Source organism: Saccoglossus kowalevskii, chromosome 21, assembly GCF_978046115.1.
Source record: "Saccoglossus kowalevskii chromosome 21, keSacKowa6.1, whole genome shotgun sequence".
Lineage (NCBI taxonomy): Eukaryota > Metazoa > Hemichordata > Enteropneusta > Harrimaniidae > Saccoglossus > Saccoglossus kowalevskii.
The window spans coordinates 30,546,420-30,618,508 of NC_140661.1; the positions used below are offsets into that span (position 1 = coordinate 30,546,420).

General features: G+C 35.1%; 1 protein-coding gene across 1 annotated transcript; it reads right to left on the reverse strand.

Annotated features, from left to right (window-relative positions):
- Nucleotides 1-19,543: 19,543 nt before the first annotated feature.
- LOC144354882 (putative methyltransferase-like protein 24) lies at nt 19,544-37,932 on the reverse strand. The gene is made up of 6 exons (XM_085494967.1): nt 37,798-37,932; nt 28,488-28,567; nt 27,642-27,922; nt 27,337-27,408; nt 20,134-20,296; nt 19,544-19,950 (listed from the first exon to the last, which is right to left on the reverse strand). The coding sequence occupies exons 1-6, from the start codon at nt 37,871-37,873 to the stop codon at nt 19,636-19,638; spliced, it is 987 nt and encodes a 328-aa protein (XP_085351093.1). The 5' UTR covers nt 37,874-37,932; the 3' UTR covers nt 19,544-19,635.
- Between the last annotated feature and the right edge of the window lie 34,157 nt (nt 37,933-72,089).

Genomic DNA, 72,089 nt, shown 5'->3' on the forward strand with positions numbered 1-72,089 from the left:
ATAAAAACGTGTAAGCCAAATAAAATAATTAACGATACTGTAATGCACCAGCAGTAATATGTCACGGTGAGCATAAGCATAAGATCAATACTCACTACTTTGCTTCAGTTTATACAACAACTATCGAATACGAGCACCGGTGCTCGGCAACAATATCTGACGAATCAGAGTATCTCATGTATTTCTGCCTGTGTTACAGACCTCCGCATTCGTAGGTCACTACGCACAACCTTCGATATACAACCTCCCAACAAGCACACGCAATTTAGTGATGCGCTGTGGGGAGGCGATCTTGCAAACTGATACTTCGATCTCTTTCATAGTTTGAGTCACTACTCACTTGCACATATTATGACAATTCACACATACTGGTCGTGAACGAAAGAATCACCTTATTGACATATTCAGCATCATGATTGTCATATAAACATATATATTTGTTACACAATGTTTTAAATAACGTTTCCATTTGTCAGGCAAAATGCCATACACCTCCTTTTGAGATATTTTTACATCACATTGGGTATTGCTATCACCGGTCATGAGGACGAACAAGTCAAAATACGATGTCCTTTCATGAACTTGTATTCATTTAACTTTTGAAGAGTATAGCAATAAATCCATATTTCATTGAGTGTTAGTATGTACTGCTAATTAATTTTGAATACTTTCTCATTCAACATGGAATCAAATCTATTGATAGTTTCTATAGAAATGATAACAACACCATAGTCAATGAAGATGAACACATATTTTTAAAACGTTGCGAGGAGTTTGGGGGACGGCACTTAATATCTACAATATATAATCATCTGCTAAATCGAACTGACTAATTGAGTTGATTGAAGATGCAAAGTTTTATCTGGAAATTGACATAGTGAGTGTACTAATATATATATATATATATATATATATATATATATATATATATATATATATGTATTTTGTTTTGGTAATGTTTTATTTGTGCACTATATATAAATGTGTTCGGGAAAAATGCTTTTATTCAAGTTTCATAATAAATGTTCAAACAGATATTTGATGGGTATTATTGTGAGTACATGTATGTACTAATATTATAGTACATCCATTGAAATTATCTGAATTTTATATGCAAACATAGTAGCCATCCTAAGTAAACACAACTTGTGGAACGATTTGTGATTCGTTAAACATTAGCCTGAATTAATAAATTCTGACACCATATATATCTCTCGACAAAATTCAGACAAATATAAAGGTCTATAAAATTGTTACAGTAATTAAATATTTTTGCGAATATCACTGAACGCAAAAGATGACTATTGCAAAGTGTCTAGTTAAAAAATAAGAGTCGTAGAAATGAGAAAGTTAGGGAAAAGTATAGTTGCTTGAGAGTGTCCAAATCATAGATATCTACGCTCCAGACATTAAACGTTCCAAGTTTATGCCGCACATGCGTACACAGCTGCAAGTAACCAGACAGTTGCATTTGTTGTGTTATGTTAATATATTAGGCGATATTATTATATTACAAGTTTGGATTTATCTATGGTATCTTTAGGTGACTGAATATTTTTTTATCAAAATATACTAACCTTTTTTGGATTTGGAATTTTGTTTGGATGTGTGCCGCTGCCCGATCACTGCAGACTACAGTCTCGGAATATTGCTAGTTTGTTGTATTTTGTCTTTAAATGTAAAGAATGTATACATGATTAAATCATTTGGTATTTCATATTCAATTTTGAATAATGTTCTCGTCACCTTTCATGCTTCGTAGCTTTGGTGCTCCTACAGGCAAGCAGTAAGTTATTGTCTTCATTTCAAAAATTTCGTCATGCATTGTTTGATTTTTGCTTCGAGTGCGAACAAAACACAAATAACCTAGGAAGTACGTAATAGTCTATGTTTGTAGTTCACTCGGCCGCAGTGGTAACAAGGCTTATATTCGTCATATAAATAAATGAAAGGTGGAATATGATGGCTATACATGAAACAACTCAAGAGTCTGCATATCAGTCTAATCATCTTAATGGAAATTGCTTCGCAGTGAATGCTGAATCCACGGAGCTACTGAGCGACATTCGACTATTGGCAATAAACCTCTCTTGCGGAAAACTTTCGAATTCAGGAACTTTTGCATTATTACATTATGCATAGGACTAATTTTAAAGGCTTGACACTAAGTTCTGTCAAAAATCCAAGTTTAACAGCATGTCTCTTACGAATAATTGGATTCACATTCAATGTAGGCAATTTCGAAAGCAAAGAATGATTTAACTAGCTAATCTCACGTGTTTGAACGTATTAATTCAGGGATTGATTCACTTCAAGTGTACCACAACACGTGTCGATAATGTACAACTGAATACACCGTTGGTGGGATAGAGCGTGATGCGACTCGTACAAACAAATATTCAGTGACACATTAGATAAACTGAATCACGACTACCTAGCTAACTCGAATCACTTGACAAAGCTGTTCGCCTGATCAAACATATTTTTTTTACATCGAGTTGACTGAATTCAGAAATGGTTATGTCTTGATTGAAGAGTTTGGCAAAGTAGTAAACCGTGTTCTCAATTATCATGCAGAGCGGCGTGTATTGGAAAGATGAATAGATATAATTGTAGCGACATGGGGTAGATAACGCATTGTAATCTAAACTGTTCATACATTTATCATTTACAAAAGTGAAATATTATCTAGTCCACTTACATTTCACTATTTATATTAGTCTGTGAATCCAGTTGGTGTGAGAATGTGCCAGCAATGTTTATATGTGACCTGTGGCGTCTATACATTTATTGATGTTTCTCACAACCCTCAGCCCATCGTACTCAATCAATATCACAATTGAATATCATTAATGTGTATTCCTACTTTTGAAACAGAGAAACTAGAGGTACAATCAAAAGTAGATGATCTGTCTATTGTAACAAAATCATGAAGCGTTTGCCACATTGAAGAACAACCAGATACTAGTAATATTCAACTGTATTTATTGTGGACTCATTCGAATGCAATAAATAAGTGCGTTCACCCTAATTATCTTACTTAGTGTCCCTATACTGATATCAAGGGGGAAATCTTCTGGTCTGGGGTTCTCCAACACGTGTCACGGGGAAATTATCGTCTGGTCTCTACATCTCGTCTGCTTGAGGTACCGGACCGGGAACGTCACTTAAGCTTTACAGTCAATTAGACTCGTCTTTAGTCGGTCAGTCGAGTACTCTATAAGACACAGCGCCCTGGGGAAAAGTCCCCAAGACTAGGCGGTACACACATTTATAGGCGGTACATGCATTCATAGGTGGTACAGGCATTCATAGGCGGTACATGCATCCATAGGTGGTACAGGCATTCATAGGGGTACAGGCATTCATAGGCGGTACATGCATCCATAGGTGGTACAGGCATTCATAGGCGGTACATGTATTCATAGGCGGTACATGCATCCATAGGTGGTACAGGCATTCATAGGGGTACATGTATTCATAGGCGGTACATGTATTCATAGGCGGTACATGTATTCATAGGTGGTACATGTATTCATAGGTGGTACATGCATCCATAGGTGGTACAGGCATTCATAGGTGGTACAGGCATTCATAGGCGGTACATGTATTCATAGGCGGTACATGTATTCATAGGTGGTACATGTATTCATAGGTGGTACATGCATCCATAGGTGGTACAGGCATTCATAGGCGGTACATGCATTCATAGGCGGTACAGGCATTCATAGGTGGTACAGGCATTCATAGGCGGTACATGTATTCATAGGCGGTACATGTATTTATAGGAGGTACATGCATTCATAGGTGGTACATGCATCCATGGGTGGTACAGGCATTCATAGGCGGTACATGCATCCATAGGTGGTACATGTATTTATAGGAGGTACATGTATTCATAGGCGGTACATGTATTCATAGGTGGTACATGTATTCATAGGTGGTACATGCATCCATAGGTGGTACAGGCATTCATAGGCGGTACATGCATCCATAGGAGGTACATGTATTCATAGGTGGTACATGTATTCATAGGCGGTACATGTATTCATAGGAGGTACATGTATTCATAGGTGGTACATGTATTCATAGGCGGTACATGTATTCATAGGAGGTACATGTATTCATAGGTGGTACATGCATCCATGGGTGGTACAGGCATTCATAGGTGGTACATGTATTTATAGGAGGTACATGTATTCATGGGAGGTACATGTATTCATAGGTGGTACATGTATTCATAGGCGGTACATGTATTCATAGGTGGTACATGTATTCATAGACGGTACATGTATTCATAGGCGGTACATGTATTCATAGGAGGTACATGTATTCATAGGCAATGTGTCAACCCAGCCTACTATTGATTTCATGAAAACAATGGATTACCTATTAGTCTGTGATAAAGTGTATAAAATACACCCATACCACTCACAACGATTAACACACATATGTCATAAGGTCACATACATGTTTTTACATTCCTCAATTACTCGCCATTTAAATAGTTATACAATTGGAAATAGCGCAATGAAAATTTAAAAACACACACAGTTTACAATAAGTAACAATCGGATTACGTGTACCGTAACAATGAGCTCTCCGCAAAAAGTATCAGTGTAAACTACACCTCAAATTACGCAATTTATCAGGAACAAAAAAACACAGTTATGTTACGGTTATTCCACACTGAGATAGAATAAATCACACGTATGTTTTATATATATATTCAATACAAATACATTGAACAAAATTATCAACTAATTTCCCATTTAATGAATGAAGTGTACCATGTCGGTTATGTTCGTGTATAAACGATATATCTTAACACGTAATTACACATATGTATCATTGGAACGGTATTAACAAATATACTAATTTGCCAAATTAAACTTGCACTGTACAATATCTCGTTTCGGAGAGCAAAGGGAAAAATCATGTTGCAAATTGAAAGCTGCGTCGTGAATGATCCAGTCGATGACATCGGAATATCACAGGATGTGACTGGATGCATTACACAGTCAAAATTCGGGAACATGCATTTTAATTTTCATGGCAACATTTCAACTTTGTCTTATTTTATTTATAATTCCCAGGAAAAACAATGGTTGAAATGGGATTATTCCTTCAATAAACCGACAAGGGAAATGAAAGAAACTACCATGTTTCATAATAAACCAAAATTGAACGAAACATTCACATACACATCTTCACAAAATCATATTGAATGTCGATGTAATTAAACAACTATTATCGGACATATTTTAAGCCAAACACAAATTATTCAACATTTTCTGTATAAAATAATGATTTGATTGGGTGAAGGCAATTCGATCACAGTCTGTAATTGGTGTTCGAATTTTTTGGGGAAACCCCATATTATCCACATTCAAGCTTGCAGATAATATATGTGGATTAGGATATTCCTTATTTTAAGGCCTCGATAACGTAATATCATCTGAGTAGACGGCACTAGTATATAACGTTTGGATACAACAATGTGAATCAAGTCGTTTTATTTTAACTACCTTATTGATTTGTTTATCTAATTACCCACTCTATGGGTTGGGTAACTAATGGTTTGACTCTTAGGGTCATTTACGCACACGTACATGCAAGCTGTGCAGTGTTGCCTGTATAGTGATTGACAGAACATTGAGTATTGTCATAGCAGCGTATATATAATGCTGATCTTATCACTATACTTTTTCAGTGGGTATCAACTCGGCAGATTCACACACCATCGAAGAACACTTCTTTCTACTGAATTGCGAGAATATAAATGTACACTGCTTTGTATTGTGTATTGGCGTCAGTGACACGGAGAAGGTGTCGGGGATCAGTTGCATATGTTCAAAGACACATGGCATCAGTATTAAAAGTTTAACCAAGACGCCATATAAGACAAATAAAAAGAACAACCAGCAAGACACCCAACAGAAAAAAGAAAAAAAAAACATTCATTGTATACACAAAAATGTTGGTTACAAAACTGTGATAGACATTATGGAACTAGTCCTCGCACTTCGGTAGAAACATTACCTTACATTCAAACTATTTTGTCAAGATTGGACGCTTGTCATGACGTCAGCGTATAGTAATCTTCCTGTAATCAATATAATTAGCCTGCCTCCAGACTAGTGCGTCCCGTACCTGTCCACAGTTTGACAATTTATAGTGAAAACCTTTCCGACGTAATCCTTCCAAAATTAGATTGCGTATTACTGCATTTTTTTCTATATACCGACTTAAGCACAACCCAATTAATATCTACAATCACCTAAGCGTTGGGTTTATCACATGTTATATCACAAACGAACATTGACAATTTCCAATTGTATTCAATGACCTGAATAACAAAATAACATTCTGCTAAGTGTGGATGCAACGATAGAATCCTAAATTTTAGCGCATTCATATATACGTTTCTCTAGTCTATATTCCTTATTATAGCGGTGAACCTGGGAACATATACATTTACAGGGGATGTATGCCATGGTTTTATGGACTAATTAACGAAAGCGGTTCATATAAACATTGCCACCGTGTCTTTTTTCTCAAGAAAATTTATAATTATTATGTTAATGTAAAGCGAGCGTTGATTGAATTGTCTTATAACACTCAACGCGTCATTAAACAAAAGTCATGTAGTTCATCGGCGTCCCTGGGTTACTTCCTATCTGTTAAACGCATTTCAGTGATGAATGACTAATTCAAGTCTCTTTCCAATACAATGTTTATGTATCTGTATTGTTGTAACATCAAACCCATCGTCACTATGGTTTGTGAAATTCTGTGACTTAGCTACAACTGCAAATATGCTATAGCATTGTGAATCTAGACTATTTACTGAATGCCAAGACAAAGAGAAACATTTTTCCCGAACCAACCAAAAAAAAAAACATATTGACGATACAATTTGTATGTGACACTAAAACACGTCATGTTGTATTGCTTTAATTTATACATATACTAGTATCAAACGACTCGAACATTCGGGTTAATTGTAAACACTCTGTATGTCTTATAAATTTTATGTGTGAGGAGATTTTTACAGTGGAATATATAGACTGCAAAGTATTTTTAAAAGTTGTTCAGCAAACGTTATGCTGCATTATGTTGTTATTAAAGGTTAAAGTAATGCCGTATAGAGGACCAATGCCACTGTGTGATTTTTACTTGTAAAATTAATACACAACTTTAATTGCACATTATACTATCTAAAAGTCTATTTAATTAATTTAAATTAATTCTTGTCATTTGTTATTGTCTATTAGTGAACATGAACGTTGTGATTATGATTATATGCGAATTCCTGACAACCTCGATTAAACCGATTACAGCCAATGCTCTATTTTCATTCACCTCACCTACCTCACTCAATAACGTGCAGCGTATTAAATAGAATCATGGTCTTGATTTGTATGCGTCTTTGTCTAGTTATACTAAATTTAATCAAGATTCACTGTAGTACGATATAGTAATAACCATATTCCATTTAACCAGATATAGGCTAGATTGAAAATCAAAAATATGGACATGATATCAACATTATATTGACATTGATGGTTGTAATTCCGTGTAAAATAGATGTGATACACTGTACACGTGAATGTTTCTATATGTAAATCAGCACATTGCATATACTATGACGTGTTCTAGATGAAATACGCACATAATAGTTGTACATTTCTATAACATCGTTTGTTTTTTACAATATGATTCACTTCTTCCAACTGATTATCAGCGAACTAATTCTAAACTTTAATGCTCATGTAAAAAGATTTGTTTGAAACGCGACGATGACGTATGACCGAATGCGGAATTTCAAACAAGAGTTGTAACAGTAAGGAAGTCTGAAAATATTACGAAGTGAAGATACGCGTTTCACTATATATAAAAATGTGATTCGATGATATATACTCACGCTCGGATAATGTGAAAACAAAACCTTCATTTGTTTAATAAATTTCTACAGAATCTAAAATGATTCAGACGAACATTGTCTTACGATCACGTGCTTGAATTAGAACATAGTTTCTAAAATCCCAGTTATAACCACGCCACGTAGACAGTTCACAAATCAATCATACTGGTTCATCGTTGACAAGATGACCTCACGAGTTCTGCATCATTTCATTAAGTTAAAATTGGAAAGCAATTTCTTAAATGACATTACATATGGCGCCGCGTATGACAACTGTAAAACATCAATAGGCTATAAAATCCTATGCGAAAATTAGCTATTATTATTGTCCATCTTGCAATAGATAATAAACCGATGACCGGGAAGTATGACTTATTCAGGGATATTCAAATAACACATTTTAAATTCTCTGAGTTGTCGACATACCTATCATCACATATAGGAATGCAAATGTAAATTCATTCATTCATTCATTCATTCATTCATTCATTCATTCATTCATTCATTCATTCGTTCATTTATTTATAAACTACGTACAAATCGTTATCTTTCATCATGCCAAATACTTTAGATGTAATATATTGACATATTATCGAGATAACGGGTGTTTATATGGACATAAAATGTGCATATCTAACATATGACCCTTCTTGCTACGCGTTTAATGGTTATGTTCTGTCAGGCCTAATTTCATAAAGAATCTGCTAAGAAATATGCTAAATATGCTAAGAAAATATTTTGTTGACGATCAAATGCATTTCATTTTACCAACAAATTTGTTTTGCTCTGTCAATCAACGTACATATTGACTGATTCTTACAATAGTTCTGCAAATGTTCGTCAATGTGTAGACAGGTATGCCTCAGTCATATCGCACTGCTGATTTTGTAAACCCACTCAATGTAAAGAAAGTAAATACATCGCAGTTATTTTAACATGCAATTTGAATTTCATTATCAATGCATTTCACAGAAAGAACGCGTCAGGCTTTTATTGCTAAACCATAACAACATGTTGTATGCTACAAGTCTATATTGTAGCCTTAGATCTCTGTGTTTAATCTCAAGCTTTCTAATTTCGAGCTCCATCTGATGTGTTAACCTGATATTGTATTTCTCTATCAGTGTGATTTTTCAGGTTTATGGTTCTCTCTCAATACTCCAATTAGAATTTAATGCAATCTGCATTAAATTTTGTGCTTAATATTTGAGTGTAGCCGAACATATGTTTTTAAAGAATATTGGATGTGTGATTCACGGTTGAAACGCAAATTAAGTTGTGTCAAACTGCCCCGTGTGTCATACAGAATACTATATTTAATTAGGTTGTACATTAATGGCATTGTTTTGTCTGTTTGTTATTGTGTATTTTGTATATCATCAATGTACGTGACTGCAATACGCTCAGTATACAAATCAATATCATTCATGACTAATGGTTAGCGAAATATTGTCTATGTTCACGCACTTTCAGCTAATGGTGCATCGGAGAGGAATCGACGTAAATGGACAGCACTCGGATCGTTCCAGCACTTCGGGCTACTTCACAGAACCGCTTAGACGGATCATCTATATTCTGTTAATTAGGCGGACTGATATATAGCTTGTAGAATCCATTAATTTCATGGTTGGTTGTTTTGTCATAGTGAACAGTACGTACATGCAGAGAGTTTGTGAGATGTGTATAGCATGCTCGTTAAAGTTTAATATATACAGACATAAAGAAACGTGGACGTTCAAACCGTCAAACGTTATCGTCCCGGGATACTGTACAATGCTGTACCATTACTTTCACCATCCTACTACAGCCAGATCTGAAGGCCTTTGCCGCATTCTGGCCATGCTGTGTGGCGCGTATCGCGTGGACGGGTTTCATGTTCTCTGCACGTAATAAGCTCGGTTATTAAGCATCCTTTTTTGGGGATGCCCGGTGGCCGAGGGGAAGACGTGTAGTGGCGTGAAGCTAGGCGATTAGGTGCCGTACGCGAGCGCCGGTTCGAGTCACGCACGCAGTACGTGTTTACTATAATTAGACATAGTCTTTACCTTGCCGTTTATTCGGTGTTATTTGCTTAGTGTACTGTAAATATCGGTACAGGTGGCGAGTACCAGCAAGGTACCATAAAAGTCACATGCAACAAAATATTGGAGGCAGTTTCAATATAAATGATATTATTTTCATCTAAAAAATATTCATTTTTGGGTTTTATTTGCTGCCAATGGTAACAAAATCATAGATACCCAACTTTATTATCCCATGAATATAGAGAACATACATATTACCAGGTTACACCACTGTGGAGGTGGTGAGAGTTTTTGCGGAAAAAGTTTCACTGTGAAAATGAGTGCGACAAATTCCCATCTGAGGTGTTGGAAACCCACCCATATAAATATACAGATCAAGATATAACAAGTTTCCTTTTTATTAATGGCGGATGTACAAAATGTAAATGTTTTATTTATTAGTTTGTTTGTTTGTTTGTTTGTTTTTTTATTTGTTTGTTTGTTTATGAGGACGTAACTGGTCAACAACATCATATTAAGTAAATGCATTTCACGGAATATACAAGGTAAAAATTAATTAGAAAATAAAACAAAACAAAAAAACGATAGAAATATACTGGGGGTCGTTGTATGATATTTAGAAGTCTAACCACTACCGCACATTGAGTTATTACTATGGTGAAATAATCACCTTTAAAGCATCCAGTCTCAAGTCACTAGAGCACGTCATAATTTACGTAACATATAATGGTTTAAAAAAGCGGACCAGCGCTGCGTTATTAGCTCAATTAACTAACGGAGCTGACGAATAGATGTCACTGCAATTTATTAATATGCTTTACACACACTCGCGCTCAAACAGCCATGTGTAACATAAAACATGAAGTCAATGACTTAGATCAAATTAAATTACATTAAATTCAGTTTAAGTAAACGCTATTGAATTGCAATCCGGCATGGGAATGCAATTTAATTACAATTAATCAAATTGCAATTCTATATACAGTTGCGACTGATTGACAGTTAATTCAAATTTAATTTCGTTTAACTAACTTAAATTCACTTGAAATTAACAAAAACATCAATTAAATGTAATTTATTTAAATTAAAATTTAAGGTTAGGAGAAAATCAAAGGTGGACACAACTATCTTAACACCAAACCAAATGCTAAAACGTGCATTTTATAATTATTAATCTGTAATGTAATATTGCGTTTTAAATGAGAACATCATTTCGGTTTGGCTTCATGTTTACTGTTAAATTCAATGTAATAGATCCACCTCTAATATTTACTCATACAAATAGACCACTGTCCCCTGCATGACGCAGGGTATCACTGTGACATACTATTTTGCACACCTGGTAACACTAGGTAACCACTTTGAACACGACCCAATGCAGGTTACCTTGATAACATCCAAACGTATATAGGTAACTTTAACGCAGTTGTTTTACTAAATCATATCACAGTGTAGCACTTTCACCACATCAGATTTTAGGGTGTTACTTTGACTGAATCTTAACGAAGGTAGCACTTTGAATACAGCTTATTACGGAAGGTACCATTTTCTACCGACTTACTTCACTACAGGCCACCGCAAACACTGTGTTGTGTGTGGTAAGTTATATGTGTGTCAGAAACATGCTCATATGTGGTGCGTAGACCATGCAATTCTCGATTGTGAATTTCCTGTACAATCTTAACATTGAGTCAATACGACAATCCTGTGCTAAGTAATAAACACTATGTACATTGGATGAACATCGATTAATGAACAAAGTTATTTAAAAATTTAGCTAAGGATAAGACAGGAAACTGCGGCTAAACCCGTTATTTCACTTTTCTGAATAGAATCTTGTATCGCTAACATTCTATACTGATGTACACAGTTTCTGACTATCCAGTGGGTAAATCACAGTGAAGTAGTCTAAATAGTACGAAGTTGATTAGATAAAGTTACACAGTCGTCAAACATAGCTTCCAAGTTGAAGCACTGATTTCGTAGCGACATTCTCAGAACTGACGATTACTGTGAAATGACATAAAACGTGGCAGTATACATAAAGCACGCTTGAATAGCACGCCAAGAAAACAAAGTCATGCGACAGTACTGTTTTCGCCACTGAGATATGAGAATTTCAGACTGTATAACAACAATTGCATAATGACGAATGACAGTTTATTTTGAAAAGAATGCCGCTAAGAAGGAGATTATTTCGGCTGATTGTGGCTTAAAAACTGCACGCGACGGATTAAATTAGGGTAATTCGTGATCAGCCGAAATACAATACCGGCCGTAACGGCAAATAGATTTAAGTGAATTCAACAATGCAATGACTTGAAATAATCGTCGTATGGTTTCAATAAAAGCCAATGTGGTTAGTTATCTTGAAATAATTGTCGTGTTGTTTTCATATAAGCCTATATAGATTATTTGTTTGATATATTGATCGTATGGCTTCGATACAAACAAACTCGGTATGTTGGCGTGACATATTGATTGTATGTTTTCAATACAAAATGAAATAATAATCGCATAGTTTCATCACAAATAATTTGTTGGCAATAAATAAACATCGTATGATTTTGATACAAGCCATCGTGGTTACCAATTTGCATTTATTGTGGCTTAAAAACTGCACGCGACGGATTAAATTAGGGTAATTCGTGATTATGGATTATAGATGAAATATAATGGCATGTAGAAAAATTCAAGCTGGAAAAAAATAATGTCCTTATATATATAAGTTCATTGTTACATAATGTACTCGTGTGTTTGTAAGTTGTAATATGCTAATATCCTGACATTTCTCCTTGCGTTTCTGTTCATATACTCGTATAATTTTATAAACTAAATTCGTCGTATGTTGTGATGCCACGCATCACCTCATTATTTACGATCGTGTATTGAATGAGATGAAGGCAAAATGGATAACCATATAATTTGCCATATGCGCAGTTTTGAAAGTGAACGTTGGGAAGTCATGACGTACAAAATGTAGTATCCTTACGGAATCCATAATAAACGTATTATTAGATTTCTGTTATGTTAAAGTATACAGATTGGAGAAATGCCGGCAGACAAATGTAAACATTTGCGGACACCTCCTTGTATTGACAGCTACTTCAAAGCATTACTCAAATGACCGTGACTACGATTGTGCTATGTTTTCGAGAGAAACAATACTATAAAATGTCAAATCTGTAGAAATCATTCATAACTTACGATGCCTAAATGACATGCTAACGAATATCGAAATGACTAAAAGCATGGAAACATAATATTACACTTCAGAGTGCCAAATCATTTGCAAATCTCGTTCTAAACTAAATTTGGTACACGACATCATCTTATGGAGACATACGCTAGTTTTCTAATGATGCTATCAAGTTTCCATGGCAACTGAATGCGTAGGTGATGCTTCGCAGCAGCGTATCTGCTAGTACTAGCTTTGCTCGACACAGAATCTTTTTTTTTTAAACGACAACAACTTTTGAAGGAATACAACATACAAATAGGATTTGAGCGAACCAAACCATAAAACGTATGTTCAACCCAACTGAGAAATAAAACTAACTACAACGATTTGTGGTACATTATATGATCCCATCTGTCAAGGAAATTCATTGTCTCCTTCATTCATATGCAATGAAAATAAAATGTAGCATTTTTAATATTAATTATTGAGTTCACACCTAAATTCTAGACACATTACATTGTTTGTTTTTACTTGGTGGTGCTTGGTGTTAAAATGTTTCCCAAATCAAAATACGAGAAACTGAGACGATGATTATACAATTATAAAAATAATACCTGTAAAGCTGGACCTCATTGCGCGTCTAATGGTAGATATAAACTAAAATTATGTTGTGTATCGCGGACAAATCTAATAGCATTACCACTTGCTTTTGACAAATGATATTAGATGTTCTGAAAATTTCCTTCGCGAGCATTTAGTATACTCATCGTGTAGCTTAAATGTCAATATAATGGGCAAATTTACTCCACTGCTGTAAAATGAATCGAAATTCAAACCTTTGACAGCATCGAGGTCAATCAAGGAAATCAGAATAGCGACATAAAACATTATTTATCGAGTTACATTTTTTTGATTTCTTATAAATAACGTCAACCGTGACTAGAATGTAATTATTTCTTTTAAAAACTAAAACATAAAAAAGCATAATCTGATTACGTTATTTTAGTGTTATTATATCACGACGTCTACAGCATAATCTGATGACGTTGTATTAAGTCTTATCATATTACGACGTCTACAGCATAATCTGATGACGTTGTATTAGTGTTATCATATCCTGCGTCTACAGCATAATTTGATGACGTTGTATTAGTGTTATCATATCTCGACGTCAACAGCAACATTTGATGTCGCTGAGTATAAATGCATTTATTATTTACTCACAATCGATTACATGTAAGGTAAACTGCTTTTGTTAAAATGCAATCATAAATAATACGTTTCCCTTACTTTTGTATTTTGACTGCAATAGTCCATGTTATGCGCTCGACAAATAACCCGAAAATATATATTGTAGGTTATTTCGTTCACACATTGTAATTACTCGTATATAAAGGCACAATTTACCGCTTCTTATCTCGCAGCTCATCATCACCGTGCATAAGTCAAATGATATGCAGGATGACACTGATCACCGGAAACCGCTGGAAGAGAAGATCCACACTTATCTGATCCAGTAATCACATACAATCCAGATTGACAGAAACAAGTAATTACAACAAGATGCTGAAAACTCACAGATATTCTTATTTATACCTATCCATAAACACACTTATTCCAAAAAGCAAGTTACAGTAGTGACAATACATAATGGTTCTTATTATCAGCATTTGATCGTTATCGGTTGTAATACCAAATTAATGTAGATGAGGCTTTCATAGTGTAAACACAGTTCAGAGTGCCGTGGTGGGCTGTTCCTTATGACAACTGTCGATATATCGTTTCACAAAAATATTTAAGTGTTCAATCAAAATAGCTCATAGGATATTCCTGTAATCTCAAGTTTCTTTTTATCTCCCGGAGTTATCAAAAGTCTAAACAATAAAATACTACCAGAATGAAATCATGATGTTACAGAATCAAAAGCGGTATAAATTTTCCATTCGCAAAATATAAGTAACCCAATTTTAAAAAGGGCGTTTTATGTGAAAATAATGTTGTTTAAATGCGTTATTTGGAACATCCTTGCCATGGTGTCGATTGTGCTTATATATGGAAGATTTACATTGGCTGAAGCGACCGAAATAGCATTTCCAATATTACAAGGATTTTACTGGTTTTATGTGCGAAACTTTCTTGGATTTTCAAATTGTTAAAGGGAAATCTAAAACAACGTTGAATAATGTTTTCAGTGCTTAGCATCTCTTTATTTGTTACTGAAATGTTCGATTTGCATGCAGGTTCATTTATCGTTATATATCCTATTATTGGCATCAGTCTCAATACAAAGTGTTATGTGGAGTGCAGCTGTACATTAGTGTAAAGTGAAAAAATGTATTTAAAAATTCCCAATAGTCACGATAATGTGACAAGCCTCAAGGTCACCACTACTAAATGTGAAAGAAAATACAGTGAGAAAATCGTCAGAATGTTAACATACCTCAAGACTCTACCAATTAGGTGAACACACAGCAACGTACTTTATATATTGAACGAAATCGACTTCTGTATAAATTGAGTTACAAAAACGTAGATGTATTCGATCTTATTCGCTGAATTAAGTGTATGGTAGGAAGTAGGACAGCTTTTCACATCGACTATTTGTAGTTTCGTTCCCATAGTTTCGCGTCCTCGGCAAATATAAAGCAACGTATCAATTTTACATATAACGTATAATTACGTATAATTTAACGTATCGATAAACAAGTGTTTACAAAATCTATTGAAATCACAATTTGTATAAAATATTGTGATAAGATAGTTATACTTTCACAAATTTAATACATGCTGTATATTCCCATTGCAACGTAGTTATTAGTCAACCTCTTTCATATAGCAATGATGTATTTCCCATTTATCAATATCTATATTCAACATAATCACAGACGAGACGAATTCCCGGTTGCATTCAGAACGCTGCTTTTGTTGCGATGTTGGACATACAGTACACGTATGTCTTTACACAATGCGTTTTATCTCCTTTGACATTGTACTAGATAATTTGAGTCGTATTGCATAATGAAATAAATAAAGAAAAGACACATGTAGGACATCCGTTCCCATATTTTGTCATTCCGAATGAAATTGTACTTATATTTGTACTTGTACTGCTTATTTTTTATCGTATTCTTCACGGCTTGCATACATTTGTTTGTTTCCAACAGTTTCGAAATATTTGTGATATTAGCTCAACAACATAAAAAATAACAATAATAGATTTAATGTAGAATGAGCTGTACATGATTTACAGGGTTATATCACAGAGTAGAGCGCCACCACCGCTGCAATGTAATGAAGCTCGTCCTGAAATTTTTTATTTGTACCATGTGCTACTTAGTATTCATTGAAACAATTATTGATTGTCTAGTGCACGAAAAGTTGTTTTAACCCTGATGTACCCAGCTTGTCGCCGATAGTGAACATTAAACAACAAAGAGTGATTGTGTTTTTATTATTGAAACTGGGATAATTAGTAATCTATAAATTGATAAAATAATTCACTCTACTATATTAGGTTGACAAACAAGGTGTGTTCCTGATTTGTTGCTGTATATTACTGATTGCGATTGTCTGTAATATAAAATAACATTACTATCGATATGCAGAATAGGTAAATGTACTTTAAAAACATTACTATAGTTTGAATAGTTTAAATAATTTATCATAGAAATATCATTTGCGATATTAACAGCTCTAACTTACATAAAAATGTTCATTACTACGATTATTTGAGATGCTGATTAAGGTGTCCAATTATTATATGATCTAATTAAAGTCAATAACTTATGAAGTTTTATAAATTGGTTCGATAATGTAATCCCAGTCATATCGTTATTTAATTTATTTGATATGATTTGTATGTATGTAACCCCAGTCATATTGTTTTTTTATTTGATATGAATTGAATGTAACCCCAGTCATATTGTTAATTTATTTATTTAATATGATTTGTATGTAACCCCAGTCATATTGTTATTTTATTTATTTGATATGAATTGAATGTAACCCCAGTCATATTGTTATTTTATTTATTTGATATGATTTGTATGTAACCCCAGTCATATTGTTATTTTATTTATTTAATATGATTTGTATGTACCCCAGTCATATTGTTATTTTATTTATTTGATATGAATTGTATGTAACCCCAGTCATATTGGTATTTTATTTATTTGATATGAATTGTATGTAACCCCAGTCATATTGTTTTTTTATTTGATATGTTTTGTATGAAACCTAAGTCATATTGTTATTTTATTTATTTGATATGATTTGTATGTAACCCCAGTTATATTGTTTTTTTTTATTTGATATGATTTGTATGAAACCTAAGTCATATTGTTATTTTATTTATTTGATATGATTTGTATGTAACCCCAGTCATATTGTTATTTTATTTATTTGATATGAATTGTATGTAACCTAAGTCATATTGTTATTTTATTTATTTGATATGATTTGTATGTAACCCCAGTTATATTGTTTTTTTTATTTGATATGATTTGTATGAAACCTAAGTCATATTGTTAATTTATTTATTTGATATGATTTGTATGTAACCCCAGTTATATTGTGTTTTTTTATTTGATATGTTTTGTATGAAACCTATTGTTATTTTATTTATTTGATATGATTTGTATGTAACCCCAGTCATATTGTTATTTTATTTATTTGATATGATTTGTATGTAACCCCAGTCATATTGTTATTTTATTTGATATGTTTTGTAAGAAACCTAAGTCATATTGTTATTTTATTTATTTGATATGATTTGTATGTAACCCCAGTCATATTGTTATTTTATTTGATATGTTTTGTATGAAACCTAAGTCATATTGTTATTTTATTTATTTGATATGATTTGTATGTAACCCCAGTCATATTGTTATTTTATTTATTTGATATGAATTGTATGTAACCCCAGTCATATTGTTTTTTTATTTGATATGTTTTGTATGAAACCTAAGTCATATTGTTATTTTATTTATTTGATATGATTTGTATGTAACCCCAGTCATATTGTTATTTTATTTGATATGTTTTGTATGAAACCTAAGTCATATTGTTATTTTATTTATTTGATATGATTTGTATGTAACCCCAGTCATATTGTTATTTTATTTATTTGATATGAATTGTATGTAACCCCAGTCATATTGTTTTTTTATTTGATATGTTTTGTATGAAACCTAAGTCATATTGTTATTTTATTTATTTGATATGATTTGTATGTAACCCCAGTTATATTGTTCTTTTTATTTGATATGATTTGTATGAAACCTATTGTTATTTTATTTATTTGATATGATTTGTATGTAACCCCAGTCATATTGTTATTTTATTTATTTGATATGATTTGTATGTAACCCCAGTCATATTGTTAATTTATTTATTTGATATGATTTGTATGTAACCCCAGTCACATTGTTATTTTATTTATTTAATATGATTTGTATGTAACCCCAGTCATATTGTTAATTTATTTATTTGATATGATTTGTATGTAACCCCAGTCATATTGTTATTTTATTTATTTGATATGATTTGTATGTAACCCCAGTCATATTGTTAATTTATTTATTTAATATGATTTGTATGTAACCCCAGTCATATTGTTATTTTATTTATTTGATATGATTTGTATGTAACCCCAGTCATATTGTTATTTTATTTATTTAATATGATTTGTATGTAACCCCAGTCATATTGTTAATTTATTTATTTGATATGATTTGTATGTAACCCCAGTCATATTGTTATTTTATTTATTTAATATGATTTGTATGTAACCCCAGTCATATTGTTATTTTATTTATTTGATCTGATTTGTATGTAACCCCAGTCATATTGTTATTTTATTTATTTGATATGAATTGTATGTAACCCCAGTCATATTGTTATTTTATTTATTTATTTATTTATTTATTTATTTATTTATTTATTTATTTATTTATTTATTTATTTATTTATTTATTTATTTGGTATATGATTGCTGATGCTCAAATCATAACTCATTTCTTCATAATACTGTCAAGTGTAGATTTCATATAATAAATTAGTAATTGTATGATTTTGCGAATAATAGAAATTACGTTCATTTGTTTCATTGTTATTATGTATCAGCTTTTACCAGTATTTCGACATTGTGGTTTGTTTGTAAAATGCTAAGTAATGGAATATCAGATAGAATGAAATTTTGTTTTATACCATTATCTCATTCATGAACTATGTTTACATGCATGCGTTTTGTGATACAAATATGCAAATATTCGCAATGCCTTAATACACAGGTCAACAAGTTGTAACATGTAATAACAACTAATGTCAACGTACCTGGTAGTAAGTTGAGCGAATATCTGTTCAACTGGTCGACTTTAAAAACATAGAATATTGTATGTCAGACGGATCAACTATTGTTACCATAGCTTTTATTTATTCATAGAATGTGCTTGTGAATGTAACTTGTACTTATTGTGAATAAGATTTCAAATGATCAAACAAAATCATTTCATAAACTTTGAATTCACGAAAAACACTTCAATACACCCAGAGTGTGTTCCCAGATCACCAAAATCAAATTGCCCACATAAATATGGAACTTCATGAACCTCCCATAGATAAAAACCGTGATCGTTGAGAGCGTTTAATATGTTATTTATCTCTAGATATCTTTCTTCTTTGTGCTTCTCTGGAATTCCAAAAATGTGAAACTCAAATGCTAACTGTTTTACGTGGACCAGTGCTCCAGTTTCTAACATCTGTGGGATTGCTGCAAGTTCCGATTTCTCAATGTCAAACTTTAAATACTCGATGATTCTCTGTAAATAATTGTGATAATATCGTGGTATAAGTTGCATTTGTACTCTCGGTATGGAATATACATATTTATGAACCCTTTCAAAGAATTACGTACAGCGATGATTTACATCGGCCTGGAACTGTAAAATATGTTAATAGTTAATATGAACTGAATGGTGTGAAAAATGATTGCAAATACTTACATCTGTATGACCATTCTTTTGAAATATCTTGTCAAGCGACCGCATTTTCCAATGTTGTTTCTGACCTTTCACAATTCGACCAACATCGTCTGAGTTGTATGCGTCGAGGCCAGTATTGTAGAACCATACTCGTTCAGAGTGTTTGTGGTCAGGTAAACCAATCCTGCAATATACAGTGCAAGTGAATCACAGAAATATGTATGCATAGTGCAAAATTAAATTAAAATAAAATAAAATATATGTTCGTCCTTGTTAAATTGTCCAAAAATTGTCATTCTAAAAGACTCTCGGTCATTTTCACGGTAATTTTTTCTGGTTACAAGTTATAATGATATTATTAATTGTACACATATATAGTGAGATATTTTACAACATGCTTTATGCTTTGCTATTACATGACGAATGGTATCTACTACAGTAATAAGCCAAATTGTATTATTGTATAGATTAATGAATTATACATTTATCACATCTATATTACTCTAGTGTTCAAAAGAGGGTAATCAGCAACATGTGTGAAGGAGGGAGAAATTAAATGAATTCACAATTCGAAATAGGTATCCCTTAATGCAAGTAGCCCACCAATGGCGACCAATGCTTTCAAATATAAAAATAGAAATTAAAGCCCAAGCGGCATCAGTGGTACCTAAGGTATTAGGTACCCCTTACTTCATAAGATTACATGATCATGGTGTTACATTTTTTGATTAATGCCTTTATCGTGGCAATGATGGCATGCTAAAAACAGTGTTTCAAGAAACCACACGACGTACAAATATGACACTTCCAATGAAAGGATCCATCGCCGGTGTATATATACACTCGCAAAATTTTAGATCAATTCAATTACAACCAAAATTAGCAAAGTTGCCAAACTACGTACATCTGAACGACGTTTTTTTTCTTTGAGGCGCCGCAAAATTGACTACTTTGTTATATAAACATAGATACACATACGACGCGTTAACAACGCTTTGTCGCCACTGGCATATACCTGACACAGAGCCAATCAAGGACAAGACAGCATGTTTTATGTAGTTATAGATTTATTACACAAATCTGAACATGAAAGTAGTACTGCAACACTAAACTCTCAGATAATTGGTGTGTCTGTAAAACTCTAAAATATCCATAAGCGTTATGGTGGAAAGTGCATCGTACACCGCCACAGGCACACTATCATGTAAAATAGTACGGTAATGCTCTCTCTGTAGAACAGTTTTCAATTTGTTGAAATATTCTTCAACAGGGTTTAACTCAGGGGAGTACACTGGCAAAAATACAAGTTCCATTCCCATATCTCCCAACCAGTTTGACAAAAGACGTTCTCCCTCGTGTCTGTGAATCGGTGCATTGTCGACTACTATAGTATCACCTGGTAACAATATTGGTTGACCATCATTATCATGTGCCTCGGTTGCGTCAACGAAAAATCTCAAATATTCATTTGTATTTGAAGGTCCAGCAATGACGTCACTGTACTTCACTGCATTTACACATATGAGAAGACTAAGGGAATAGTTGGCACTGTTTGCGTATTTACTAATCTCAATACATCTCTCCCCCCGGGGGGAATGTCCATAGCGCGACACTGTTTATTTTTACCCCTGATTCATCCATGAACTTGACTGTGTAAGGATTTTTTGTTTGGATGTCCTGAATAAAGGCGTTGTATTATCGTATATTTTCTGGAGTAAACTTTTGCTGTGGTATTGGTACTAACCGTTTATGTGTCCAATTACCACCATTTAGTTTTTCCCGAACTGTTCTTCCGATTGTACTTCTGGAAACATTTTCTACAGGCGCGTAACGAAGAAGCTCCTCTTTGATTTCAGCATACGTTATTGAAAGCCTCTCCCTTTTCAGTCCCTCAAATAGGTCTACATCCGGATCAGAAATTTTTCCTGATCCATGCCTTCTGCCGTGTTTACGTGGTAGTACATCTCTAGTCTCACAATAAATATTCCATATGCGTCTGACTGTTTTAATATTTACTGACAACTTGACAGCAACTTTGCTTAAACTTCCATATGGGAAATGTCCTGTGCATTTGTGAGCTCCTAGCGATTCAAGTTCATGAACAATCAGTCCTCTGAGATCTGTGCCTATACTCTTGCCACGGATAAAATACCGCCCTTTTTGAGATCGTTCCATCTTGTCTGGAAGTAATAACGCGATGTGGCATGTTCACCTGCCCATCACTATTGGTACTTACCATTATTACAAGGTAGTACAGGGATGTTATATAAAGTCTCAGACAACTAATAAATTAGTTGTCTGAGATAAAGTCAAGTTTATTCTGGGCGGCATTTGATGGAATATACCTGTAATGTATTGCTGGAAGAACAGTGAATATTCACTAACGAATAGTTTTGGTCATGTTGAAATGCACTTGTGAATAAGAATAATACACACCAAAAAAATGTGATTACACCCCTGTAAAAATTTCAATATGAAATAGTTGCCGCCAATTTCACATTGTCGATTTCATAACATGGTGTTGTAAAATGGAAGGCACTCCGCAGCATCGTCAAGTAATTGACGAATTTCTCAGTTCTGTCGACCCAGCACTGCTAAAATATGTCGATGATTTTAAGCGACTGGATTTTATAAGTGTGTCCGCGATGAGATTTTTTCCGGGCATCAGATTTTGAGAAGTTTGTGACCAAGGTCAGCACTGTACACAAGCGAATGGTACTGAATGCAGTTGCCAAGATACAAACACCGAGGTCTAAACTCGGTATTGACAATTCGGACACCTCTCCGTGTGTAGCATCTGATGAAAGGAGTGGTGACAGCAGTAATTGTAGTGGTGGTGGTGGTGGTGGTGGTGGTGGTAAAGCGCCTTCGTTATGCACCGTCGACTGAGTCTAACGACGCGTCCGAAAATCGATCTTGGGAAAATTACAAGAATTGGCATTGGAGCACAGGGAGCCCAGGAACTATGATCAACTGTACGCACTCCCTATGAGTGTGGGGGGGGGGTATCGGCTGGTATCTAGTGTAAGAAATAGACAAGGGATGAAGGCTCCAGCCAGCTCACAAAAAAACTCGAAAAAAACAGACGAAAAGAATGAAAAATAAAATCTAAAAAAATACCAGATTGAAGAATACTAGTTGCTCCTTCAAATTTCGCCAAAGCCTTACCTACATTTTACCGATATCTGCAGAATAAATCAAGAAAACTACACAAATTTACTCCATTTAGGAATTCCTAACGGTTTGCCCGAACGCATGGCACAGTTGGAGGCGTGGCCTGTTCAGCATTTGTTAACAACCAATCACAAGACTATTCTTGAATCGCACTGTAAAGGGAAAGTTCCTGGTAATATCAGCGCTACCAGTAACAATTTTCAGACAATAATTAACAACTTCAATCAAAAGCACAACCATCTTCAGAAATATAGTTCTTATGCACGCAGGGCGCCAGATCCAGTCAGGGAAAGAATGATTAGATCAGTGAGTCACACTCAAACTCGCAGTCAAAGTGAATATGATAGAAGCATACTCTTCCCATGTCACAGTCTCCCCGCGACGCCATGGAATTACACACTGCTGAGACAACCAACACAGTGCCGAACCGTGAACGTTCTAATATTTCCACAGCACCTAATATGAGTATTCGAAGTCCAAGTATCCCGCACACCGTCCCGAGTGTTGACAATAGTACAACACAGCCTGCCTCGTACCAATATCCATGGCAATACTGGTATCCATATACAAGTCTGATGCAGTCTCCATACTATGGGTCAACATTCCCGCCGTATACAACAACCCCTCCAGCAACCCAGCCACCGTTGCCGAAATCGCCACCGCCGACACGCCCACCATCACCCGAGCAGGGTGACAGCGAATAAGTACTGACTTTTCAAAACAAATTTGGGATTTTTTTCTAGCTTTTCTTTCAGCCTTAGCACGACCTCGTAGATGCAGATTAAGTGTTAACTACTATAATGTGTTTATGTATTTGAAAGTAGTGTCTAATGAAAAAAGAATAATGAAAGAAATATTGATTTTAAAACGAGTGGAAAGTTTGCTTTCACCGTCTATTTCGTTTGCCAGTTGTTTCTTATCCTTTTTTATGTGCTTGGATTTCATTTAAAAATTTCATTGCTTACAACATTTCGCGATTGTCCGTCCGTAGGTCAATGCCTTTACATAGAATTATTGTTAACTGTTGATATTTGTATTTTGTATTTTTGTTAATAAATGAATATACCTTATTTTTCTTGCACGCCGTTTTATTTTACTTAAAATAAGAAGGAAAAAAAATAGCGAACTACCGATATTAATAATTGTTTACTCTGGCGTCTGACAGTGGCGTCAGCAACGCTTGTTTGTATCAGTTTAAATGTAACAATTTTGTCTACAGTGTCGGCGCCTCAAATGAAAAAAACGTTCTCTAGCCTAACGTAGTTTGGCAACTTTGGTAATTTTGGTTGTAAAACACCACACATATTTGCTCAATTTTCCACAAAATCAAATGTCGGACAAAACAAGTTGATCAGTTGAAGCACTAATGAGAAACAAATGGCCAAACGTTTGGTCATTTTTACTTAAAATCCAATCATGTGACCGATCAAAATTATAATATTTTTCGTATGACGCTAAGGCAATAAATCATGTTATATACAACATATCAAGTTGATTGGTTGAAATAATCAGGAGAAACAAATGCCAAAATCTTTTAGTAATGTGTGCATAAAATTTAAAATGCGATCAATCGTAACACATTTTTCAAACTTAAATGTACTCCATATATAGATGCTATATATACCATCTGTGGGATAATTTTGAAGGGGATTTGATGTTAACAGGTGACATTTAATCTGGATGACATTTAATAATAATTGTTGTTACATTACGTACAAGTAAAGAGACGAATTGCAGCACAAGTGAGGTAATATATATATATGTTTACAGTATAAAAATAGATATAAAATTTGCAGTGCCCGTTGTCTACGAAATGAACCGCAATTACTCGTTATCCAGTTTACATAAAACTTTTTTTTTACACCAAAGCATATCGAATCCAGTTTATAACACATTTTTGCGTATTCAAATTCAGGTAAAATGCGTTTCTTGATTCTTCCATAAAAAGATGACAAGAATATCACAATGTGTCGCATTGGTAAAATTATTAAAATGAGGTGTATGCATTACAATCTTGGCAGTGATAAAAATATAGTTAATCAGCTGGCAAGAAGAAGAGGAAGATGAAAAAGAAGAAGAAAGAAGAAAAAACGGTGATAAAAATAATAGAATAAGGACCCCTGATAAAATCGAACGAACACAAATTGATGGAAATGTAACATCTAAAATGTGATCTATGCCACTGTTAAATTGCCTATATAGTAAATAAATATATTAATACAATATTTCAAACTCCACAACATACCAAACCAAATCCTAATTTCTTCCCAGAGCATTACATTCATAATTCTTATCTTATAGAATTCATTGGTGCCGTTTAGTATTCAAAGCATGAAATTTGTCACATGACCCACCTGCGAAATCTTCCCTTCCAAATATATTCGAGTTCAAAAAACAACATTTTTGGATCACAAATTTGAAACATTACATTTTGACTAGCAGCAATCCTTAACTCAGCGGTACTTGAGCGAGCTGTATTGATTTGTAAGACCAGGGAAAAACTTTTCAAAATGTTGAAACACAAATTGTAAAGTAAAGTTTTAAGTAGTGGAGTTGGACTAGTTTTGCCGAAAGATATGCAATATTGTTGACGTGCATGTACATATACAGTATTTGATGACGTGCTTGTGAAGGTACAGTATTTGATGACGTATATGTACAATATTTGATTTCATACATGTACAGTTACAATATTTACAGTATTTGATGACGTGTATGTACAATATTTGATTTCGTACATGTACAGTTACAATATTTACAGTATTTGATGACGTACATGTACAGGTACAGTATTTAATGACGTGTTTGTAAAGGTACAATAATTGATGACGTGTATGTACACTATTTGATTTCGTACATGTACAGTTACAATATTTATAGTATTTGTTGACGTGCATGTACACTATTTGATTTCGTACATGTACAGTTACAATATATGCAGTATTTGATGACGTACATGTACACTATTTGATTTCGTACATGTACAGTTACAATATTTACAGTATTTGATGACGTACATGTACAGGTACAGTATTTATAGTATTTGATGACGTGCATGTACACTATTGGATTTTGTACATGTACAGTTACAATATTTACACTATTTGATTTCGTACATGTACAGTTACAATATTTATAGTATTTGTTGACGTGCATGTACACTATTTGATTTCGTACATGTACAGTTACACTATATGCAGTATTTGATGACGTACATGTACAATATTTGATTTCGTACATGTACAGTTACAATATTTACAGTATTTGATGACGTACAGGTACAGTATTTATAGTATTTGATGACGTGCATGTACACTATTGGATTTCGTACATGTACAGTTACAATATTTACAGTATTTGATGACGTGCATGTACAATATTTGATTTCGTATATGTACAGTTACAATATATACAGTAGTTGATGCCGTACATGTACAATATTTGATTTCGTACATGTACAGTTACAATATTTATAGTATTTGATGACGTACATGTACAGTTACAATATTTACAGTATTTGATGACGTACATGTACAGTTACAGTATTTACAGTATTTGATGACGTACATGTACAGTTACAATATTTACAGTATTTGATGACGTACATGTACAGTTACAATATTTATAGTATTTGATGATGTTTATGTACAGTTACAATATTTATAGTATTTGATGACGTACATGTACAATATTTGATTTCGTACATGTAGAGTTACAATATTTATAGTATTTGATGACGTACATGTACAGGTACAGTATTTAATGACGTGCTTGTAAAGGTACAGTATTTGATGACGTGCATGTACAGTATTTGATGATGTACATGTACAGTTACAATATTTATAGTATTTGATGACGTGTATGTACAATATTTGATGACGTGCATGCACAGTATTTACAGTTGTTTATAAAACTATATAGCGGCAAATAAAATGTTACCAAGAGATCTGAAGGTAGATAACCATGAATAGTCACTATCGACAAGGATATAAGACCGATAGGCTCTTTTCTAAGTGCACCTACAATACTATCAAAATGTATCATACTTACGATGGGTCATGTGAATATACTTTACACCCAGACTGTGCCATCTCCTCATCAAAGGTCCAATCAGTTCTGATTCTAATAATTACAAAAATAGTAATATAGTATAGTATAATAATATAGTATGTTTTTGCTGACGATAGATAATAAGAAACATCCCTTAATAGTTTAAAATGCTTGTTGATGATACATATTCAATAACACTACAAATAGTTACACGTATGACAAATTTAAGTCAATGTCATAATTGTTCATTGAATTCATCTTTGCCAAAGCAAGTTTAAAATAATATAGAAAAAATGCAATCTTACCCGAAGGAGTACACAACACAATCATCAAAATTTGGTTTAATCTTTTCATCAAAGCACACAAACCATCCACCGTCATTGGGTAGCTGAGTTCCAACTCGCCTAACATTGTTACAGTAAAACCGCGGTTTTCGGAAAACGTTCAAATTATATATAAAACGAATAAATTCTTTCCCTGCTTCCAGTGTCCAGTTTTGTGTACGCAACATAGTTGAAGGTTTGGCCTTAGAAATTTCATTTTCACCTTCCAAATCATTTGCATCAAACGCATGTCTTTCATTGATCTATAAGAGCAAATCATCACTGTTAGGGGTGCCCCAGTGTTGTTGTTCAGATTTCCTGGTTCTACTATTTCCGACATGATCCAACTTTCTAAATTTTGATTTGTTATTTGAACGTCATCAGAGAGCAACGTTATTCTGAATCAGTAGCATATTGACTAAATGCAACAGTAATACAGTGGTCACGTGATCTTTACCACAATTCTGAAATTCTAGAAAACGACAGAAAAGCTCAAAATCGAACAAGAACCGAGTGTACCACCGGGGCGTACCACCATTGTTTGGTCAAAATTGGTCCGCTGAGATGTCTTTAAAAGTGCCCTTACACACATATTAAACTCAACACCTCGCCTGCTTCCCATACACGGGTTCTAAACATTGAAATTGGTAATATGGTTTGACCACCATGTTCCTTGCAACTCGAGCAAAAAAATGGAGTTTATCTAAAACATGTTTGCTGTTTAATGTTCGAAAATATAATACATTTACATCTAGAAATGTTTATAGACAGACGATGGACTATCTGTCATCCAATAATACGAATGGCATACGATCACTCTAGGCTTACCGACTCAACACTTGTTACTCTGGGTTTCTCATCAAGACGTGGAATCTCACAGTGACACGTCTTGTTCCTTGTTCTGAGATCTGTGGATTTGAACACAAACATTCATGTGAGAACATAATATATGCTGTCAAAATATTGTTATTCAATGTATAGCTGCTCGTAGGATTTGTTGCTTTAAGTGTGTTGCGACTGATCAATCAGCTATGTTTGAATATATATGTCTTGGATTATCATATTACCGCTGATGTGTTTTTTTTCCTTCTTTTATTCATTTCTATCCATTGCTGGATATACTAATAATAGCGCCCTCTGTATACATAAATGTTTAGTTGTTGTTTTTTTTAAATTAATATAGTGTAGAACCTAAACATGCATATTAGTTAATACCATCCAAACATGGTAAATAATTACAAATACTTCTTATAATACAACTTCATTGGCACATTGGACAATTTATATCAACCAATGGAAACAAGGCTGAAAATCACGTGTTTGCCATCAAATCTGAATATTTCAAAACAAAATTACTAAAGCAATATCAGGTTTGATATTTCAGTCAATCTGATATATCACATGTTGACATATAGTTGTAATTTAGTATTTAATTAGAAATGTCAACTAGGTATTGTTAACTTAGAGGGAGAGAGATTCACTATTACTTGCAATTTGTATTCTGACTGCAGTGTTGTACTCTGTATTAAATTACGTGTTTAGATATGTAACGCAATGCAGATTATGCTTATGCTTTATTTATCCAGTCATATTCTGAACATCGGGCTAATTAGTTTGATATATATATTATGTTGATTGTATCAGATAAAAACGCAAATTTTAAACGATTTTGATCAAATTATGCAAACTAAAGAAGGAGCATCAAATAATGATGTATGACCTTTTTTATCTTGTTTCGCACAAAAAAGAAAATCATTGTAACATTTTGGGTGTGGGAGTATTGTGGGAGTATTGTGGGAGTATTGTGGGAGTATTGTGGGAGTATTGTGGGAGTATTGTGGGAGTATTGTGGGAGTATTGTGGGACATGGTAGCACCCTCCAGCTCATGGAATAAACATGCGTATTATTATTAAAATCATTAAACGATATGGGTTTTTTTTTCAAATAAGTTCCCAGAAAATTAATAATTAATAAATGATTAATCATTGATTTATCCAGACAAAAACATGTCTCAGATGTAAAATACAAATTCTCAAAATTTGCGTTATGTATAACACGTGTAGGCCTATATTAGATCTAGTCGGAGTGTACGCCCTCAATGTTGTGCGCACATACCAACAACTTAACATAACTTAACTGTATCGAACCACTTTAAGGGTGTATTGTCGGAAAAAATATTTCAAACCCATTGACATGTTAATTATTATGCGAATGTATAATAGAAGCAATTAGCAAGCTATCTCTGCCTTGCCAATAACCGAACATAATCGCTACTTACTACACGATCCGTCACAATATAGTACTTAAATGCGGCAATAGCTGTGGTTTAGTATAACCATATACAGATGATCAAATCTTACCGAAATATTGTTTTAGATTCAATTGCACGGGAAAAGTGACTAAACGGTACTCGCCATTTTGTTGAAATCGCTCATGTGATGAGGACCGCTAAAAATCATGGAGCATAACGCACCTGTTATGAATGCTGTCTGGAGAACTTGGCGCAATACCGCGGCCATTTCTTTTCGATTTGCAGGTGTTTTAATGTAAAACGTCGGTATATTACGTATATGTTATGCATTCAGTGGCCACACTTCGGCGACATCCGTTACAAATGCACACTAAGGACACATGAAATGTTGTATTAACCATTGTTAGTAATATTATTTTAATATTATTATCGCTTTAACTTATATAAACAAAATTTATTTTAATTGATTTTCGTATTGACTATAAAAAAAACAAAACAAAAATGCTGTTTTATTCCAATTTTTTGATTACGCTACACTCCATATCAGGATTTCTCAAAGTGCGCCATCAAACAAACATATCAAGTTGATCTATGCGATAATTTTGTTTTTTACTGTGCCGATTTTTGTTTATGGATTCCAAAGTCTGTATGTCATAATGTTTTTGTTTTTAAGTTTCTAACGTGGTCTCCATGTTTCCAAGGTGTCCATGTCTCCGAGGTTTCCATCTTTCCATGTTTCCGAGGTTTCCGGCAAATCCATTCTAGCGGTTGTGGAATTATAAAACGATATGTTAAGCAGAATTAAAATCTGACAAGTAAGTTGTAGTGAATATGTACTCAATTATAATTTTCAAACCAAATAAGAAGAAAAATAGATAAAAACTCAAATACACTTGAGTTGAAAAATTAACAACGAGCCCGGCACTACGTCGTCTGTCCCACTCAAAAAGCTGTGTTGCTAAACACGTATCAATTATTACAAAAACACGTAAATAAACAAAGTCTGCACAATAAATAAAGTGAAGAGAATAAATCTGTACAGCTTACAGGTGTACATCTATAACGTAACCAAATAAACGTGTCTTGGTTACAAAGGAGCAAGTGACTCCGTGGTAAACGTTGGGGGAGTGTTGGAAAGAAAAATAACAAATATTTTGTTTATTCAAGTTATTCCATATGGGGGTACTAATACATTCACATACAACCCAGTGCCACCTTCTTTGTCTCATCTCTGTCGAAATTTCCAATCAAATGAAACAAATCAAGTTCAATACCGTTCACGCATTTTAGTTGCGGTCATGCTTTATCCGAGCTCATGTATAGTATATACAAGGATTGTGGTATTATTTAGATGGGTTTTATATACCAATGTTACCGGACAGTGTATAAACTGTTTGTTGATAACGACGATGATGCAAGAAAGTCGAGGGGCTAATGGCTAACCTAATAACATTGATGAAGGTTTGTACTCTTAATGTACAATGCAATATTCATGATAATGGTAAAGCCGAAATGAAAAGCCCGAAATGAAAACGAAAGCATGCTGATGATCCAGAAACTCCCGATATAAATAAATATGCCAACTCAAAGTGTTGCAATTTAAGAGTCGAACAAAGCCCATCAGAATTTATCTTTACACTGTTGAACAATGACAAGAAATCAAATGTTTTCATGGAGAGAGAAATATTGAACCGACATTCAAGGTATATTACACTCGAAGCTACACTTGCTTGCAGTCTGTTGCGATTTTATACTGATGGCAAGTCTGTTGGGATTTTACACTGATGGCAAGTCTGTTGCGATTTTACACTGATGGCAAGTCTGTTGGGATTTCGCGGTCACATGACTTTCGAATTTTTCATCGAAATCGCAACAGAATGAAAGCAAGTCTAGCTTCGAGTGTAATATACCTTGAATGTCGGTTCGATATTCAGAACATAACGATAAGCAGAACAGAACAACAAAGAGCCCAGTGTCCAGGCCTTGGATTGCAGCGTCTTCCAGAACTAATGCAGCAAACTCATAGTGATTTTCAAACAACAAATACCTGAGTGTTCAGGCCTTGGATTGCAGCATCTAACCATACATTGGTGAAAGAGACTGAATTGTTGTAGGTAGACGATTTGAGGATGTTGATATTAGTGTCATGAATTTGTTTTCGCGTATCTGTTAACCGACTTAATTAACTGATTATTACCGAATTGCTGTGTTATGTCTGTCATCGTATAGGCCTATTTGAAGTTTTGGACGGAACTTGGCTCAGTGGTTTGGAACTAATTACAAGATACCGTCGCTATTCTGACATCCGTAGTTATTAATGTAGTGAACGATTAATCAAAAGATATGACGTATTCAGTACTTAGTGTGATTGGCTTTATGATTGAAGGTTACGCCCTAGAGTTTTTTTACTGCTTTGTAATTGGTTAGAGTTTTGAAAATGAATAAAGAGAGTTTGAGTTGGTCTTGGCGAGTACAGCACGATAGACGCAGTAGAGAGAGGGTGCGGTCCTGGAGAGACTAGGGGCGAACCTTGAGGCAGTCCAGTCTTGGACGAGTCTTGGTTCAGCCTTGCGAGAGTCTTGGGGACTTTTCCCCAGGGCGCTGTGTCTTATAGAGTGCTCCAAAAGATCGACTAAGACGAGAGTTGAAACGTATTTCGTTGTGTGTGTCTTATTTGACTGTAAAGTATAAGTGACTTTCCCGATCCCGTACCTCAGGGGGACGAGATAGAGAGACGAGACGAGATTCCCCCCTGACAGTGAGGAGACCCCGAGAGAGGAGAAGTTTTCCCCCGTGATACGTGAGTGGAGATCCCGGGCAGGTGTTTAACACACATTGACATCCTGTGAAGAAAAGTGAATTGGCGAAGATGTGTCTTTCTTGTGAACCGAACTAACTGGCTCGATGGCAGAGACGAAACCGCGCTCGACGACTAACACCGTTAACAGTATGGCACCGATGAACGACGCTGAAGAGATGAAGACCTCTGAACCCCTTATGAAGGATGAGTACCGGATAGGACTGTATAATTAAGAATAACGCGACAAGAGAAGAGACGCTTATAGACTTTGACTTTAGCTATCTGTGTATTGCTTAGAGAACTGCTCGCTAGACACTGTAACGGACACTGTGTAACCCAAGACGTTGAACTCTTTTCCACAATCACAACACCATTGCTCAGTAATGTAATGTATTGCTTGCTTTTTTCTATTGTTTTTACCGTTTTTTTTGTGATGTCGAATTGTATGTATGTAAGCGCCCAGATCTTTGTTTTGAACTGATATTTAGTGACGTACGAGGTCCTTTATAACGATTTATGCGCGCCTCAGTATTTGCAACACAGTGTTATGAGTTTTGTGATGTTTTATGGAGTTTTAATGAGTTCATGAGTACGGAATATGATGGGAGGAATGATGCCCCCACGTGTTTTTTTTAAGAGTTTTGAGATTTGTCGAGTACAGAGATACCGAGGAGAATTTCCCACTGATATTAGCATAACCATACATTAGTAAAAGAGACTGGAGTGTTGTGGGTAGACAATTTGAGGATGTCGATATTAGCATAACCATACATTAGTAAAAGAGACTGAAGTGTTGTGGGTAGACTATTTGAGGATGTTGATATTAGCATAACCATACATTAGTAAAAGAGACTGAAGTGTTGTGGGTAGACTATTTGAGGATGTTGATATTAGCATAACCATACATTAGTAAAAGAGACTGAAGTGTTGTTGTTAAACTATTTGAGGATGTTGATATTAGCATAACCATACATTAGTAAAAGAGACTGAAGTGTTGTGGGTAGACGATTTGAGGATGTTGATATTAGCATAACCATACATTAGTAAAAGAGACTGAAGTGTTGTTGTTAGACGATTTGAGGATGTTGATATTAGCATAAGTTAGCAGATCATTAATGTCCATGTAAAATAAATCGGGTCCACATACGTTACTTTGTGGAACACTGGCTTTGACAATAATGAACAATGAGCAGTGGCTACCAAGTTTAACATACTGAGTGTAAAGGTAGCTGCAGAACTAATGTAAGGTTGTGGTATGGAAATTGTATTACTTGAGTTACATCTATATAAAGGTTAGTGTGTGTGTATATATTAATGCTCGCTCTGAGAAATAATTTCAAATGCAGCTATGGTAATTGCTAGCGTCAAGCAAAAATTTAGTGTATCACATTACATGAGAACGATCTGCAATCTTAAAGTGTTTATAGTGGTCGAACACATCTAATAATGTAGTAAGTAACTAATAATGATAATAATTTATAATGCCATAACTTTAACCAATAATGTAATAATTGGATCAACCGATATTTTAATAACAAATTTACCGTTATTATAATACTCTTTTTTAACGGATAATATACTGATTATTTCACTGATATTGTATTAACATTTATAATTATGACAAAACCGGGTCTCTGGTGTGTAAATAAAGTCCAACTTAAGGTAGAAGCTTATTCATAAATAAAAATAACCCAAATTTATTAATTTTCCATTAAATCGTACTTCCGGGCATTACAAGAATATTGGCATTGGGGTCATCAGCCCAATTTTCGTAAAAATTATGGTTGTATTGTACTGGATAGTGATCTATTTGGCAGTATTATAACGCGTTTACCATAAGATTCTATGGCAGAGATATTATGCGTATCTTAAATTGTAGGCTAATGACAGCCTCGCCTACAGAAGGCTAAACTATGGCAGTCATAAGTTGAAAGTAATAAGTACGACCACAACACACCAGATCCCAGTCATCCCACCAAGTATAGATCTAAATATGTATAACCCGGACATGGTCCATGCTATTGTTTACTAATTTAAATAATATAAAATTACTGTAAATATGTTAAAAGAGTATTCTAGTGTTTGGTTACTGAAACGGCATAGCGCGTTTTACGGTAATGCTTTCATTTCTGCCTTGGTCGTTGCATTGATTTTGCGATGAAGGATTTTGTAGTTTAGAGTTTGTGTTTTCATGGGATTATAATTACCTATGGCAACACAACGTGTGGTGGCGATCGTATATGTTTTGTTTCGAATGGTCATTCATTAGTTAGTCAGCTGATAACTGTGTTTAACATAACAATCGCACTGTGTGTGTTAAGTATAGGGGTTGTGTTTTGTTAATTATTTCCTCCACTGAGACGAGAAGTCTTTGTTTGAACTTAGTTGATTACTAGTATCTATCTTTATTTTACTTTGATGAATTGAATTCTGTTTGAATGCCATGAATGTAATGATTTGAGAGACCGAAACGTGAAGGAGAGAGGCTAGAAAGTGTGACCTGTGAACGAGGTTGTCAAGAAACTGTGTCTTTGCGCGAACGACATTTTGAAAGTGGTACTGGTAGTGGCGTTTTCATAGCTGTGGCTAAAATCAAGTGAAGTGGCGGAAATTGAGGAAGGAGGCCGACCTGAATTCCGACAGAAGACTCGCTAAGGGGTCCCTCCATCGATGGTATGCTGAGTAATCGACGGGACTTGATGGTAACTTGAAATTCGCCGATTTTTGTCGTTGACTAGCCAGGAGCTAGGACCTACGTGCGCGTTGAGCACTTTGCCGTGAGTACACATGTAACACGTGACAAGGGACTAAATCGATAGTGATTGTTGTTTTCAGAGCTCTATGAAAGTGGGTTGTGCTGAAAGTGGTTATCATTTGATGTATTTTAATTGTGTTTTATGACTACCTGTATTTCTATGCTATTATGAAATTTTGTGTGTGTGTGTGGAGAATACAGAATTGCCATGTTTATTGTTGATACTTGCAACGGTGTATAATTGTGCATTTATGGTTATTGATGGTGAGTGAATTTGTATGAGTCACTGTGAAACTGCCTAGATCCATTCCGGACCTGTCACATTAAAGTGTTCATGTCTAAGTAGTTTAGAAATTGGAATCTGGCCGAGGTGTGGTATAAAACGGGTTGTTTTAATATGCGTTTTAAAAGTGGATTGAATCAGTGGCTTATCACTTTTGTTCCCACACGTGGACGTTGAGGCTACATAACCCCTACGTGTAGGGGTCATATATGGAATGCTACTGCTAGTGTATAAATGAACTGTTAGTTAATAACCAGCATATATATGTGATATGCTGAATTCTTATATGCCTAATAAATCATCTCCGAGATCATCATCTCGTAAACTACTAATCATAACTTGGGTAGATTTGTTAACGTGTGGCGATCGTGCGTTTTCTGTGGCGACACAGAAATGATTGACCACACAACACCAAACACTGCTCCGACTTCAACAAATTTAAAACGTGTCAGATCAAAAAAGCATATATGATTTATTAATACATATATTGTATATTTTGTTATTATTGTCATGAATGTAATTCTTATCTTTGATTTATACATTGTAATTGTTCTTGACTAATTCAATTTTAGTAGGCGCAATATAAGTTAGTACATTATTTTAATTATTACTATTCACCGTATCTCTCCCCTCGTCTGCAAGGCTGATCACTGTAAGCAAATGGATGGATGATGGTAAGACATTCGTTAACACTGATACATTTGGTGTACCGTGGCCACTTGCAAGACACCGCAATCTGCCATGTGCACTCCACCAAGTTCTCTACACCAGAACAGAATTATGGTCCATGCAATATCGCCCATATTGGAGCTGTCACTTATTAACTCATACCAAGTACCACAGTCACATTCCTCATTGGGGTAAGCCATTTTTAGCCAATCAGTGGTGTTGATTCATACAACTTCACCAACAACTTGGTTTCTCGGTTCCTTGCAGATGCAGGGAGAAATGACAATAGAAGCATGGGATTTCTAATTGTTGAACGAACACCTTACTGGTTGCCCTCTGCCCTGTGTCACTGATTCACATCCACAACACCCTAAGGTCAGTGCTTTCTAGTTTACCAAGTTCAAGTCACAGGGAGTTGATGCTATGGCTAAAGCCATGCTTAAATTTTATCCAAAATGAAAGACTGGCCAGTCTGGCAGATGTGTTGTTTCAGTCAGCAAAGTGATAACTGCGATGAGCTGTTTGATTAAACAGCATGAGTCCGAATAATTATCATAACACATATTGAAAAAAAATTGAGCACATCCTGCTTCATGTGTCCCGCCAGCCATTTATCTTTCTGAGTTCTAATGAAATGGTTTATGTTTGTCTAGATCACACAAGTAATATTGATGCCATTCGAGATGTTCTGTGTAACTGTTATTGTATCTAGAAAGTATTTTAATAGTTAGGACAGAAGAAGAAAATGTTTTATTTTAAGACGTCTATTTATGTACTGCATTCCCTGGAAAGGAATGAAACACTCACATTTGTGTTTGTATGTTCGTGCATTGACTTCTACCCCTAACCAGCCATCGTCTGATAACGAGGCTGCACGTGGAACTGATGAACTAATGAGAATACAGCGTTTCAATATTTGACAGCGCGTATTTCCATGTAGTATTTATTAATTATTTACCCCATTTAACAAGCAACCATGTTACTGTTACTAACAGCTTGTGCACGTTTGCTGGTATGGTTTAGAATGCAAAAAAACACAATAAGTAATTGGTCCTCACAGAAAATGTTAATATATGATCGAACACAATGCGTGTTGTGTTTCATTTAAAATACATGTACAGTACAAAATAGAAACGAATATTAAAAAATGCAGCCATAAAATCCTGTCTACAATGTGCCGCTACTGGTTGGGGGATTGTCCATAGTCAAAGAATTAAATTGTAAGTTAGGTTGAGATACCATTCAAATAGGTATAAAAAACACAAATCCAAATGATTTCAAGTTTAAACTTTTCCACATGGAGCAACAAACTGCATGATACAGTGCAACATTACGCGCTGCCACAAATAGTATATGTAAAATAGAAAGCGTTATATTACCAGTCAAAAGTAGTAACACAATTCCAGCAAGTATAATAGCAAGTAAAACTACTGCTGAATTGGTCCGCAGATTCATGATGATGTGAGCATACAGCCAGACACCACCAAAATGAACACTGTGTTAATAATAACGAAGCAATAAGGCATCATATGGTGTAACCAATAATACCACATATGCGTGTGTGGTTATTTTAAATATTTGTATTTATTATCATATTAGTATTGTTACTCAACAATATGTTCTCTTAATTGATTTATGTGACGTTTGCATACATTGTTGAAATTATGATAGAACACTTTTATGACGAAATGATTGTTTTAAGATATTGCTTATATGTACTATAAAATGTAATGTGTTCTATATTATTGTCTTGATTGATCTTTTTAGCAATTACAGAGATTATCAAAGCCCATATTAATGGTGCCGTCTGCCAATGTTAGCGCAAAAAACGATTAAGATAAACACGATATTTTCAGGTAAGTTTACCATTGTTAACTGCAACAAAAATGGTCCATGTTTGGTATAATTGTATTTTGGCTGATAGTTTCATTTCCTTTGAGTGGTTACTTTGGGAATAAGAATTTATGAACACCGGTAACTACTTGCGATCGTTAGCACTGAACACGTGAGAAAGGTGATGTTTTGTTGACGATAAGGCCGACTCCTTGTTTAAGGCATTGAAGCTCTGGTTGTAAATGCGATTGTTCATGAAAATATATTAACATACTATACTATAACATAACTCTTGATTAAAAAACGCAAACCAATTTTCGTTGGAATAACATGTAAAAAGACGATTCTCCGTATTGGGAACACAATCGTTTCAAATTGATCAGAAAACCTCTTACCCCTTATTTCAGCGTAATCGTGAGCAGACAATCGGTATAGAGCTTAAAGCTCGTGGAGTCGAATCAGATGGTATCTTGGGAATATATAATACTTCACAGCTTGCATTTTTCCAATCATGAAATACTGAAACCAAATTTCAAGAAAGAAGAATTCAAATTCGCATAATGTATCGTCACGAGTTTTATTTAATGTTTGTTCCATTTATTCATTTTGCGGTTTCTAAAAGCAAAAACTTAACGCAGGCAGAATTGTAGTTTGCAAGCGCGTATTCAAGACCTTACAGCTGTCTGGCTCATTTGAATTAACCAATCGTCGGGGATGAACGCCGATTACTGATATTTACCTTATTGCGATTAAGAAATGTAGCTATATTTGAATACATCACTGTATTCACTCACATTTGTGATTGTATGTTAGTGCATTGTCTATTCGTTGTCTGATGAAGATGCGTCACGTGGTACTGATCGACTAATGAAAATACGCGATCTCAATATTTGACAACGCTTATATCCATGTATTTAATATTAATTATTTGTCCCATTTTACGATCAACGAACTCTATTTTACTGTTCCTAACAGCTTGTGCACGTTTTCTGGTGTGGTTTAGAATACAAAAAAGGCAATACGTAATTGGTCCTCACAGAAAATGTATGTGTTGGGCAATATAATCTTAATATTTTACAATCCATATCCTTCTATTTGAATCTGTTTCAAGACATTTGAAAAAAATATTTTAGAAGCATAACAATACAACGACTAGATTTGGTGTCACAGTTTGCTCCCAATTCATATTGGAATATTGCCAGCAATAATTAATAAAGCTTGTTTAGAATATCATTTATTCCCGACATCATATTCAATGGCTAGTTCTCAGGTAAATAAATAAACAGAAATTATTTTGATGCCATGTTTTTAGACGACACCGCCATATCGCACAGATATTCAACACCGCCATATCGAATTTGGATTTTGACCATACCATTTCAAGCTGCAATGACTCAACAAACAATAAACACATCTTCCACCCACCACAACAATTTTAGCCATAATTGAACAACCAAGAATGCAACAAATATCAGGCTGCATCCTGAAAACAACGAGATAGCGCATTACAACCAGTCATTACAAACATGATATCTTCCACCCCTCCCAGTACACCCTACATCATTAATGATTCCTATACTCATTTGCATCTATGTACAACAAGCTTAGCCAATAGTTGCACCCGACTCAGCAAACTTTTGACCAACCATTCATTCTAAATATTGTTGAGAGGGGGCTCTATTTACGAATGAGAGGAATCTTTTAAAAAAATTACACAGATATTCTTAAATATATATCTATATATATATATAAAGGTTCATCTATTGAGTTTATACATAGCCAATTATCTTTCCATAGGAGAGATGCAATTATCTCGTTCCTCGATAGGTTTATACCTATTTCCATTTTTTTAAACTACAGGTGGTTTGAATTGTATCGATGATTACACCTGCTATTGTTGTCCCTCGCTGTCTTGGTTGATGACAGCTGTATTTAGAGATGGCACGATCAGTTTCTCATTGGTATGGTCTCGCATAGAGAGGGCAGGGAATTGGATGAGAGATGTGTGACAAGCTTCATGTTCTTTCAGAAAGATCTGTAATGAAATGTACACTGTCGGAAAAGGTAATGCCATATTCGTTTATAACATAACAATTATGCTGTAGAAAAAAGTTTCAACATACTACAAAACATTATTTGTAACACCAAAAGTACTGCTCCTGTGTACTCCTGGCTAGGGTGTTTTGAGACATAGTGTCTGGCTTTAATTGAAAACCTTTTATATCATCGTTGTATACCAGATTAAAATCTCGGTATAGGGTAATCTCGAAAGTCTGAGCATCTTGTCTGTATTTTAACACACAAACGTTTTGGTCACTCACTGTAATTTTGTTTACCTCTATGTCTTTCAGAAAAGGTGGGCTCACTATGAATTCTCTGTCATTGTGGTTATATTTAAGCATATACGTCGACACCCTCTACTTTTTTACATTCTGACAACTATGTCTCGTGTGTGGTTTAACTCATGGCCAAAAGACAATGCTCGAAGCCCATAATCACTAGTCATTTGAATTTCATTTGAACACAGTATTGATATATCATCTCAAACAACTCATGGTACAATGTTAACTATAAGGCCAACAATAAGCTCTACTGACAATAATTTGCAGGTGAAGGACCTAAACCCTGGACACTACAATATCAACACTTTAATTGCTGCTATAGGCCTTTCAGTGGTCATCTTTCATAAAGACCGATCAATCCCATAACCCCATAAAAGTAACCCAGAGTGTGGTCAGCCCTAAAAACGGCCATCATCCCAGTCACTGTGACCTGATTGATGCCTGTCATCTTGAAGGTGGCAATTAGGGTAATGGACAGCCCAAAAATTATTTGTATGTTCTACCTTCGCAAACACGACGGACATCAGTGAGAATGTCATCTACAATGTCACCAAACCATTTGCAATCCCTTTAAGGTAACTGACTTAATAATAAGGCAATTCAAGTGATAATGTCACTTCACGTTCATACGGAGTCACAGACAGCTATTGTAAGCCTCATTCAAACAGGCTTACAATAAGGCGGGGTAAACCTGAAACACATATGTTTTATATGTCTGTCATCAGCCTATATACCCAATGCTCATTGAGCTGATATCGCTCTGGATTAGCTGATGGAAAGACAAATTTGACTCATTTGAAGAAGCGGGTGGCTCATGCTTTCAAACAGGGATGTTCTGGTACACAGCCTCAGAGTTGAAAATGCCAACTGGGTTAGCTTTCGGAACATGTTTGTTTACACCACGCGATTGCAGTCATGAACCAAATAAGTTTTTATACAGCCACAACAACTGTTGAATGTTGGTGTTGAACATGTCGGACAAAAGAGCAATACTGTGCTTTGATTAATGGCATGCATATTGAACAAGGAAGCAAACTATCAAACTGGGGTGGTCTATGCTGCAACAGTAACAAATGAGCAGCTAATGAGTCTCAGAATCAAAGCATTGGCCACCTCACTGGGGTCGAAGATCACATTCCAGGTTCTGCCAAAACCGGCTAAGCTTCGCTGTTTGATGTGTAGCAACCGGGTGTGGGGTCTGTCCAGGATCACATCTTGGCAACAGATCCCTTAGCAAAGTCTTTCTTTCTATCCCAGGTGTACTATAAAGTTCACCAGATATATTATTTAAGAGACATGCATCGTTACCTCACGATCAAGCCTGGGCAGCTTTTGATAACCCATATGATAAACGAGCATATGAACAAATTTGTGATGTTTTTGGAGTTTCTCCGGACACCAACTGGAGGGAAAGCATACATTTACTACACCCATATCAGGTATTGGCCAGTAGGCATGGATGGTTGTAGTAAGTGGGGCTCAATGATGTCATTCAAAAAGAAAACATCGAACACCACACTGAAGGTATCTGTCCATAGTCAATATAAACGTGATCTTGAATAATAATAGATTAATAGAAGCTGACATTTTTGAGCAAACGTTATGTAATTGAAACACAAGACAAACATATTAGATGGGCTACAAAGGAGGCTGTAGTTAATATGGGCAAATGATTTGCTTGAGCCATTGGTAAATTTATGGAATTGATTTTGCTGTGGCAATGTGTACATGTATGAACAATTATGTGAATATGGTATTGTCTGTTATAGGAAGTATGTGATGTCTTATGTCTGTTGGTTATGTCAATTGAATCAAGAGGGGGGAGGTTAAAGTAAATGATCGGAAAGAATGATTATATTTGTTCATTGGCAGTGAATGGCTTATTTGTACTTGACTGTACCCAACCCACCACTCGATTGTAATTTTGCCAGTTGCTATTAGACATCACTAGCATGAATAGTTGTGTCGTGGATGCTTATCCACTTGTGTTTTTCCTCATTGATTCATATTTGTTGTTGTTTATTCAGTTTTATTTTTTCGTATTCGTAATTTAGTTATTTATTAGATCATGTTTTCTTTATCTATTCGTCTTTATTTTGTTCAATTACATGCTATATTAGCTGAGATACAACAATTGAAAGTTGTTACATGCCTGAAACTATACCGTAATGCATGTATCTCTATTGTAAAGAAACACAGATTCGGTTTACATAAGCCATTTAATAATAATCAACAGACAGCACGAACGCAATAGGAATCAGTTGCAAGGTCGATTTTAAGCCGATGTATCAATATTGAAAACCTATCACTGTGTCTCCCTCTTATTTTAATCCATAGGTGTGAATCCTACTGAACCCTATAAAAGAGCATTCTATCGTGTATTCATCAGTTGCCTTTTTGTTACATTGTAGTTTCTTTGTTGTAACATCGCCATAATAAACAGTGTATTGTTTAAATGTACATTACGCTTCTTTTATTGTAACTGTACGATCCAATGCATGCAGTTTGAACCTGATCGAATGTGAGCGAATATCACCCACAAGTTGGAAGACAACCATGTAAAAATAGTCTGAATAAAATAATCGTCTGTAATGAACAAGGAAATAATAAAGTTTTTATTTTTTATCTTAACCGACAATAAACAAAAAGTTTACAAAAAACATTCGAGTAAGAATAAAGTAAAAGTAATTGTCAAGTTTAACCAATAGGAGATACATGTGATGGTTGATTTATCTCGCCTGGAAGAAAATAAAAAAACAAGTAATTGGTAAGGATTATATAATTGGAATGAAGGTGTTGAGTAGAGGAATGTTCAATAGGAAGAACATTGTTGAAATAGATAATTCTTTGGAAATGATTGGACTTTCCATAATTAAATCTTGAGGCACATTGTCAATAACTGGCGAGTAGATGCTGAAAGCACTATCGTGCATTCAAGCATCCTCTCAATGAAAGGAAACACAAGTTATACACGTTAACATTATAATGAGGTAAATTAGTGTTGTTAACATAGTGTCATGATTAAATCTGGTATGATGTGCATGAAACGACTTATGGTGCAAAAGCGCATAAGTGTTGACGGAAGACCCAAATGATAGGTATCACAACCGACAACCAATTAGTTAGTAGTCATATTGCCGAAAATGCTATATCTTGTCGTTTTCAATAAGTATATGTGCATCAACAATGTACTGTACAACACCAATAGTTAACTGTTGACAATATTGTACAAGACAGTATTATAGACCCGTATCATGCAATGTTACAGGGTGTCGTACAAATATACCCCTCTTACTTTTAGGCTATTGTATGTTCATCCAACTGTCCATTCAGAATGAATAGGGAATAAAGTAGGTGCAAAGGAACTATATGCAATGTAATTGAACTTCATAAGAATATCATTGATGCTATCAATCCCATCAGACTGATATAACTCGTAAAAGTAGTGAATTGTCGCATGGCAATGGCAATGTGCCATCTGACATATAACCCAAGTGAATTGACCATGTGCAAAGACAGCATTGTTGGTTTGCATAAGACAGCCCACACACATGCTATAAGGAATAAAATCCTGGTATGACCAATGCCAGGCCTGTAAATGAGTCAACATCAAACCAGAAACCAGTTCATCCATCATTATTTATGTGGACCATGTTAAAAAGATCTCAAACCATTATGAGGCCAATGAAAAACAAATTTGATGTTTCCAATATTAGGGTGAAAAATATTGAGTAGTTAAGCAGGAATTTTATTATTTTAGATTATTTTTTTCTCAAAATGTTCAATCTATATCAAATACAATCATTTTAAACATTTCATTTTAAAAAAAGGTAACTCATTTTCATAAAAATAAAATTTGGCCTAAATAACAAATGACAAGTCATTGTTTCAGGTTGAGGTGATTGACAGGAACTGTTGATCGGTAGCACCATTTCAAGAATGGCAGCAACAGTGGCGACAGCAAAACTTTCACTGATGTACATGTCAGTTATGTATATTCCTGCTGTGGTCATTTATCTACAATAGCAACATCATATAAGCATGATAAAAGCACTCTGATGTACACATTGCAGCTCTTGTTGTATCTTGCATGTGACAAAGTTCCGCCTAAATCACAAGAAATTGTAGTGGGCCAGAATATGGTCATAAAAAAGTAAGAATGGGCGCAGCCAGCCATGCCAATTCATGTGGTGAATGAAATGCAATTTCTTGCATGACTTTCTGCTCAATATTATACAGTGTGTGGTAGCCTATGCCGAATATTCAATGGCGTGGTCACAAATGATCACGAAGAATAATCATGATCACATACTTCATAGACACTATAACAATTTACATTAATGGGCAAAAACTATAAATCATATCCATAGACATAGCAAAATCCGAGGTCATCATTTTGCCAATGTCATTCTTGCAATTTCATTATTGCTGGCTGCATAGGCCAGACTATTCATGTATTTACACATATCTGCCTTATTTTGGTTTTAGATGCTATTTTATTGTTATGCATCGTGACAACTGTGGCCGTGACGGACCGGTAGTTTACGTAATTGTTACTAGTCGCACCGTGTATGTGCACATCACACAAATCATATTAGTTCACAGGCCATAGGACTAATAAATCGCTGTCATCATTTATGTACGATGCAATATTTGTCGATTTATTTTTGGCCATTAGATTCCCTGATTCATGACATCATGTGCCAATGAATCCTAAAACTCGGAATTGCTGAGCGATGAAGTCGTTTAGTTCAAAACACTGGCTGGCAAAATAATCTATGTCATAGAAAGATGCGTGTACATGTACTGTAGACAATTTTTGTCCGCTTTTTTCAACAAAATGATTCACTTTTTTCTCCTGGGAAAACGTCGTCAATCTTATTTTATAAACCAGAACTTCGTCTTGACAGCGCAAATTATACCCAAATAAGCGTCTTTGGTTGTATGGTCCTAATCCCCACTATATGTAGTGCGTAGGTCCAATAAGTGGCACTGATGCGATAAGATATAACAATGGTGACATACAATTCTCAGTATTTCGTACGATTTCGTCATAGATGTACGTACGTTATTATTCAAACAAACTCGTGCTTAATTGTAATTGTTATAATAAATACATAAATTAACAATATACAGATTGTACAAATTACAAGAATGTTGTACTCAAAATGGTCAATGAGCCCCTGGAGCACACCTTGCTTAGTCTGTAAAAGTTTTCGTTCTATAAAACGCTGGCTCCCAACAACGCAGGGTTCATTTATGAAGACTGATTCTCGCATGACAGTCAGTTTGGTTATTATGATCAGATTGTCTTACGATGAAAATTTTAAAAGTTGTGTAAAACTGGGCCAAGCCATCATGATAAAAATGGCAATGAGGTCATTTCCATCAATGATGCTGACATATAGCACTGCTATGCCGACCTTTCGAAAACTGTCCAAAAGCGGAAGAACACCAAGTATCAAGGCATTGACACCAGTACTGTCAGAAACACTACCAAACTGTGCATTGGTGCAGGCAATTACAGTGAGGATGCATCCTACTGGACTTTGAGCTCATTGTGTCCACATGCTCTTCTATCAGAGTGAACTTGGAGACCGCCTTGAGTTAACATTCAATGACATAGTCATGTGTTTCAGGCCAAAATGATGCCATTGCTAGCTACAGTGTTGACCACAGCAGCCTGGAGTATGACATGGTCACTAAGTCTGAACTGGCTTGTAAGATATGCAACCAGTAATACTCGGGGTTAGCCACCATGTTCCTCCCATTCAGAGGGCTGACCCATTAAACAGTGCTACATATGAGCTGTACCAATTATATTCAAAGCCAGATACCGGAAACGGCTGAATGCAATGCGTCGTCCATCTATTGACGCCCGTTTCAGCATTTCCACACTATGTCAACTACCCCCCCCCTAACCCCAGGATGAACTAAAGTGAAAAATGTGAGTATTCTGCACAGAGTCGCATGTAACTACATTTCTTGTCGATTCAACACGTGGTTGATTCACAACGGTGACACCATCGGTATATAATTACATGCAAAAAGTAATAAAGGACGACGCGTTGCCACGAATAGTATATGTAAAATGTTTTACCAGTGAAAAGTATAACCTAATTGCTGCAAGTACAATAGCAAAAAACCAAATGTTGCTGAATTGATCTGTGTATTCACGATGTCGCATGCACACTGTCAAGACACCAAGAATTGAATTAAGGCATCATATGGTGAAGTAAAGTTTATTCAACCCCAAAATACATGCCTATATACGTTGTTTGTGATGACCGGAAATCGACTTTTGCATTATCATTTAGTCACTGTAAGGAGGTGTTCACAAGATGTCATTTCGAACTGTGTGTTTTGGCAGTCAGTGGGGTGTGGTAGGTAGTGCATCTGACTGACTACAGCGGCGAGGTGGTTGCCACGAACGTGGGTTTGAAACCTTGTTTCATGTTGTCTGTTCGTTTGCATGTACAATGTGACACTAACTGTATGACAGTAGATGGTACTACCTGCTTCTGTTTTTACTGCCTTGTAGGTACATACAGGAATATGAAAGGCTAAGGGAGTAAACCCTGAAAGAAAAATCCGGAGAGCCCCTAAGGCAGTGGTCACATAGCTTTCTTAACCAATTTGATCACTGGAAGCTCCTGCAACTCAGCTGATTCTCAAACGCATTGACCTTGTCTTTCCTTTGTCTCTCATCATATGTGTCGAGAGAGGGAACGTGTTCTATGTGCTAAACACCTTCTCCATATCCAAAGCCCAGGCAAGCAGCAACTACATGCTGCTTTGATAGTCGTCTATTAAGACGAAAGGAGCCATATATATAACACTAACTGGTATGCTCTCTCTTTATTTCAAGGTATTTTTTCTATAGCAGGTATTACTATAAAAAGTAATCAGTTGTATTTTAGTACGAGGTTTATATAATTTCTAGTGATTAGAGATTTTAAAAGCCTATATTAAGGATTTTGACAGTTGTGTGAGGACAGAGACAACGCATCTTCGTGAAAAGAGAATCATAAATTATAATTATGTCCCAGCGAAATAATTAATACTTGGAATGTTAACTATGTTTTAAGCAGGTCTCGAAATTGTTTTGAATTGAAAATTTCATTTATAAAGTGGTAACTAAATATTTCAAACTGGTGTAATTCAAAAGTGGTGGTATGATGAAATTGATGTTGGTAATTCACGTTGTGACCCAACGTAAACATAAGCACTGATAATTTGAACACAATATTCCAAAACTTCTTGTATGTTATAAAACATATCTACTGTGTAAAATAACAAGGCTGAATAGAATATCAATATAGTTAATACTTTCTTTATTACTAATTTGACAGATTGAATGAAGCAATACACCACAAAATCATGAGAGTTACACGCTAGTGTGTGATAATTAGAATACAAATAGACATATGTGTGATAATTATTAGATCAAATGCCCAATGAACTGCAATAATTAATTACATAAGCCAGAAACAGATCACTTAATATTGGAAAGTATGCATACTGGTCATCTAAAAAGTATTTTGACAGTAATGTAAATCAAGTATCAGGGAAAAGTAGTGGTATAATTGCCAGGGATCAAAATGCAATTCGTCATGTGACAGGTATGCTAAATTTAATAATATAACTAAGGTGAGGGGTTATGAAAGAATGGAAAGTATTGATTGCATTTGTCATATACTAATTTCATTTCATGAATGGACTGTGATGAGTAATAGTAAAAATGCAAAATAGGTCTTGAGCTCATTCTATACGAGTATAGGTGGTGTTTCGGGATCCAAGCTTAGATAAAGCAAAGCATACCCATGTAATTGAATGCTACAGTGGATAGAAAATGATTGGGACTATATGTCAACACCTATACATGTAGGATATATAATATTGGAGTGACTTCACTTACTAGTATATTGTGTGTGAGGTTATCGCAGATATCGAATGAAGAAAGATTATATATGACATGCATGGAAATTAGGACATGTAGACTTGTGAAGGTATCAATGCAGCAAAACAGATCACAGGTTGTATGAAACTGGGACCTGAAAGTCATCAGCAAATATGTGTAGTAGTATCAAACTAGATATCTAGACTGTCTTTAGGAGTGCGACATATATAGTACATTCTAAGTAACCTGACTTCACATGAAATATGATTTACCCATGTTGAGTACACTGGTGATGTGCAGGTGGTGTATGGTTAAAAGTACATCGATCAAGCTATCAAGGCATTCTATTTATACGGCATCCCCTGCAAATCGAAACTGTTAGCGGATTTTGACCGCCTGTCTCAGCTGAAGTAATACATAAAATCAGTCATTCTCGAAATCAGATACTAATTTGGGTTACTGCCATATAGTTCAACATGAAATTACACCGTGTGACGAGAAACAATAACTTTGAATGCCCTCTATGATAATGTTCAATGCCAGGAGAAAGGCGTGTTTGTGTTAACAGGTGCTGCAAAACACGAAATGAAATTGCATTATTTTTCTTTTTAAGTTACCTTAGATATATTAGTCTTTGTGTTATCAATATATTTATTAACAACGGAATCTTCTTTTTTGAAGATACAATAAAATATTACTATACTTGATTTACCACGGTTATCAACATCAGTCCTCACTATTGGGAGGATGTGCAATATCAAGAGTCCATTGTGGTAGATGCACGATTGATTCAAATACCAGGTTTGTTACATTTGGGTTTGTGAATTACACTTATCGGGTCAGGTGCATGAAATTTAATACCTCATTATATAGTATTTAATTATACCATTATATCATTTAAATTTCAGACAGATGAGTATTAGGGTCTCGTTACTGCAGTATACCAAGTGCATGAAGTCAATGAAGTGGAGATTTGGGACTAGTCGCTTGTGCTAGCTGTCACAAAACAAGAGGTATTATGGCGCAGTAGTGAAAATTGTTTCTACTAAAAAGAAGAGTAACTAAATAGTTTAAAGTGCTAATGAATAATGCTCTACTTATGTTTGTTGGTATCACCACCAAATTCGATGCCACGGGAATGATTGCCTGTACTAGCCAAACTAATGGAACAACCTATAATAAATCAGTTCTTGTGCGATTTTTTGTGATCTCAAAATGGAATATCTAAATCACTGAACTGATTCTAAGGTTAAGTGCTACCAGTTTGTTATAGCATCTACACATAAACTGTTTTTGGTTGATCAACATGACAAGACATTTGAGTCATCACGTGATTGACAAAATGTGCGTTAGGTATTATTGGTCGAATTCGGTAGCCGTAACAAAGCAATACTATACAAATCAGTTTAGTATTAGGTAAAAATTAGAATTTGTCAAGGAAACATCCACTGACACTGAAATACTTCTTATGTGAACATACACGTTTAATAGGGGACAGAGCAACACAATTATTTGCTATATCACAAACCAAATAATTTGCTTAATGAGCACCCAGAAGTAAGAATTACTTTAATTAACCTTTATTGGATCGTATCATGTAGATGTGTCACAGTATGTTGTGACATTGCTAAACGTGATTCCCAATCGCAAGTTCAATTTGGTCTGCCATAACACACACAGAATACAATCACTAAGGATTACCAAAGCAAAAGGGGTGTACAAGTCTACTTCTATTTAATGATATAAAAATACAAACTACAAATCTGTGAGTAATATGAACATTTAAAAAAAAGTACCTATCGCCTTGATAATAGCAAGATGATTTTATTTGGCACCACTTTCTCAGAATATTCCCACACTACTATTGTTATCACATGCTGAAGATACCTTTAATATATTTAAATTCATGAAGCACTAAGAAGTTCATATTGATGGTAGAAAAGAAAATATCAGATAAATAACTCCTTCAGTTCAAATTGGAATTACAATGTTATAACGGGAATACCACAAAGGCAGCACAGTGATATTATAAACATATATTGAAGGTCCATGCCAGACTGCATACATCATAAACATATTTTTGTGCTTGAAGTAACAATTTAATAAGAGATAACATCTCACAATAGCAATGCTAAACATTTTGAAAGTTATATTGTTTCCAATATGTACCAATATATTATGTGGAGCAGCAAATTCAAGGAACGAAATAATCATCTTCATACCACAGTCCCTATGTGTTCATACAGATGTGCACTCCAAATGTGAACAGCAATATGCATTCAATATCCTCAGATAAACTAATTTTCAAAAAGAATCTTCTGATGTAGAATGTTCCTGTAAGACAGCAAGTGAAAAGAAACGACTATAAATCAGTGAATGCGTAAAATATAGACAAGTGGTATGGTGTTGCTATACTTTAAAATGGGGAACAAGTCATGTTGCTATACTGCAAGGTAAGGGACAAGTCAGGTCGTAGGGTTTTGTTATACTGGATGGTGCGGGTCGTGATAGGATTTTGTTATACTGTAAGGCGGGAACAAGTCGTGATAGGGTTTTGTTATACTGTAAGACGGGGAACAAATCGTGATATAATTTTGATATACTGTAAGGCGGGAACAAGTCGTGATATGGTTTTGTTATACTGTAAGGCGGGAACAAGTCATGATAAGGTTTTGATATACTGTAATGCGGGAACAAGTCATGATAAGGTTTTGATATGCTGTAATGCGGGAACAAGTCATGATATGGTTTTGATATACTGTAATGCGGGAACAAGTCATGATATGGTTTTGATATACTGTAATGCGGGAACAAGTCATGATATGGTTTTGTTATACTGTAATGTGGGAACAAGTCGTGATAGGGTTTTGTTATACTGTAATGCGGGAACAAGTCGTGATAGGGTTTTGATATACTGTAATGCGGGAACAAGTCATGATAAGGTTTTGATATACTGTAATGCGGGAACAAGTCATGACATGGTTTTGATATACTGTAATGCGGGAACAAGTCATGATATGGTTTTGATATACTGTAATGCGGGAACAAGTCATGATATGGTTTTGTTATACTGTAAGGCGGGAACAAGTCATGGTATGGTTTTGTTATACTGTAATGTGGGAACAAGTCATGATATGGTTTTGTTATACTGTAAGGCGGGAACAAGTCGTGATAGGGTTTTGATATACTGTAAGGCGGGAACAAGTCATGATAAGGTTTTGATATACTGTAATGCGGGAACAAGTCATGATATGGTTTTGTTATACTGTAAGGCGGGAACAAGTCATGATATGGCTTTGTTATACTGTAAGGCGGGAACAAGTCGCGATAGGGTTTTGATATACTGTAAGGCGGGAACAAGTCATGATATGGTTTTGATATACTGTAAGGTGGGGAACGAGTCGTGATAAGGTTTTGTTATACTGTAATGTGGGGAACAAGTCGTGATAGGGTTTTGTTATACTGTAAGGCGGGAACAAGTCGTGATAGGGTTTTGTTATACTGTAAGATGGGGAACAAGTCATGATATGGTTTTGATGTACTGTAAGGTGGGGAACAAGTCATGATATGGTTTTGTTATACTGTAATGTGGGAACAAGTCATGATAGGGTTTTGTTATACTGTAAGATGGGGAACAAGTCGTGATAAGGTTTTGTTATACTGTAATGTGGGGAACAAGTCGTGATAGGGTTTTGTTATACTGTAAGGCGGGAACAAGTCGTGATAGGGTTTTGTTATACGGTAAGGCGGGAACAAGTCGTGATAGGGTTTTGTTATACTGTAAGGCGGGAACAAGTCGTGATAGGGTTTTGTTATACTGTAAGGCGGGAACAAGTCGTGATAGGGTTTTGTTATACTGTAAGGCGGGAACAAGTCGTGATAGGGTTTTGTTATACTGTAAGGCGGGAACAAGTCGTGATAGGGTTTTGTTATACTGTAAGGCGGGAACAAGTCGTGATAGGGTTTTGTTATACTGTAAGGCGGGAACAAGTCGTGATAGGGTTTTGATATACTGTAATGCGGCGAACAAGTCGTGATAGGGTTTTGTTATACTGTAAGATGGGGAACAAGTCGTGATAGGGTTTTGTTATACTGTAAGGCGGGAACAAGTCGTGATAGGGTTTTGATATACTGTAATGTGGCGAACAAGTCGTGATAGGGTTTTGTTATACTGTAAGATGGGGAACAAGTCGTGATAAGGTTTTGTTATACTGTAATGTGGCGAACAAGTCGTGATAGGGTTTTGTTATATTGTAAGATGGGGAACAAGTCGTGATAGGGTTTTGTTATACTGTAAGGCGGGAACAAGTCGTGATAGGGTTTTGATATACTGTAAGGCGGGAACAAGTCATGATAAGGTTTTGATATACTGTAATGCGGGAACAAGTCATGATAGGGTTTTGTTATACTGTAAGGCGGGAACAAGTCGTGATAGGGTTTTGTTATACTGTAAGGTGGGAACAAGTCGTGATAGGGTTTTGATATACTGTAATGTGGCGAACAAGTCGTGATAGGGTTTTGTTATACTGTAAGATGGGGAACAAGTCGTGATAAGGTTTTGTTATAATGTAATGTGGCGAACATGTCGTGATAGGGTTTTGTTATACTGTAAGATGGGGAACAAGTCGTGATATGGTTTTGATATACTGTAATGCGGGAACAAGTCATGATATGGTTTTGTTATACTGTAAGGCGGGAACAAGTCATGATATGGCTTTGTTATACTGTAAGGCGGGAACAAGTCGTGATAGGGTTTTGATATACTGTAAGGCGGGAACAAGTCATGATAAGGTTTTGTTATACTGTAATGTGGCGAACAAGTCGTGATAGGGTTTTGTTATACTGTAAGACGGGGAACAAGTCGTGATAGGGTTTTGTTATACTGTAAGGCGGGAACAAGTCATGATATGGTTTTGATATACTGTAAGGTGGGGAACGAGTCGTGATAAGGTTTTGTTATACTGTAATGTGGGGAACAAGTCGTGATAAGGTTTTGTTATACTGTAATGTGGCGAACAAGACGTGATAGGGTTTTGTTATACTGTAAGATGGGGAACAAGTCATGATATGGTTTTGTTATACTGTAAGGCGGGAACAAGTCGTGATAGGGTTTTGATATACTGTAAGGCGGGAACAAGTCATGATATGGTTTTGTTATACTGTAAGGCGGGAACAAGTCATGATATGGCTTTGTTATACTGTAAGGCGGGAACAAGTCGTGATAGGGTTTTGATATACTGTAAGGCGGGAACAAGTCATGATAAGGTTTTGTTATACTGTAATGTGGCGAACAAGTCGTGATAGGGTTTTGTTATACTGTAAGACGGGGAACAAGTCGTGATAGGGTTTTGTTATACTGTAAGGCGGGAACAAGTCATGATATGGTTTTGATATACTGTAAGGTGGGGAACGAGTCGTGATAAGGTTTTGTTATACTGTAATGTGGGGAACAAGTCGTGATAGGGTTTTGTTATACTGTAAGGCGGGAACAAGTCGTGATAGGGTTTTGTTATACTGTAAGGCGGGAACAAGTCATGATAAGGTTTTGATATACTGTAATGCGGGAACAAGTCATGATAGGGTTTTGTTATACTGTAAGGCGGGAACAAGTCGTGATAGGGTTTTGTTATACTGTAAGGCGGGAACAAGTCGTGATAGGGTTTTGTTATACTGTAAGGTGGGAACAAGTCGTGATAGGGTTTTGATATACTGTAATGTGGCGAACAAGTCGTGATAGGGTTTTGTTATACTGTAAGATGGGGAACAAGTCGTGATAAGGTTTTGTTATAATGTAATGTGGCGAACATGTCGTGATAGGGTTTTGTTATACTGTAAGATGGGGAACAAGTCGTGATATGGTTTTGATATACTGTAATGCGGGAACAAGTCATGATATGGTTTTGTTATACTGTAAGGCGGGAACAAGTCATGATATGGCTTTGTTATACTGTAAGGCGGGAACAAGTCGTGATAGGGTTTTGATATACTGTAAGGCGGGAACAAGTCATGATAAGGTTTTGTTATACTGTAATGTGGCGAACAAGTCGTGATAGGGTTTTGTTATACTGTAAGACGGGGAACAAGTCGTGATAGGGTTTTGTTATACTGTAAGGCGGGAACAAGTCATGATATGGTTTTGATATACTGTAAGGTGGGGAACGAGTCGTGATAAGGTTTTGTTATACTGTAATGTGGGGAACAAGTCGTGATAAGGTTTTGTTATACTGTAATGTGGCGAACAAGACGTGATAGGGTTTTGTTATACTGTAAGATGGGGAACAAGTCATGATATGGTTTTGTTATACTGTAAGGCGGGAACAAGTCGTGATAGGGTTTTGATATACTGTAAGGCGGGAACAAGTCATGATATGGTTTTGTTATACTGTAAGGCGGGAACAAGTCATGATATGGCTTTGTTATACTGTAAGGCGGGAACAAGTCGTGATAGGGTTTTGATATACTGTAAGGCGGGAACAAGTCATGATAAGGTTTTGTTATACTGTAATGTGGCGAACAAGTCGTGATAGGGTTTTGTTATACTGTAAGACGGGGAACAAGTCGTGATAGGGTTTTGTTATACTGTAAGGCGGGAACAAGTCATGATATGGTTTTGATATACTGTAAGGTGGGGAACGAGTCGTGATAAGGTTTTGTTATACTGTAATGTGGGGAACAAGTCGTGATAGGGTTTTGTTATACTGTAAGGCGGGAACAAGTCGTGATAGGGTTTTGTTATACTGTAAGGCGGGAACAAGTCGTGATAGGGTTTTGTTATACTGTAAGGCAGGAACAAGTCGTGATAGGGTTTTGATATACTGTAATGCGGGAACAAGTCGTGATAGGGTTTTGATATACTGTAATGCGGGAACAAGTCGTGATAGGGTTTTGTTATACTGTAAGGCGGGAAGAAGTCGTGATAGGGTTTTGTTATACTGTAAGGCGGGAACAAGTCGTGATAGGGTTTTGTTATACTGTAAGGCAGGAACAAGTCGTGATAGGGTTTTGATATACTGTAATGCGGGAACAAGTCGTGATAGGGTTTTGATATACTGTAATGCGGGAACAAGTCGTGATAGGGTTTTGTTATACTGTAAGGCGGGAAGAAGTCGTGATAGGGTTTTGTTATACTGTAAGGCGGGAACAAGTCGTGATAGGGTTTTGATATACTGTAATGTGGCGAACAAGTCGTGATAGGGTTTTGTTATACTGTAAGATGGGGAACAAGTCGTGATAAGGTTTTGTTATACTGTAATGTGGCGAACAAGACGTGATAGGGTTTTGTTATACTGTAAGATGGGGAACAAGTCATGATATGGTTTTGTTATACTGTAAGGCGGGAACAAGTCGTGATAGGGTTTTGATATACTGTAAGGCGGGAACAAGTCATGATAAGGTTTTGTTATACTGTAATGTGGCGAACAAGTCGTGATAGGGTTTTGTTATACTGTAAGACGGGGAACAAGTCGTGATAGGGTTTTGATATACTGTAAGGCGGGAACAAGTCATGATAAGGTTTTGTTATACTGTAATGTGGCGAACAAGTCGTGATAGGGTTTTGTTATACTGTAAGACGGGGAACAAGTCGTGATATGGTTTTGATATACTGTAAGGCGGGAACAAGTCATGATATGGTTTTGATATACTGTAAGATGGGGAACAAGTCGTGATAAGGTTTTGTTATACTGTAATGTGGGGAACAAGTCGTGATAGGGTTTTGTTATACTGTAAGGCGGGAACAAGTCGTGATAGGGTTTTGTTATACTGTAAGATGGGGAACAATTCATGATATGGTTTTGATGTACTGTAAGGTGGGGAACAAGTCATGATATGGTTTTGTTATACTGTAATGTGGGAACAAGTCATGATAGGGTTTTGTTATACTGTAAGATGGGGAACAAGTCGTGATAAGGTTTTGTTATACTGTAATGTGGGGAACAAGTCGTGATAGGGTTTTGTTATACTGTAAGGCGGGAACAAGTCGTGATAGGGTTTTGTTATACTGTAAGGTGGGAACAAGTCGTGATAGGGTTTTGTTATACTGTAAGGCGGGAACAAGTCGTGATAGGGTTTTGTTATACTGTAAGGCGGGAACAAGTCGTGATAGGGTTTTGTTATACTGTAAGGCGGGAACAAGTCGTGATAGGGTTTTGTTATACTGTAAGGCGGGAACAAGTCGTGATAGGGTTTTGTTATACTGTAAGGCGGGAACAAGTCGTGATAGGGTTTTGATATACTGTAATGCGGGAACAAGTCGTGATAGGGTTTTGTTATACTGTAAGGTGGGAACAAGTCGTGATAGGGTTTTGTTATACTGTAAGGCGGGAACAAGTCGTGATAGGGTTTTGATATACTGTAATGCGGCGAACAAGTCGTGATAGGGTTTTGTTATACTGTAAGATGGGGAACAAGTCGTGATAGGGTTTTGTTATACTGTAAGGCGGGAACAAGTCGTGATAGGGTTTTGATATACTGTAATGTGGCGAACAAGTCGTGATAGGGTTTTGTTATACTGTAAGATGGGGAACAAGTCGTGATAAGGTTTTGTTATACTGTAATGTGGCGAACAAGTCGTGATAGGGTTTTGTTATACTGTAAGATGGGGAAGAAGTCGTGATAGGGTTTTGTTATACTGTAAGGCGGGAACAAGTCGTGATAGGGTTTTGATATACTGTAATGTGGCGAACAAGTCGTGATAGGGTTTTGTTATACTGTAAGATGGGGTACAAGTCGTGATAAGGTTTTGTTATACTGTAATGTGGCGAACAAGTCGTGATAGGGTTTTGTTATACTGTAAGATGGGGAACAAGTCGTGATATGGTTTTGTTATACTGTAAGGTGGGGAACGAGTCGTGATAAGGTTTTGTTATACTGTAATGTGGCAAACAAGTCGTGATAGGGTTTTGTTATACTGTAAGATGGGAACAAGTCGTGATAAGGTTTTGTTATACTGTAAAGTGGGGAACAAGTCGAATACTGTAACATTAAATCATATATGATTAGACAGTGTCATGAATAATGATACACGTGGCAAATATATTAAATGCTTAACACTATTTACAATGAATGAATTCTAATCACATGACACAAAGATGTACAAAAAGAGAAGGCTACAATGTCAATTCTGCCAATTTGGCAGTGTTTGGTCTAGCTATCCTTCCCACACATGGTCCCAGCTTATAACTAGACTTGTGTCGCAGGTGCCCGTGATAAACGTCTTGTTTTGTTTGAGTTTGAATACAGGTGACTAAAAGTCATACCACTGTGACATCACACAAACACACAACAAAGAACTTTGAATAAATTAAACAGAACATACACTATCTACACTTGCTTCATAAAGTGGTGTACCTATCTTAAACAAATCTAATAGAACGGACAGTTTCAGAGGTAATAAATCAACCACAGGCCTGCACTCAAGAAACAAGTAAGTGTAGAAACTAGTAACAAATCCAATGAACATTGATTACACCATTAGCAGTCAAGGCTGCAATCAAAGTCAGAGGTCATCTTTCATATACTTTCCCCTTCATTGCCAGTGTTAGACTCGCAGAACTTGTGGACTTGCCATCAGAACTAGAGTTTTTTTGAATGTGTCTTCAGCCAAAGCAGCAAGTGTTGAAGTGTATACTTATCCAAAATGGGCTGCTTGCCAAATAATAATAATAATAATATTATGCAAATCAGATAATTCATATGTACAGATTTTAATGTAAAACAAATAGAGTATGTGCAATGTACCAAGTTTCATTGAAATGCGATTAGAACTTTAAGATATCGATGTAAAATCCAAAAATTATGAATTAATATGCAAATTAGGTCATTATTATGCATGGGTTTTACCCAAAACTAATTAGGTCTGTGCATTGTCCTAGAAGATCTATTTACCAAGTTTCATTGAAAATTAGTGATTATCAGTGGAAAAGCCACAAATTTACTGATTACTAATTATGCAAATTAAATAATTAATATGCATATATATTAACCTAAAACATAACAGCTAATTATCATGTGAATTAGGTGATTAAAATGCATGGATTTAACCCAAAATCTAATCAAATATGTGCATTAGTCCAGAGCATTCATGCATCAAGTTTTATCGAAAACATGTGGTGCTTGAGACATCAGTGGAACAGACGGAAACACAGACACACACACACACACACACACACATATATATGTCTTATCACCATTGTAACAACACATTGGATTAACTTTTAATATAGTTGAATTAAGTTTAAATATAGTTTTGTTATTTTTAGATTAAAACGCAACTCTATAGGGTTGGGTTTTAATTGGAGTTTAATTAAACTAAATTACAATGCAATTCATCATAGAATTGCGTTTTAATTCAAATATCCTGTGACTTAACATAGAAATGTTTGGGAAGCTTAGGCTAAGGGAAAACAAACTAGCTAACACTAATATTCCTGAAAATTAGACACAAATATGTTTCAGCTATTGTATGTTATGGTTGCCAAGATTAGACATTTATAAAATTTACATTTGCCCAGACTTGGCTGAACACTGGATATTTTGAAATATAACTATGACCTTACCATTCCTTTACAAAATGGAATCTTTGATAATTTAAAAAAAAAATTGAAACAATGAAGACAGATTTACAGTCACCTTTGCATTGAAAAGAGTGACCTCGGGATCAAAAGGGTGAAATGCTCTCTAAGGTCATACATGTACATGTATACATGTAGGTGAGATGAAACCCTACCTATATGACTATATGACACTTAGTCCAGTGGATTTAGGGTTTGACCTGGAATAAAATAGTACATTAGCGAATTTTGTTTCAAACGTTGGCTAAGGTCATTGAGAAAAACCCAAGACCTAAATCGTTGGGCAATTTTTTAGAGCATGTTGAAGATTTATTGTTTTTAGCACTGGTTTTACCTACCACAGATGCAATAATCTCTAATTACCATTGAAATGTATTACTATATAGCAACAATATTTTAAATACAATGAATGTAATATATAAATTTGCATCTGTAACAGATCACTTCAATATGCATGATGATGTCATATACATGATGACGTCATTGCTGACGTCAGAAGTCCGTCGACCCTGTGAAGCCGATGTCTTTTAAAAGCTAGTAGTCCAGTCAATCTAATTTGATTTTTAGGTCGGACAAAATTGCAACAGAAAGTTTCTTTGCAGATTTAGCAACAATAGACATATATAAACAACATATCAAAAGTCTACCAAAATCGGACAAAGGGAAAGTTATTTTTTCAGGTATTGATATTGCCCATATAATGGAAAATATAATCCATTTTATTGATGCAGTACGACGTACATATACAAATGCATATGGGATAATAATAGTCAATATATCCACATATTTATCACATCACACTTACCACACTTATCATATTTAGTCAGCCAAATGTTTTTATTAAGGTACTAGCCTTGTTTCATTGGCATATTATAATATATAAATCCTACACAATATAGAAAACTCTGCGATTATTGTTCATATATCATTTACATTATTCCAAAACAAAATTTCAGGAATATTTGGGGCATATTTAGATCCATCATTCGCCAAATCAACATGATACTTTGCTGCAGTCCCCATAACTCGCACCTTCCACAAATTATACATCTGCATAAAAACACTCAAATGAATCATGTTTATCAAAGTATATGTGATTGTATCATGTAAAAATTGGTGATACAATGGCAATATATATGAAGTACATTTCACAGTTACAGGTATGTGGAATGTGGCAATGATCACATAATGAAGGGGGCTCAAATCAAGGTTTGATGTGGTAATATCAAAAGAGTGTTTGGCAAGACTTGTGAGGTATCGATTATATCAAGTTTGTGGTAGAATGAGACAGTTACAAACTAACATGATCAGACTTGTGTTTTGTCATACCTTCATTCTGTTTGGGATTGGTATGAAAATAGGTTGGTTGGTTGGCCAATCATCAAATCAAGTGAGTATAATTCTAAGTTTATAATAATATAGTTGATCATCATCATCATCAAGATCCAGATTAGGTGAATTTCTACAGCTTACACCTCTACATTCATCACACATGGGGGAGCGTTTTCTACATGTGTAACGTATCGTTCGACAGTCTGCTTTACATTTACATTTACATCTGATAACTTTTAGTAATTTGTCAGGCGCAGGAGGCTTGTCAGTTTGGATAGCAAGCAATTTTCCCTTCTTTACTTTCCAGCCCCATTCTTCTGGATTAACATGAGTTTGCCCTCTCCACATCAGAACCTGGTGGTATACCCGTTGACTATGGTAACCTACAGCTGCAGATGTTGGTGGAATATTCTCAGGCCCTACACATGTAACGCTTGTAGCAACTTTCTGAAAGAATTTTCCCATTCTGAGTGAATCCGATGTTTCATCGGACTTGCCATCATATAAAAGAACCAAAGTTTTTTCTTCTGACTCTACAATGACATTGAAACTGCTTGTTGGTTTGGAATTTTTTCAAGGACAGACCATTTTCCTAAGCCATATATCATAGATTTTGTGTCACAGCTCAAGACAGCATGTATAAATAATATGTTTTTTCAAACAAGTGGTCCTAGTTTGTCTTTGGTATGTTTTATGTCCCACACTTTGACTTTGTTTTTTGTATTTTGCAGTGCCTCTGGTTTTAAATACAGTTTGTGACTATTTAAGTTGACATGGTAGATCAACAACACTAACAAGTCCGTGTCCTCACCTACAACTACCATTGGTGTATTGACAGCAGAGTCTACATCTGTCATCATTATAAGGACATCTGCATCTTCTTCAGCATTTCGAACCTTGATTCCCTTCACTTCCAATTCAGTTCCCAGGATATTAATGAACCGCTGCTTATTTGCTGCATTTGCAAGGAACTGTTGTTTCTTCATATTCATAAACATGTCAGAATCCAACTAAACACCATCAATCCATCAATACCAACACATTTCCAGACTGCTTCGGCTAAAGCTGGCTTGTTTGCTTCCTGCATCAGTCCATCAGAGGCAAACAATGCTGCTGGATGAGTACACAGCTCATAGGTGAAAAGACTGAACAACTCGTCTGTTGATACAATTCCTCTTGCAATGGAAACAAGTCTTTGAAATAACGACTGGGGATCAACTTGTACTTCATCTGCATCAAGCTTTAATGATATTTTCACACAGCCTGTTCTTTTTTAGTGAATGAAAAATCACTCTCACTTTTTCCAATCATAGACTTTATTATTTCAGCACCAATAGACCTAGCATTATCGACATTTACTGTGTCATCAGCAACAACTCCAGTAGCTATACTATATAGAGAAGAGTTGTTCGTGAATGGATTTCTTGCCCGAAGAAACTGTACCAACTCCTTTAGGTCATTATGATCTCTAATTAATTTGCATGTCTTCACACTCTCTTTGTGTTGCTCACTTGTGATGTAAGAAACACCAGTGAACTCTTGCATTGCACGGTTGACTTCTGCACATACAGATGTTGATAGTAGCCGAACGGTACGTTATATTTCTGACATACCTCTACCCCTTGTAAGCCCACCACTTGTTTTGACACTCCACATCAACACTTGTTCAATTGCAAGATCAGTCGATATACCTGCCCGCCTAACCACATGGTATCCATTCAGGAATGATCGAAATACATCAGCATTACTTTCTGGTAGTTTTGACATAATCTGAAGATATATGTACACTGACTTTGCATGAAGATTATGACCAGATGCAGCAAAGTATGGAAGTATGTCTGAAAAAGCTTTTAGATGGAGAGACCAGTTACCAGTTTTTTCAGCTTTAATGAACTGCTGGAGTATTTCAATCATCTCTATGTACTGTAGCCATAACATGGATGTTCTAAGGGAAGCGAGTGTTTCCTTGAATTGGTTGATTTGTTCCTGTATTAGAGTCAGTACTTCCTTCGAACAAACTGATTCTATCTCTGTCTCGTGTGCAAGCAGCCTCTCTAGGATGGTCCCTGCTTCTTTCAACTCATTCGTTGTATCTTCTGTTTGTGACTGATTTGCATTAAGGAATCGCCATGTTCGGGTATATCTGTTAATTCACTAGCACTGGTATCTTCTTGGTAATGGTAGGTCATACATCATTGACAAAAGCAATGCATATAATGCTGCTTCCACTAGAATGTGACCCATAATAGCCCTGGAAATGACCTTGCCACACATGTCCAACAGCATTCTCGGCATAAATTGTCCAATAAGTCTAATAGTTCCTTAAGTCCAGATCCACTCATCAAATGTCCAATGCAACCCAGAAAATTCATTTGCACATGCAGACCATCCAGTCTGAGAACAATATTCCTCACACTGCTACTTGTAGGCTCATTATGTTGGATTGCCAGTGATTTCCGGGTGTTGTTCCACATTATCCCTGGTGTTATGGTTGTCATTATGCCCATACCATGAAACGTGTTCAGCCCGTCAATGGTCTGGACATTATGGTCAACAATATCAGCTACATGTTGTATAAAATGTTGTATAAAACCAGGATTGTCAGTTCCTTGGTGCAAGGTGGCACTACGTTCTAACTTCTGTACCTCTGCATATGATGAACAAAACCCATGACTATGGAGAAAATCAATGAGAAATCGTGAGCTAAACTGGCGATGCATTTGAACAGCAAGTCCTATTTGTAGTGGAGTCACTATAACTCGTGGGCGAACTGACCGCATGATGGCCTGCCCTATGGATGCCACCTTAACATCAGTGTCTTTTTCAACAAACACATCTTGAAGTAAAACTTTCAGGGTGGATGGAAGGTACTCAATGGCTTTCTCAGTGTGTTGCATTTCTTCAGTGTTTGGGTATAAATGACTAGTTGTGCTGGGCGATTTTATATCATTTTAATAAGTTGTGCAGCCGTTTTAATGAGTCGATTTTTTTTGGATTCAGGGTCTTCATTCTTTGCATGATAGTGGAAATCATGTAAAATTGCTGATGCTGAGAAGTCTGGCTTGTACCTGTTGCATCCATTCATATTCGTGGATCTTGAGTTTTGTTGTTAAAATGTTGTACGAATCTAAATTTATCACAAGCACAAACAAGACGCGTTTAGTACGTGCAAAATCCTTCAAATCTTAGTAAAAGTTGTCAGTGTTTGCATTCAGAAAGTCTGAAAGTGTTCAAGCAAAGAAATTGCGACATAATCTTGTGCTACTTAAGGTTCGTCTGGTTGCCATATAAGGAAATCATGTGATGATAATCAAAAGTCACATTGACTTTACAAACTGAGTAATTTATTATGATTGACAGAAATGCAAGGATTTGCAAATGACTTGTTTTAACTATATTAAAATATGATTACTCTAAACAGAGCAATTAATACAGAAAGGAAAAAGAAGTAATCATAGCAAAGTGTTTATAAGTCTTACCATAACAATCTTCCTTGTGTAACAGTATTCAGCTATATTTTAGGAATAACAGGGTGTTTAACAAACCCTGGAAATTACAAACGATTCATTAAAAGTTCAAACAGTGTTTAGTTTTCTAGATGCTGATGCTTAGAAATAAACGAAAGATATTTTGTTATACCGATGGTATCTGGTATAACAAAAGATTGGTTGACTATTTGACAAGATTAAAATAATTGTAAAAAAATGGTGACATCAGCAAATTTCTGTTCTATAACTGATGGATAGTTTCTTCAGTTTATCTAAATGAAAAGTGTATAGAAAACACTAGCAATATCTATATGAAATAATGTGTAGGCTGTAAGTAATATTAATTACAAAATATAAATGTAAGAAAAATCTAAAATGTACGAAAAACACTACCCCTTACTTCTACCTGTGTAAACAAAATTGCCCATGTTATCAGTTCTTGGGGTTTTTTTTGGTGAATCTACAAAAAATTCCCTATCTTTTGATACCAAACTTGTTAATGTAGTACTATTTACTTCCCGGTTCGACCTGTTTCAGGGCTATATCCACTGGACTAACTGGAAAGACATCATTGAAAGGAAAAAAAACATAATTCCAGACGAGTTGGCAGTGATTATTTGAATTTATTGAAACATGAATAAATAATCTAGATGTTTGATTGTTTTTTACTTGCATGAATTTTTTAGTTTGAAATAACATGACACATGTATATTACTCATTACAAACTAATTTTTGAATTTGCAACAAGACAAACCACAGTAACTGTTATAGACTTTTAACAGTACTCATCAGCCATATGTAAACTTATGTGATCACACTTTCCCTTGATGTTGCAATTAACTATTACAATAGAGCATGTGGGGAAAATTGATCTATTGATCATGAAATTAGCATATTCCAATAAGCAATGCAATCAATCAACGCCATGCTTCACGACCCACTGATTGTGGAGACAAAATCATATCAAAAAGTACATTTGATGCTTAAGGTTGAAGCCTAGTCATAATTTTTGAAAAAAATTGTCATAAATCGGATGACAATGCTCATTAGTTTATTATGTACAATCATGAAGCTAATGTCTCATGGTACAATGAAATAACATTATTTTGTGCGTTACAGTTACACTTTTTGAGAAACCTGTCCTAATATTTTTAGAACGATTCCATAGAACACAATGTTAAAAAAAATTGCATTTCTTGACACTTTTTAAAACCCAGATTTTTTAAATAATTCAGAACAACAAAAAGTACTCCATCATTAACAATATATGATTTTTTCAATTTATGTCACCAGGTTAGATTTTGAGATATTGCATAATATCTCTGCCATAGGAACCTGTGATAAAAGTGTTATATTAAAGTGTCAAATTGGTGACTTTACACTAAAATACAACCATCAATTTCTCAAAATCAAAGAAAGCTTAGAAAGAACTCCTGTGTGCTGAAGACATTGAGTATTGAAGACACATTAAAAATTAATTCAAAATTACTTGTACATGAGATATTGATGGAAAAGCTGAAAACTAATTATGTAAATCAGGTAACTAATATGAACAGAACAGAACAAAAAAATTATGAATTATTATGCTAATTAGAGAATCAATATGAACAAATTTTAACCCAAAATTAATCAGGCCTGTCTATTGTCCTAGAGCATTTATGTACCAAATTTTATTCAAATGTGATGATCAGTAATTGAGATATCAGTGTTAATTAATTATGTTAATTAGGTGATTAATAAGAATAAATATTTACCAAAAACTAATTGGGTTTCTGCATAGTTCTCTTTAAAAGTTTCATTAAAATCCAATTTGTGGTTCTTTATATATCAGTGGAACATTATGTAAATTAGGTAATTAATATCCAATTAAAACTAATCAGGTTTCTGCATAATTCTAGAAGATCTATGTAGCAAGTCTCAATGAAATATGATGATTACTACTTGATATATCAAAAGCTGAAAATTAATTAATTATGCAAATTAGGTAATTAATATATACTGATATTACCCTAAAAACTATCAGGTCTGTGCAGTGTCCTATGACATCTATGTACCAAATTTCATTGAAATGTGATTACTGCTTGAAATATCAAAAGCTGAAAATTAATTAATTATTCTAATTAGGTAATTAATATGTACTCGTATTACCCTAAAAACTATCAGGTCTGTGCAGTGTCCTATGACATCTATGTACCAAGTGTCATTGAAATGTGATGATTACTACTTGAAATATCAAAAGCTGAAAATTAATTAATTATGCAAATTAGGTAATTAATATGTACTCATATTACCTTAAAAACTATCAGGTCTGTGCAGTGTCCTATGACATCTATGTACCAAGTGTCATTGAAATGTGATGATTACTACTTGAAATATCAAAAGCTGAAAATTAATTAATTATGCAAATTAGGTAATTAATATGTACTCATATTACCCTAAAAACTATCAGGTCTACGCAGTGTCCTATGTACTATGTTCCAAGTTTCACTGAAATGTGACAATTACTACTTGAAATATCAAAAGCTGAAAATTAATTAATTATGCTAATTAGGTAATTAATATCTACTGATATTACCCTAAAAACCTATCAGGTTTGTACCAAGTTGTATTGAAATGTGATGATTAGTACTTGAGATATCAGTGGAAAAGCCGAAAATTGATTAATCATTATGCAAATTAGGTAATTAATATTGCACAGATTTTTACCCAAAACTAATCAAATCTGAGCATTAGTTTGGAGCATCTGTGTGCCAAGTTTCATCAAAATCCAATGAGTGGTTCTTTAGATATCAGTGGTACAGTCGTGGAACAGCTAAAAATCAGCTAATTATCATGCAAATTAGGTAATTAATATGCATGGATTTTTACCAAAACCTAATCAAATCTGCACATTGGCCCAGAGCATCTATGCACCAAGTTTCATCAAAAACTGATGTATGGTTCTTGAGATATCAGTGGAACAGACGGACACACACACACACACCCACACACACACCCACACACACGCACACACACACACACACACACACAGACAGACACACTAACTGCAAAGACTCCCTTTTTGTGCTTCGCACATGGGAGTCAAAAATAGGCTGGTGACCCCCAACTTTTTTTGGGTCAATATCCTTATTAAAATTTATTGCAAAATGAATAAATTCTGGGTTTTATAATTTATGAGTAGGCTTCTACCTTGAGAGAAGGTCATATTGCCAATTGCCAGGTGTATTTGAATCACATATCACATTATTTGTGATGAAACTGGTGTTCTATTTGTAACATTGCCTTGATGAGATTTTAAATTATTGTCTTTAGAAAGTTCAGTTGCAGTATAAAACCTGAACTGCAAAAGGCATTACTAGATAATTGACTAACCCTTGTGATTGAGAGAATCCCTTTTTCAGTCCGCCTTCTTTCATCATTCCCCACTCTGCCTTGCTGGTGATTTGACCCATCTATATTATTATATTTATCTGGTCTGACCTTTGACCTTTTGTGTTTCTTCTTTCTTTTTGTATGGTGGCACTCAGCATCATGACTTGTATTTCTTGCTTGCTTCTTTTGTTGCTCACACAAACTAAGACTTGCTTTTTTTTTCTGCCAATTGTCATTGATGACACTGCAGAGTTTCTGAAAATTAGTTCATTGAAAGTTATGCCAGTACAGATCAGTTTCTAAAAATGAGTTCATTTAATGTTATGTCAGTACAGATCAGTTTCTGAAAAATGAGTTCATTTAATGTTATGTCAGTACAGATCAGTTTCTGAAAAATGAGTTCATTTAATGTTATGTCAGTGCAGATCAGTTTCTAAAAAATGAGTTCATTTAATGTTATGTCAGTGCAGATCAGTTTCTAAAAAATGAGTTCATTGAATGTTATGTCAGTACAGATCAGTTTCTGAAAATGAGTTCATTGAATGTTATGTCAGTACAGATCAGTTTCTGAAAAATGAGGTCATTGAATGTTATGTCAGTGCAGATCAGTTTCTAAAAAATGAGTTCATTGAATGTTATGTCAGTACAGATCAGTTTCTGAAAATGAGGTCATTGAATGTTATGTCAGTGCAGATCAGTTTCTGAAAAATGAGTTCATTTAATGTTATGTCAGTGCAGATCAGTTTCTAAAAAATGAGTTCATTGAATGTTATGTCAGTACAGATCAGTTTCTGAAAATGAGTTCATTGAATGTTATGTCAGTTTCTGAAAATGAGTTCATATAATGTTATGTCAGTGCAGATCAGTTTCTGAGAATGAGGTCATTGAATGTTATGTCAATGCAGATCAGTTTCTAAAAAATTAGTTCATTGAAAGTTATGCCAATGCAGATCAGTTTCTGAGAATGAGGTCATTGAATGTTATGTCAGTGTAGATCAGTTACTAAAAATGAGTTCATTTAATGTTATGTCAGTACAGATCAGTTTCTAAAATATGAGTTCATTGAAAGTTATGCCAACGCAGATTAGTTTCTGAAAAATGAGTTCATTGAATGTTATGCCAGTACAGATCAGTTTCTGAAAATGAGGTCATTGAAAGTTATGCCAGCACAGACCAAGTTTCTGAAAATTGAACTCATTGAATGTATAAATGCCAGTACAGATCATTTTCTGAGAATGAACTCATTGAACCAAGGGCGGTAGGTAAAAGTGCCTGGGTTAATAGAATGTTTTGGCTCGAACTCGTACATGTATTGGTTTGCGTCTTGCTCAGACTCTGACTTTTCGAAAACGTACGTCGAGCACGTACAAGACATGGCCTCATGCTTTTGAAAATGTTCAAATGTAGGATGCTTTCACCGTACTCTTCAGAATAATAGACGGGGTCGAATTCCACACAGTTCGATATGCATCACTTATCATCACTGCACAAAGCAGATTTGCATAGAACTCATTTGCATGTTCGAATATGTTAACAAAGTTATGCTTAAGTTTTACGCCCTGGCTCCGAATAAAATGTTCAGTTAATTATAATATACATGACTTGCGTTAGAGAAGTACAGTCTTTTCCTAATGCCAAGGCATTAGATTGTACAATAAATGACTAACTTATAAACTTACTAGAACCCTTGTGTTCTATGACTGTTAGACGCGGTAAATCAAGCCCATTCAAACCAGAAATAGTATTGAAATATTCACCAGAATACAACTTTTTGTAGTTCGGTTTCAAATGAAACAACAGCAGGGAAAATGGCCGTGCATAGTGAGGTGATTGACTACAAAATTGAAGGCTGCCTGTAGCAGAGAAACTATTGCGTAAAGCTCGAAGACCTATGGGAAGGAGATTGAGACGGGGTACGACACATCCAAACCTAACCAATAGGTGTTCGCCATATAGAACACGTGACCTGCAATTTTTCAAGCAATGCTCGTACCATTGCTTACGTGTACCATGCTCTTCTTCGCATTATTATGCATGTCTACCTTATATAAAACATGTTCGATCACTAAAAACCATAACTCAATATCAAATGTTTGCTGTGAAATGCAGAAATTTTAATAATCGTTGTTGTGAGGTCACTCATGATGCATGGCTGTCACTAGATTATCTTCCCTAGCCAAAGTCTAAGTTTATTCGGCCAAGCTCTAAACAGACCTTGGCAGAACGACCATCAAATATGCGTATTCTAACATAAAAATTACGTACAATTTTACGCTAAAATAATGATGATGTGGTTATTTGACACTCAACCGTCAACTACGAACACCATAAATAATGTTCTTGAACGAGAAGTCTGGTACGCGGTGTGTCGAAAATAGGACACATTGTGTCATATTATCGTTTCGTTTAATATTTTATGGCGGAAACCAAGGAAAAGAGAAATGTGCACTTGAGCAAGCGTTCCTTTTAGATATTTGCCAAAACGAAAAAATGGCTGGTGGTGGCGCTGCTCAATACTTTTTATGCCGCTAATTCATAACTTACGACTCAAAGGATAAAATGCGTTTCAAATTGAATGTTCAATTACATAAAATATAAGCAAATGGTACAGCCAGAATTGTGTTCATATATGAGGTACATTTAGACATAATTATTCAAAGTAAATGTATCATATTGTCATTATTCAAATAAATCATCAACATTTCAAAATTGTCATTAATCCTGGCCTACCACCCTTGGTCTAAATTATAGTTTCGCTAAATATTTCTAATTTATGGCGGAAACCAAGGAAACGAAAAATATGTACTCGAGTGTGAAGCCGAAAATGAAATCGTTCCTTTTGGATATTTGCCAAAACAAAAAATTACCGGTGGTGGCGCTGTTCAAAGTAAATGTATTTCATTGTCATTATTAAAATAAATCGTCAAAATTTAAAAATTGTCATCAAGCCTACCGCCCTTGATTGAACATAGTGCAAGTGCTGATCAGTTTCTGAAAACAAGTTCATTTAATGTTATGTTATGCAGATCAGTTTCTGCATTTATAAATTTATACCAGTGCAGTGTTTCTGAAACTAATTTTAGTGAAGTGATCCTAATAAAAATTGGGCATGTATTCATTTGAACTACTCAGACTCTTTAGGATTTTTATCAAGATCTATTATTCCTGCTTACCTGGTATTCCTTATTTGCTCTTTGTATGTCTTGATTTCCAGCATGCACCTATGCAAGAAGAAACATCATATTTGATATTTGTGTTTACTTCTACACAACAAATGTGATGTCTAAATTATATACAGCCTCATAGTGTAACGTGATTACTAGTCTATGTATATTTATTTTTATTACCAGCACCAGCAAAAAACATTACAATCTATGAAAGAACATTGATTTAACAACAAATGTCTTGAAAGGGAAACAGCTGCAAATTATTATTATGCAAATTAGATAATAAACAAACTCAAATTTTAGTCATAAAATGATTAGTGTGGATAAACACTGACTAATTAGCTTACTTGCTAATTAACACAAATTGGACCTTTAGGTCTCTCGACTGAGATCGCTCCACTGTTAGCAATGCACCTGTAGCACATCTTTGTATAATATCAAAACAATCAGACTTGTGTTTTTTAACAAGAATTCAAAAATATCACCTTTTACTATGTGTGACATTTAAGTAGTTGGATAGCTTTAAACCAGATGATTATAGATTTCGTTGAATTTTATGACGTTGTTCCAAAAAACCAGAACAAAAAAATATGGACACTGCGATTCAGAAATAATTTTCACACATGATTACACATTTATTTTGCATTTTTTCCCTAACATTTCATCTTAAAAAAGTAATCAAGGAAAAGAAAGCAAAAGTTTATGATATATATCTAGATTAATGTATTATGAATCACTTTTAAACTACTTCAACCATAATTAACCACTTATAAATGCCAACATTTTGCAACCTTGTATGTATTTTTCTGTAATTTGTTTGTTAATTTGAGTCAAATGGATTTCACTTTATTTCTCAGTTCTTGACCAAAATTTTTGGTAAAATATGAATAAATTGTATTTTATGAATAGTGACAAAAATTTACTTTAGCATTTAAATAGACTGAATGCATAATTGTCTTACCTTTATTGCAATAGTTATAAAAAAACATACATGTGCAATAAGAACCAAGGATGCCATACTTATCATGCAAATAGTGTCATATAGTTTAGCTTCTTCTGGATGTTCAAATATAGAAGCTGTTGCATTCTGTACAACCATTAAGCATTGAAATATCATGCAAAATATGATGTATTTGTCCTAAGAGTAAAAGAGTGGCATACACAAACAATTACTGGTAACAAACTTTTATACATTTTAACTAATTAATTTGAATACATTACTGAATATTTCAAAGAGGTAATAAGAATAAAAATATTTTTAGGCATAGTTCAATGATTCTATTGATATTGGATGTTGGTAAACACAACACAGTATGATTTATCTTAAATTATATTATATTATATCAGCATTTTAATTGCCTGAATTTGTCACTCTGATTGGTCAAAAGTATTTCTGAATTATGCAAGCTATGGTTAAGTAGACAGTATATTCAGATTTTCTGTGTCTAGAAGATGGCCCCAAATGTGAATAATACACAGTAGGGTTAAATCTGTCTGAAATCAACAAAATGTTACAGTATTGTTTTGTGCTATGAACATGCATGCATGTACTGTAGCACCTATCGGGTATTTTGAAATAAAAACAGAAGCATGGAAAAAATAATTTACCAGAATTAGGCAAAAGACCCAAGAAAAATTATTGGCATCTGCAGTTGTGTACTCATGA

What these genes read in the sequence shown, in the direction of transcription:
- LOC144354882 (XM_085494967.1), bottom strand. Translation starts at nt 37,873, where the DNA reads ATGAATCTGCGGACCAATTCAGCAGTAGTTTTACTTGCTATTATACTT. An exon ending in TGTGTTACTACTTTTGACTG is followed by an intron (nt 28,568 to 37,797) that starts GTAATATAACGC and finishes TCAAATCCACAG; the next exon opens with ATCTCAGAACAAGGAACAAG. An exon ending in AAAAGAATGGTCATACAGAT is followed by an intron (nt 19,951 to 20,133) that starts GTAAGTATTTGC and finishes AATTATTTACAG; the next exon opens with AGAATCATCGAGTATTTAAA.